Consider the following 72,089-nt stretch of genomic DNA (forward strand, 5'->3'; position numbering starts at 1 on the left):
ATGTCACTTGGTATCTAGTTCAAAGTTGAGCCATTTCCAATTTATAATCTACAGAATAAAAGAAAACATTATAGGAAATTCTAATTCTCGTGACATGTGAATGAAAAAAATAATATTGATCTTATGTAAGTTATTAATTTTAATATATTTATATTTGTGTCCACATACCCTACCTTCTACAAATTTTTCGTGTCCCATACCCTCACCCACACCCATGCTCACACCCATACCCATACATGCGCCCATGCAACTAAAATTTCTATTGTAATCTCTATCTCCTCATCATTCAAGTTAATAACTTCATAGATTTTTGAGTTATATTTTATTTTCTTAACATTTTATTTTATATAGTAGTAAAAATTGTCTATGCCTCTGATGTGATCTGTACTTCAATTATGATTCGAAACTTTGCCCCTTGTATCCACTTTATTGAATTTTAGTTCACATTGCTTCTATATCGATGTCTCTAGCTAGGTAGTAGTTTAGTGGAGACTTTCCTGTGAACTTTTTTTTAACCTCAAAAGGGAACTTTTCTTTTGACTTTTGCTCATTACAATATCCATATTTTTTTGTTCAAGAAAATTTCCCATTCAGAACCTGTCATGTTCATTAATCTATGAAATTCCTCAATGCTCACATTGAAATTCTTTGCTCAAGTTCATGGTTATTCTCTCTCTCTTAATGTCGTATGAACATTGATTTGGGTCTTAAATATCACCTGGAAATATTGATGCTTCTCTTCCTGTAAGGAATTTGAATGGAACAAAGAGATACTTGGACAATTAGCCTGACTTTCTAATCACAGTATTGGACAAAATAGTAGATAATTAGCCTGACTTTCTAATCACAGTACCTACTTTTTCTAATAACAGTACATACTGAACGCTGTATTATGTTTCACACTGAAAACGCAGAAGGAGCTTTCTTCTCATTGCAATATAAAACATTATGCAAACTATCATGTTGTAATAGACTATATGTTTTCTCTTAAGCACAGTCTACATGTGTATGCTAAGTGGTACCGCTTTGCTGTCTGGTTGGAAGCACAAGGAGCAAGTGTATATCATAGCCTTTAATCTTTGAAAAAAAAACCTTTATTCCTAAACATTCTTTTTTCGTTGTACCTGCACAACAATATTAGCTCTTTCACTTTACAAATTTTCAGAGATATGGACAAGCATGCAAATATTGATGATCGACAGTGTGCTCATGATACTCTTGTAGCTGTAGAAAAGTATTACAGGAACTGCAAAGAAGCAAGTGCTCCCTAAAACGTGTCCTCTAAATATATAATGGTTGCTGTTACATCTGGAAAAATCGTGAATTTAATGAATCCCCAAGGACCGGCCACGTGTCAAGAGGGTCAGGTCATATGATCAGAAACCCCCTTGATATCGCCACAATCTGAGTAAATTGCTCGACCCTTCCGACAGCCCCAACCCGGCTCGGGGGGCAACCTCGGATCTCCTCGGGTCGAACCCCGTCCTCATCAAAGGCACCCACATTTAATAAGGAGCCAGGTGTGACGTTAGCTTCTAGGGCATCGCCCATGCTTCGCCACCCAGTCGTCATCACATTAAATGCTGGTCAGGTGTGATAATGACTCCTCGGATGGCGTCCAATCTCTTCGTTTTGTCACTATCACATTTAATGTGGCATGGGAGAGAATCTCAGTCAAATGGCCAATCAATCGTTGGCAAAGAGAGGGTGTCAGTGAGACACTGCCCCTGCCAGTTGAGCCAAGTTACCGATTTGCCCAATGACACCCCACATAAAGCATAAGAGATATCCATCGTTCTCAGGTCTGGACTCTGAACTTTGAACCCTATCTGATATTCTTCCTATCGAATTGATCAAACACTGACTTGAGCATCGGAGGACTCGCCGGAGGAAATCTCCTATGGAGCATCTAACATTTGTTATTTGTGCAAATTATCTGATGTCCTCTAATTTGATCAGTTATCCGAGAAGATTAAGGCCTCCTTAATTCATAATCCAGCATTAATCCCACATTCAATTTTGAGATTAACTTTGTGACATAAACAGGTGCAGAAAGAAAACTTACACAAGAGGGAAATTGTTATATTTCTATATATTTTTCCAAATACTTTGCACTGTTTTCTCCTCTATTTTGATAAATTCAATTACGTATCGTTTTTTGTCAGTTTTTGTCAGAGAAGAAGGTAGTATTACAGCCTGGAGAAAATTGTAAAGCGATACATATATACTTGGGATATCTACGCAGTAAAAAGAGCTTGTACAAGTTCAACGATCCATGTATACTGCTATTCGATTAGGTGTGTCTCCAAGAGATTTAACAACCAATTTGATCCAAATGCTTGAAAGGTACGAATTTAGAAGCCAAGAGCAGCATAGATGGCAATCCCAGCAAACGTAGGTCTGTTTATTTTTCTGATCCTGTATTATTATGCAAGTTGTTTTCAGGAATCAAATATGCAAACGGCACTTCAAAAGTGGCAAGGAAGGGGAAAGCCGGAAGGGTAGAATTAGCTGCAGTATCTTAAACATGATACTCTTCTATGGCTTTGTTTTGTTGTTGCGAAGGAGTTAGAATGACTATTCCCAGAGATTTTTATTACTTTTATCTTAAGTTTTTCTCAACTTTCTGCATCAGGTGTTTGTAAGTGCATAACAGTCTTTAATGTGATTGCTTTCTCAAAAGCTGACGCCAATGTTCCTTCTTTTTTTCCTTCATTTTTTTTTCTTGGTTTGACGAGGGAACTTCTCCTGGGCGTGGCTAAGCAGTTGTTTGGTTGGTTTGCTAAAAATCAAGAAAAGGAAAAGGGTACATGAAAATCAATAAAATATTATTTTCATCTATTTTCACCCCTAAAACTCACCACAACATTCAATAGAATATTATTTTCATTCCACAACTAATCTCATATCATCTTCTAAAAATAAACCAAACACAAGAAATGAGTCACATCATACAACTCATCTCATCTCCATCACATCACATCTTTAAAAATCACTCGCATCATCCAATAATAGGATAAATTTTCAAACCCAACCTATTTGCCAAAAAATTCCCAAAAAAAGACTCGTTTCGAACTTAACAAAAACAGACCCAGTTGGTTGAAACTGTGTCTGTTTTTGAAAAAAAAATTCCCAAACTTCACGGGAGTTGAAGTCCCGTGAAGTTTTGTTATATAAAAAACTTCACGAGACTTCAACTCTCGTGAAGTTTGGGAACTTTTTTTTTTAAAACAGACCCAGTTTCAGCCAACTGGGTCTGTTTTTGAAATTAAGTTTGAAATGGGTCTGTTTTTAGGAATAAAATTCAAAATAGGTTGGTTATGAAAATTTGTCCTCCAATAATATGGTGACAACTATCTCATCTCATTAACATTTTATTTTCACTCATTTCCTCAAAAAAAAAAACTAGGAATTCTATTTCCTTAAGTGTGTGTCACATCATCCAATAATATAATGACAACTCATCTCATCTCAACTATTTTCTTATTTTTATGAATGAACCAAACACAAGAAAAAAACCCTATTACAGGAAATATGTTTCTTATAATTTATTTCCTTATTTTTCTAGCCAACCAAACAATCTCAAAACAAATTTTCTTAAAAAAACACTCACATCATCTAATAATAATGTGACAACTCATCTCCCATTCTTTGATTTCCTTCTTTTTTAGTCAACCAAACAACCTCAAAATAATTTTTCTTAGAAATAGGTTTCATATTCTTTGATTTCCCTTTTTTCAGGCAACCAAACAGCCGCTGTTTGGTTTGCTAAAAAAACATGGAAAGTAAAGAAAAAGAAATATATTTTCCATCATTGGGTGTTTTCTTGTGTTTGGTTCACTTCTTAGAAGTAAAAAAGAAATGAGTTGAGATGAGTTGTCACCATATTATTGGATGATGTGGGTGATTTTTAAAGAAAACTTATTTTGAGGTTTTTTCTTGTGTTTGGTTGGCTAAAAAAATAAGGAAAAGACGTATAAGGAAAAGACTTTCCTTGTTTAGGTTCTTTTCTTGTGTTTGGTTCATTCTTAAAACTAAGAAAATAGATGAGATGAGATGACATGTCATTATTATTATTGGATGATGTGACGCATACTTAGAAAAATTAATTTTCTTGTTTTTTTGGAGGAAATGGATGGAAGGAAAATTTTAATGAGATGAGATGAGTTGTCACCATATTATTGGATGATGTGAGTAATTTTTAAAGATTGTAGTAGATGATATGAGGTGAGGTGAGTTGGATGAGTTGATTGACGTGACCTATTTCTTGTGTTTAGTTTATTTTTAAAAATAAGAAATGAGATGAAATGAGATGAGTTGTCACCATATTATTAGTTGATGTGTGAGATTTCTAAGGATGGAAAATGATGGAAACCAAATTTTATTGATTTCCATGTTTTTTTTCCTTTTCTTGATTTCTAGGAAACGAACCAAACAGCCCAGGCATCCGAGATGCACTACCCTCGAATATTTTAAGAAATTAAATTTGTACGGATGCTCTAACCTAACATTAGAGTATCATAAAAGAAAAGGGTGGCACTAGGGGCACACCCCCAACCACAACTCCAACCACACCTCTCTCTCATTTGTTACAGTACACCGGGCTTCACATGGAATTTTAAAATTTTAAAATTTCACGTGGGACCTGATGTACTGTAGCATATGAGAAAGGGCGTGTGGTTTGGGATGTAATTGGGGTGTGCCCCTATCATTTTCCAAAAGAAAAATGGAGTTGCAAAGAATTATGCTACAGGGATCTTATCAGAAACAGTTGAAACAGGACACCAAAATAATGGTGGTGGGTCACGGTACGTCGCCCCGATGACATTGATGTGCCCTTATCACAATATTGATTTGGATCAAGAAGAATTTTATGCCCTTATCACAATATTGCCCACTTACGTCTCATCTTGTCAGTGTTATATTGCCGACTGTAATGCGATCGTGCTGAGGTTTCATGAAGTGGTAGGACAGGGCTCTGATGGGTTCTTGTGATTATTTGCTGAAATGCCTTCTAAGTTCTAATAAGTGAATCCGACCAAGTACATTCTTAGGCTTATCAATAGGAGTTATGTCTATTCATTAGATAAATTTCATAAACTCTATCATATTGGGATTTTGTACAAATACCTTGGATTAGAGAAAATTTCTGCAGCTCCTTTTCACTACACGAACATTTCTAAGCTATTTTGGACTATCTAACGACCTTACGTTGCTAGGATAATTTTCTAATAGTGCGCGCTGCAAATTTAAAAGTTTGTGACGGTTTTCTCTAACAAAAAGTTCGTGATAGTTCGTGTTGTGCGCCGCGGAAGCCTCGAATAGCCAAAACAATAGCACACACAAGAACAAAATAGACCACAATAGACACAAGCCAACCAATCACAGCAAGAACACAAGATATACGTGGTTCGGCAATGTGTCTACGTCCACGGGGCAAGGAGGGGGATAGTTTCACTATTCAAATCAAAGGGGAATACAAATTAGGGTTACAAATCTTACCCAATTCCTCTTAAACAAGATCACTTGATCTCTCCAATATACTCCAACAAAAGAAGCCCTAGAAAATCTCCTTTGGCAGCTCAAAATCTCCCTTGCATAAAACCCTAGAACAGATTTGGGGTTTATATACAAGTTATAAAGAAAACTGGTCTGGAAAACCAACTTAAACCCAAAACCCGATAGTCGGTCGACCGCAGCACCACTGCCGGTCGACCGCAAAATATCCCGAGGTCCAGTCTGCTCTCTGGACAATTCGCGGTCGACCGCAGCGCTTCGTCCGGTCGACCGCCCAAATTCTAGAGGCACACTAAGAGTTGTGTGCACATATCGGTCGACCGCAGCTCCACTGTCGGTCGACCGCCCAACTTCCAGAGGCATACCTCTGACTTTTCACCAACTCTACAAATCTCCACCTCGGCGAACGTTTATCCCAAAACTGAGCCGACACCAAAACACCCCCAATCAACTTCAACCGGCTGCATCTGCAAGACTGCCTACGTATCCTCTTGCCCAAGGAATCAAGCCGAACGTAGTTCATCCAAATGGCCGCCAACGGCCTCAACAACGAAGAATGTTCAATAAATTCAAACAGTGACCAAACTTCACACCTGGTACAACTTTGGTCAACATATCAGCAGGGTTATCCTTAGTGTGGACCTTCTCCAACGTGACATCACCATCATCTAATACGTCACGTACAAAGTGAAATCTGACATCAATGTGCTTCGTGCGTGCATGGTAGACTTGGTTCTTCGCCAAATAGATAGCTGACATACTATCACAATGTACCTGAATGGTCTCCTGTGCAATCCCCAAATCATCCAACAAGCCATGTAGCCACAAAGCCTCCTTCACTGCTTCAGTCACCGCCATATATTCCGCCTCCGTAGTAGAAAGCGCCACTGTAGACTGAAGAGTGCATCGCCAACACACCGGTGCACTTGCCAATGTAAACACATAACCTGTAGTGGACCGACGCTTGTCGAGATCTCCAGCATAGTCTGAATCCACGTAGCCAATACAATTCTGCCCTGTCTCATCATTCTTCGCAAATATCAACCCAACATCCACGGTACCCTTAATATACCGTAGAATCCACTTCACGGCCTCCCAATGCCCCTTCCCGGGGTTGTGCATGTACCTAGATACCATGCTCACAGCCTGTGACAAATCTGGCCTCGTACACACCATAGCATACATCAAGCTACCCACTGCGCTGGCGTATGGAACCTTGGACATGTAGTCCCTATCCTCCACTGAAACTGGTGACATCAAAGCTGAAAGCTTAAAGTGGGGAGCTAATGGAGTACTCACCACCTTGGTATTGCCCTCAAAACTGAATTTCTTTAGCATCTTTTGCAAGTAACTCCTCTGTGTTAGCTTCAATCTCCCCTTCACCCTGTCTCTCTCAATCTCCATACCCAGTATCTTCTTAGCTTCTCCCAGGTCCTTCATCTCAAATTCTGATGACAGCTCCTTTTTCAATTTCCCAATAGCTGAAGTGTTCCTGGAAGCTATGAGCATATCATCAACATACAATAACAAATAAATGTGCTCACCATCCTGTAGCTTGCGCATATAAACACATGGGTCATAAGGGCTCCTCGTGTATCCTCGGCCAATCATGAAGCTATCAAATCTCTTGTACCACTGTCGCGGTGATTGCTTCAGTCCATAAAGAGATTTCCTCAATTTGCACACCAAATTTTCCCTTCCTGCAGCTTTAAACCCCATAGGTTGTGTCATGTAGATCTCCTCGTCTAAGTCTCCATGTAGAAAGGCCGTCTTCACGTCCATTTGGACCAAATCTAAGTCCAGCTGTGCCACCAATGCCAATAGTATCCGAATCGACGAATGCTTCACAACGGGTGAAAACACCTCGTTGTAATCAACACCTTCAAGCTGTGCATATCCCTTGGCAACCAATCTGGCCTTATATCGAATGTCCACAATAGAAGATCCCTCCTTCTTAGCATACACCCACTTGCAACCAATAGCTTTCTTACCCTTAGGTAGCTGTGCAAGTTCCCAAGTGTCGTTCTTCTGAAGAGATTGCATCTCCTCCTCCATAGCATTCCTCCACCTAATGGAATCAGGACTGGACTCTGCCTCCCTGAATGTGGCAGGAATCAGATCATCAACGACCTCCACCGATAAAGCATATGCCACCATGACATCATCATATCTCGCTGGCCGACGAATCTCTCTCCTCGGTCTATCTGCTGCAATGGACCCCTGAGCATGACCCTACTCATGAGCCTCGCCATCCACTGTATCCCCTAAATGCCCGACTGTCATCTCATCTCCTCCCTGTGTCACCTCTGTAGGAGTCTTAATGGGAACAGTGCCAACTGGAGTGGGTGGAGTCACATCATCCTCCACCTGCTACGATATCCCACCTGTCTGATCTTCCTCCACCTGCTGAGGAACTCGAGGCTTCATCATGTACGCCTCATCGAATGTGACATCTCTGCTAATGATCATCTTCTTGTCTTGTGGATCCCATAATTTGAAACCTTTTACACCTTCTCTAAATCCCACAAAGATAGCCTTCCTTGCTCTCGGATTCAACTTCCCATCACTAACATGGAAATAAGCTGGACACCCAAAAATCCGAAGAGTCTCATAATCACTAGCCACAGAACCAGACCAACGCTCCAAAGGAGTCTTCCCCTCTATCGCAGTGCACGACAACCTGTTAATGAGATGGCTCGCATAAACTAACGCCTCGGCCCAAAAGGATCTAGCCAAACCACTCTGCGTCATCATACATCGCACCTTCTCCAGCAAGGTACGGTTCAGCCTCTCTGCCACCCCATTCTGTTGCGGTGTCTCTCTAACTGTGAAGTGTCTTCTAATGCCGTGATCCCGACAAAACTGCAGAAATGGATCACTCTTGTACTCTCCACCATTGTCTGAACGAAGAGTCTTCACCTTTCTACCTGTCTGCAGCTCCACTTTCTTCTTCCACTCCACAAATATATCCAGGACCTCATGTTTATGCTTCATGGTATATACCCAATTCCTCCTGGAATAATCATCAATGAAAGTGACGAAATAGTTTGCCCCACCAAGCGATGTGTGCTTAGAAGGGCCCCAAACATCTGTGTGAATGTAGTCTAATATACCTTGGGTGTTGTGAATTGCGGTGCCAAACTTCACTTTAGTCTTCTTCCCAAGTATGCAATGCTCACACATATCCATCTTGCAGGTCTTTGCACCTTTCAATAGTCCCTGTTTTGCCAATGACTGTAGGGACTTTTCACTTGTGTGTCCAAGCCTCATGTGCCATAGTGTGGTAGTGTCCTCCTCTGTGGTAATAGAAGCTGCCAGACCCCCTGTAACTGTCTTGCCCTTCAAGTAGTATAGGTTGTTTTCCCTGACACCTCGCATCACCACCATAGAACCCTTCATGACCTTCACACTAGCATCTTCTAGGATCACTCTATAACCGGATGCCTCCAAAGTCCCAAGAGAAATGAGGTTCTTCGTCAACTGCGGCACGAACCTCACATCTTTCAATTCCCTAGTCACCCCGTCATGCATTCTGATTCTGACTGAGCCAATCCCACTAATAGGACAAACGTGATCGTTCCCCATGAGCACCACGTCTCCTCTCTTCAACTCCTCAAAGTTGGTAAACCAATCTCTCTTAGGGCAAATATGAAATGTAGCTCCCGAATCAAGCATCCACTCCGTAGAGTCAGCATAACAAACTGACGGTAGTGCAGGACAAGAATAACCGGAAGAATCCGAATCTGAAATGTCGCCAACAACCTTGGCAACATTCACCTCTGAAGCTTGTACAGCTTTCCCCCTTTGCTTCCCGGCTCTATCCTTCAACTTTGGGCACTCATTCTTCCAATATCCCTCTTCTTTGCAAAAGGCACATTGATTTCTACCAACACTTTTATGGCCACCCCTATTCTTCGATTTTGAGCGGTTGAACTTTTGACGGTTTGGAGCACGGCCACGAACTGCAAGTGCATCACCCGATGCCTTCTCGGAGGGCTCACAATCATTCTTCCTCAGCTCATAATTCACCAATGTCGAGGTCACCTCATTGTAGCTAACTGTAGTTCGCCCATTTATCATAGTGAGAACAAAGGTGCTAAACTCATCATCTGGCAATGAACACAACAATAACATCGCCTTGTCTTCATCCTCCACCATGATATCAACATTGGCCATATCCGAAATTAGCTTTGTGAAGTCGTTAACATGCTCTCGAATGGAAACTCCCCTCTTCATCTTGAATTGGTAGAACCTCTTCTTCAAGTGAAGCCGGTTCTCAATGCTCTTTGTCAAATATTTTTCATTGAGCGTTTCTCACAATCTCTTTGTCGAAGTCTCGTTCATCACATCATAAATGAGATCCGGTGTTAGGCATGACCGAATAACCCCACAAGCCCTACTGTGCATTTTCTTCCAAACCCTATCATCAATCTCTTCGGGTTTCTCTTGAAACTCAAGAGTCTCCTCCAAATTTTGTGCATCCAAGGCGTTCATTACTTGACACCTCCATAAACCGAAGTTGATCTTGCCGTCGAACTTTGGGACATCAATTTTAGTGTTATTGATGCTCAAATTTTGGATCGCCTTTGTCAAAGCCGACCCCGATGTACTAGTAGCACTTGAACTAGCCCTGCTTGTATCACCCATATTGTAGATCTACTCTTCAAATAAGAATCCAACAGTGAATCCTTCGAACAAAACTCCCAAATCCAACCCGTAGCTCTGATACCACTTGTTGTGCGCCGCGGAAGCCTCGAATAGCCAAAACAATAGCACACACAAGAACAAAATAGACCACAATAGACACTAGCCAACCAATCACAGCAAGAACACAAGATATACGTGGTTCGGCAATGTGCCTACGTCCACGGGGCAAGGAGGGGGATAGTTTCACTATTCAAATCAAAGGGGAATACAAATTAGGGTTACAAATCTTACCCAATTCCTCTTAAACCAGATCACTTGATCTCTCCAATAGACTCCAACAAAAGAAGCCCTAGAAAATCCCCTTTGGGAGCTCAAAATCTCCCTTGCATAAAACCCTAGAACAGATTTGGGGTTTATATACAAGTTACAAAGAAAACGAGTCTGGAAAACCAACTTAAACCCAAAACCCGATAGTCGGTCGACCGCAGCACCACTGCCGGTCGACCGCAAAATATCCCGAGGTCCAGTCTGCTCTCTGGACAATTCGCGGTCGACCGCAGCGCTTCGTCCGGTCGACCGCCCAAATTCCAGAGGCACACTAAGAGTTGTGTGCACATATCGGTCGACCGCAGCTCCACTGCCGGTCGACCGCCCAACTTCCAGAGGCATACCTCTGACTTTTCACCAACTCTACAGTTCGTGCGCTGCAAATTAAAAATTTGTGCAGATTTAAAAATTTTGTTATAGTTTTCTAATGGAGAAGTTTTAAAATAGACCACGTCACAAATTTAATTACCAAATTGACCTCGTTCAAAATTATTTATCAAAATTGATCGACTTTTAGCCACATCAGCAGCAATTGCTAAAAGGGAGTCGATTATGAAAAAACACAATTTTTATAATGCATAGGTTTGCCAATCCCATCTAATTAGGAAAGTTTGCGAATTATATGTTGGGGAAACATGGATTTTTCCAAGTGAATTTTTGGGTAAATTGAGCCAAGCTTTTTTGTGGGTCCCATTGTCCAAAATAGATGGGAGTGAGTTTGAACGCGTTCTTCATTCAAAGGCAACGAATCTGGTATACTCACTTGTCCAAATCAGTTTCCGAACGAATGAGATATTCAAGTCGGAAGATGGACCAAAACTAAAGTTTAATGGGCGCATCTAATCACGAAAAGTCGCAACTGTTCGGTTAAGTTGTGTTTGTTCGAACCCGAACAATCACTTTCTTTTATTCCGAATGAGTGTGTCTTTGGTGAAGGGATGTCTTAAAAAGACACTTATTCCGAATGAGCGCGTCTTCAAAAGACACTTATTCTGAATGGGTGCGTCCTTTGGTGAAGGGATGTCTTCAAAAACACCTAGTCCCTATAAAAAGAATCCAAAATATCATTCCCAAAGTACACTTAACATTGAATCAAATCCAGCGTGTTTAAGAGAGATTTGAATTTTGTGTTCGTTCTTCTTCCATTCGTTTTCCTTTCCGGTCAAGTGGTGGAAGGCACGGTTAGCTTTGCTTCGCTAGTACAGCTTTGCAGAAGTGCTTCTCCGAAGCTGTGAAGGAGTGGTGTATCTTGGGAGACAGCGACTGATCATCCTGTAAGCACCATAACAAGGGGTGTAATTTGTCTTAAGGAGATTCGTCACTTGACGTACCTCACTCTAGCAATTCTAGTTCTTTGGTGAAGGGTGCGTCCTTTGGTGAAGGGATGTCTTCAAAAGACACCTATTCCGAATGAGTCCATCTTCAAAAGGCACCTATTCTGAATGGGTGCGTCCTTTGGTGAAGGGATGTCTTCAAAAAACACCTAGTCCCTATAAAAAGAATCCAAAATGTCATTCTCAAAGTACACTCAACATTGAATCAAATCCAGTGTGTTTAAGAGAGATTTGAATTTTGTGTTCATTCTTCTTCCATTCGTTTTCCTTTCCGGTCAAGTGGTGGAAGGCACGGTTAGCTTTTGGTTCTCTAGTACAGCTTTGTAGAAGTGCTTCTCCGAAGCTATGAAGGAGTGTTGTATATTGGGAGACAGCGATTGATCATCCTTTAAGCACCATAACAGGGGGGCGTAATTTGTCTTAAGGAGATTCGTCACTTGACGTACCTCACTCTAGCAATTCTAGTTCGTTCTTTCTCCTACAAAAGTGTTTTTTCTAAAAGTATTTTTCCTTATAGTTCTTTTCAGGAATATTTTATTCAATTTGATGTCAATTAGTAATTTAATACTGAATTATTTACTACAAATCTAACATTATACTGGCTTTGGAATCCAGTATATAACCCAAGTTCAAGTTCAAATTCAAGACGATTGCATTAGTTGGTCAAGTGGTTTGCTCGAAGATAGTTAGACTTCAATTTGATTCCATTTGCTCGAAGATAGTTAGACTTCAATTTGATTGGGCTTGTGTTTAAATCTCATCATTGCCAACATTTTATTTTTCTATTTATCTATTTAGAAGTCAAAAAGAGAGAAAAAAAAAATTCTTACTTGGCTAAGATTGGAAACATTCCCTTTCAACCCATACCTTCACACTTATTCTTTTAAGTGATTAGCATAGACCACTAATTACACCGGATTTCCAATCCCGTAGACTTTCAAAACTAGTATTTTTTTTCAAAATCAATCAACTTTTAGTGCTCCGTGCTGACGTGCTCAAAATAGGTCGATTTTGATAAATAAATTTGAACTAGATCAATTTTGATAATTAAATTTATGATTTGGTCTGTTTCAAAAAATTCTCCCTTTCTAATAGTGTGGGGTGCAAATTTAAAAGTTCATGAGAGTTTTCTCTAACAAGTTTGTGATAGCTTTTTCTTTTGGTTTATGGTAGTTCTTTTATGTAATTGTTCTAATTTCTTTTTTCTTTTTTTTTCTTTCATGAATTTCTAGCAGAACACAAAAACCAGTTAAAGGGGCCTAGCATTAAGCATGTTGCATTTGTTATTTCATCGTCTTCATTGCTAAAAACTAAATAGTGTACATCAGTGCTCCAGGAGATTCCTCATAAGGTGTTGGGATATTTCTAAAGGCTAAGACATATTTCTTTACCAATTGACAGAAACTGGTGAAAGGTGGATGCCAAGGAAAATGAAATAACATGGAAAATAGTAGAGAATATAGAGGAACTTGATATCAAATATAAGTTTTTGTACTTTGTAGTGAGATGACTCATTTTTATCCACTCATTCAAATGGAGGATCACATTCACATAGATTAGAGAGTGGATGAGAATGTGACACTTTACTACCAAGCATAAAAAATTATGCTTTGTACCAAGTTCCTACATTTTTCTTTTATATCACACACATATATATATATATATATAAAGAGAGAGAGAGGGAGAGGGAGAGAGAGAGATCCTTTCCGATTTTTTGTTCGCTTAACACTTACTTCTAGGATAGAATCGTGATATCGTAAGGACCATATATAACATACAATTATGATATCAACTTATAAAAATTAAAAAAGCTGGGAGATAAAATTTGGATCCTTTAACATGCTTGAAAATGGACAGGAAGGCAAAATTTGAGGTACGTGTATGACTATATACAAAGATAGCTCTTTTAGTGCTTCATGTGTGTTTATGGTGCACGCACTAGAGCGCCACTCATCACAAACCAAACAAAGGGATAATACGAGTCCCATAACATTGGATCACGATGCCCCGTTGACGCCTTGAACGAATTAATTAAAAAAGAAGAGAGAATCTAATTGATTGTCCCAGATTGTCCGAACAGGTCTAATCTAACAAAGAAACGCCGTGAGAATGCTAACTTTAATCTTAATTGATTTGGGATCCTTCCACTTGTGATTTAACGGTTTTAGCTACGCATCAACTACAACAGTTCTTTGTTACTTTAGGAATACTGGTGACTTTGCGGGGATCACAGTCATCCAGCTTTAGGCTTAAAAGACGCGCGCACAATCACGATTACACCTGGCATTATACGAAGGAAAGGGCGTAACTGTAGGAAGGATGTGAAAACGGCAAAGAAATTTGAGAAAAAACGTGAAAAATAAGCAAGACAAACTCCATCACACCCTGGTATGGTGTCTGTCATACTCAGGTGGAAAAATCTGTCCCTATTGACATAGGTGTGGTGTCTGCCACACTCAGGTGTGGCAAAATCTGTCCTGTTTTTAGGGGTGTGGTGTCTGCCACCTCCGGTTGTGGCAAACTCGTTTTTTAGAATCCCAATTTATTTGAGATTGTGTTTTGTTATAAATAGAGACACGTTTTTAGGGTTTTTTTGGTTTTGATTGAGCTTTGATTAAATATTGATTGGAGAATATTTGGAGCACAGAAAAGATGTATTTTCTAAGCTATTAGTTAGAGTTTTATTTGGAGAGAATTAGAGATTTGTTGGTGAGATTAGTTGGTTGTTTTGAGTGATTTATAATCTCGGTTTATATTCTTCTTCTCTAATAGTGAAAATCACATCCCCTTCTTGTCCTGTGGACGTGGGCTACTTGTCAAACCACGTAAAATTTATTTGTTTGTGTTTGTGTTGTTATCTTGAATTGTTTAGCCTTCTATCTCGACGTTTGGTTTGGTTCCTCAAAGCAAAACAATTTGGCCGTCCCGCACAACAAGTGGTATCAGAGCTCGGGCTACGCTTGGGCTATTTGAAGGAGTAGATCGCTTTGGAAGTTCGTCTAGGGCTTCAATTGGTGATAAAATTGGGATTTTTACTATTTGTGATCTTGTCTACCGTCGTGTGGGATGAGATCTTTCGGAGGCTCTTATTAGGGTTTCATTTAGAGGTAAAAATCTCTCTTTTTTTAGTTTAGATTTATTCTTTGTTTGTTCGCATTGGTTTGTTGGTGCTTTGAGATAGATGACCGAGAAAAAAGGAGTTGTGGAGGGTACTTCCGGCGTGATGATCGTCCAAATATCCACTCTATAAAGATAAACGTGGAGAAGTTTAATGGCACTAACAATTTTGGACTTTGGCGATGCGAAGTCTTGGATGTGCGCAACGCGCAAAAATTGGAGGATACATTAGAGTTGGACGGGAAACCGGAGGACATTGAGGAAAAGGTTTGGAAAAAGATGAATAGAACAGCGTGTGGTGTGATTAGATCTTGTTTGACTCAAGATTTAAAATATGGTTTGGAAAAAGATGAATAGAACAGCGTGTGGTGTGATTAGATCTTGTTTGACTCAAGATTTAAAATATGATGTGATCAATGAGACTTCGGCTATTAGATCTTGTTTGACTCAAGATTTAAAATATGATGTGATCAATGAGACTTCGGCTAAGAAGATTTGGAGGATCCTTGAGAGCAAGTATTTGACCAAGAGTATAGAGAACTGCTTGCATTTGAAGAGGATGCTTTACCACTTCCAATTGAAGAAAGGAACCTCCATTGATGATCACATGAATCACTTCACGAAGCTTCTTGCGGATTTAGTGAATATAGATATGATGATTGAAGATGAGGACAAGACATTATTGTTGTTGAGTTTCTTGCCTGGCGAGAAATATAATACATTTGTTCTTACTCTTATTAATGGGAAGACATCTCTGTCATATAGTGAGGTCACCACTGCATTTGTAAATTATAAGCTTTAAAAGAAGGATAAGGAGACTTCAGTTGAGCCGGTAGCCGGGGCATTGGTCACAGGAGCAAAAATTCCAAACCATGGTAGGAGGCCGCAGTCTAGAGAAGCACATTTTGGAGTTTGTAAGAATCAGTGTGTCTTTTGTAAAGAAGATAAACATTAGAAAGCCGAATGTCGAAAGTTTTTTTTTTTTTTGGTGAATGAAAAAATTTTATTCACTACCAAATATAAAATTTTTTGTACATCTCAAGTGACTCAGATTAATAGTCTGAGTAACAAATCGAAGCAAACTAAGAAAACCCCCTTAACAGAGATTACAACTCTCACATTCAGGGCTATTGAGAACTACATATAATATCTCCATTTTAATTTCTTTGATCACTGCATCTGCATCTTTGATTTTCACTTGGAACAGTCTTCTATTTCTTTCTCTCCACAAAACAGAAACTGTGGTGACCATAGCCATTTTCTTAAGCTTTTGAGTTAATCCCTTACCTCTCAGACAGGTAGAGAACCAGTGCACACATTGGTTCCAATTACAGGATTTCCATCTACTTTTGAGCCAATCTAACATACCATTCCATACATGGCATGAAAAAGGACATTCAAAGAACAAGTGATCTCTTGATTCCATCGAAGCAGAGCATAGACAACAGGAGTTAGAGTTTGTAATCCCCCACTTCATAATCCTGTCCTGAGTCAGTAATCTGTCTTGGATTGCAAGCCAGCATATGAAAGAATGCTTAGGGATATTCAGCCTCTCCCAGATAAGCTTCGACCATGCAACTTTATTTGCACTTGGATACAGGTCGAAAGTTGACAGATCGATCCGGGAAGAATAAAGGGAAAACTACTTAAGCTTCAGGGGTGAATGTTGCCAATGCTAGTGGTGACAAATCAGATTAGAATTCTTTGGGCTACTCATTATCTGTATTACCGTCAGTTTGTATTGCCAACTCTACAGAGTGGATATTAGATTCGGGTGCTTCATACCATATTTTCTCTAGGAGGTATTGGTTCTCCAGCTTTCAGGAGTTGGAAAGAGGAGATACCGTATTCATAGGTAATGATCATGAATGTCCTATTGGTGGTATTGGTATCATTCGGATTAAGATGTGTGACGGGATGGTTCGGAGGTTGAATGAAGTGAGGTTCGTTCCTCGGTTGAAGAAGAACATTATTTCACTTGGAGTTTTGAAGGCAGCAGGCTATAAGGTGACCTTAGAGGATGCATGTTTGAAGGTCACATTTGAGTCCATTATTGTGATAAAGGGCGTCAAGAGGAAGAATTTGTATTATTTGATTGGAAGCACTGTGATTAGTAGAGAGCTGACGACTTCTTTGTATTTGGCTAGACTGTAGCATTTGTTGAGGCTGGGGTATTTGATTGGTTGTGTCGTGCATAATTTGTTGAAGAGTGCTTTCACTTGCAGATTGAAGTCATGTGAGCATATTGGTATGAGCAAGAAGACCAAGGTGGAGTTTGACACTTCTATTCATCGATCAAGGGATCTTTTAAGTGGTGTTTATTCAGGTATTTGGGGGCCTTCCAAGGAGGCATCATTGAGAGGTAATCGATATTTGGTTTTCTTAGTTGGTGATTGTTCTAGGTATTTATGAATTTACAACCAAGTCTTGTTGGTTTGAAGTCCTAGAAATCAACAACAGATGGAGAAAGTGTATTAGCAGAAAGGTAATCTGTCATTCTGATTTTGTTAGGGGTCATTTATTGTGTTTGTACTGAGCTCATAGCAGTTGGAGACACTTCATTGGAGAGGAAATATTGGGGCAACGAAATAAGATGGCATTTTTGATTGGTCGTTCCTTTCTAGAGGACGATTAGTGTTTGATGTCGAGCATTGATTTTGGTGTTCGGGCTTCGACATATTTGGATCATCTTGTTCATAGGTTGTCAACTGCTGCGTTTGAAGATTTTGGATTTGTAGAACTGCTTTAGATTTTGGGTTGTATCGGATGTTTGGTTACCTAGCATTTGGTCACATCCTCAATGTGAGTTTGATCCAATTGCACATTTGGAATTCAGAGGCTCGTTTGGTTATCAGTTTGGAGACTCTGATTTTGTTCTGAGCAGGTATGTCACATTCGATTCTCAGGAGTTAGAGAGTGTTGATTAGATTGTTGAGATATCGCAGAGGGTGGAGAGTGATGCTACTCCACGTTGGATGGGGATTACTTCACATACTCCAGATCATACTGCATCGTTTGGGATTCCAGTTGATGTGACATAGTTTGGGGATCATTTGGATTTGGATGCAGATGATGAGTTAGTTGATTCGAGGGCAGCTAGTGGACATATTTTACATTTGGTTATGACCGTTGGTTCACCTCAGGTGGATGTGTTTGGATTATTTCACTTTGAGACTATTGGAAGAGCTATCAGTTACAGATTCGTTGGTGATGTTGGAGAAGGGTTAAGAACTCTTCTATTTGATTGAGAGTCTTTGGAGGTCGTTGGGCGAACTACGTGAAGGCTTAATTTCTTGGGCAAGAGGATATGTAGGCAATTATTTATGATGCAGCCGGTTTGGTGAGTTGATACTGGCATTTGGAGTTTGTTTGTATTCTCGTTTGGGTTCTCGACTTGTTATGGATTAAGTCTGTTATCGTGGTTTTGTTCCACTTCGTATTGGATGCAACAAGTTCAGTTTTGGAAAAACTTCGCCGATGTGGAGAATTGTGAAAACGACGAAAAAATTTGAAAAAAACGTGAAAAATAAGCAAGACAGGCTCCACCACTGTGGTGTCTGCCACACCCAGTTGGCAAAATCTGTCCCTGTTGACATGGGTGTGGTGTCTGTCACACCCAGGTATGGCAAAATCTGCCTTTTTTTTAGGGGTGTGGTTGTTAGACCCTAGAGAGGGTGATTAGGGTCTTATGCTAATCTAATCCGATTTTATGCTAATTAAAACTAAATAACAAGTTATCCTAGCAAGTATGAAATACAATAGGATAAGTAATATGATCAAATGAATATATCCTAGCAAAGACATATTACAAATATATGAGCAAGGATATATAAATTAACACAAGGGTAAAATAAAAAATCTACAAAAGAAATAGGACAATATGAAGAGCAATATACAAAGGTGATATAAGATATGAATACAAGAATAAGAACGTCAATGCAATCACAAACAAAACAATATGATCACGGAGTTCGGTCTAACCACTTGACCTACGTCTCTGCTCCTCACCTCGAGGAGATCTCCACTATCACAATTGGGTTTTCTACGTTTACCCGAATAACATTTACACCACACAATACAGTTTTCTAGTTTACCTAAAACTCTACAACTAACACACACTTGTAATCTTACTCTACACCCTCTCAAGTGTTAAACTAGACGTGTCTCTCTCTAGTGCTCGGATATAACCTCTCCCTAGGTTCGTCAACTAACACCACTCCTCTTGGGACGATCCCCGACTCTCGCCACACACTTCTCTCGGTGTACAAGTGTATTACAAAGTTGTTCTCTATAATGGATGAGAATGAATTATAAGCTCACTCTCTAAGTTACACAATCCCACAACCCAATTATACTATGAATGTAAATACAATAAGCTCAAATGGTTGTGTGTGTAAACAAAGAGAAAATAAAATTAACTAAACTCAATATGAACACTAGCTTAATAAAATGATAATCAAATAATATAAAATATAAAGCTAGATTGAGTTTAGAAAACTTCTCAATAGATCAAGAGTGGAAGGAGAAGAGTTGGATGCTCAAACACCAATAGATGATCTTTTCAAGCTCTTGTGAAATTGATTTTACAAACTCAAACTCTCAATTGCTTAAAAGCTTCTTAAACAAACTTAAACAACACTTAAACCCTTGTTAAAACTCTTGTTTAAACAACTTATTGGATTACTATAAGAACTGAGATCAATGGGGGTATTTATAGCCTCCCAAAACCTCGGCCAAAAGCCTAACAGAAATGACCAAAAAACCAACAGAATCGGAAATCAGATTCTGTACAAAATGACCGTTGGAGTGAACGACGGTCGACCGTGAAAATCTTGCGGTCAACCGCGAGCCACTTTCGAGGCTCAGAAAATTCAAGAAACTTTGACGATCGATCGTGGTGGTCAACCGTGGGAATTTTCGAGCTGACGGTCGACCGTGAAAGTTGTTGATGGTTCCACAGAGAAAATCAAAGGCGCGGTCGACTGTGGCGGTCGACTGCAAACTGATATATGAAAGTGATAGTTTGAAAATAGTTTTATCTGATTTAAAACCATTTTTAAAAATATCAAATAAATTCTAAAAAATATAAAACTTTGGAAAATGATTGTAGACATGATAATACACATGTTACAAAAACTGGTTTTTAGAAAGGACCTCCCAAATTAAAAATATCATTATTTTTTAAAATAGTCCAAAACATAAAAATGTGAACATATGAGTTTTGACATTTTAGCTTAACCATATTTTAAAACATTACAAAATAATTTTATAGGCTTGAATAAAGATGTAAACTATTGTTATGATGTCTATAAATAATGAATATAGTATTTTATCAAAATACACATATAATGCACTAAAACATGATTTTATTAAACTAAATAAATATTTTATCAAAATACACATATAATGCACTAAAACATGATTTTATTAAACTAAATAAAATTGATATTGATAAAATCATATATATGCATATAAGTATGAAACAAAAATGTATTTTTAATTATATTCAATTGTTTCATAGTAAAACTTAAAAACTCAAAACCATGTATGTATATATATAACTAAATATACATAGAAACCAAAATTAAAGTAGCAACATGTATAATATAACACCTAAACTAAATATTACCCAAGCAATCTTGATCTTCAATAAGCTCGACTTGGTACACTTGCGGATGAAGCTAGAACTTGGATCTTTAATTTGAATTATATAGGCTTCACTCCACAATTCCGTCAACCTCCATTGGATATGATCGTGAATGCGCAATTCCATTCATCCTCCAACATATTGTTTGTCTATAATAATTAACAAAATACAAACACTAGACAAATAATATTAGATATAAATTGTTTGTTAAATCATCATTAAAATAAGAATGCTAACAATCTCCCCCTTTTTGATGAGGACAAACAATTTATAAATAGGATATATGCATGAAAGGAAATGAATATACAAAGTATAATATATCATGCGTATAAACAAGAAAAAATATACTCATAATATTTCTCCCCCTTTGACAACATCAAAAAGGGGACAAAAGGATGAAGAGACCGAAAACTCCCCCTATCAGTATGCATGGGTGAGTAATATATATATATATATATATAATCAAGATGAACATAGTGTCTCATATCAAAAAACATAAAAACCATGTATGAATAAATTTATGAAAACAAAGGAATGAGGAAAACATGAGAACCATGAAAAAAGTTTTCAAATGAAAACAAATCACTCAAATAAAATTATAAATCAAGATTTGAGTCCAAAAACAATGTTTGATCAAAAAAAAATTCTTTGTATAACTTGATCAAGCCACTCATAGAATACATTATAAGGCATGAATAGATGATCCATGAGCACAAACATATAAATATCATCATATAAGTGAAATATAATGAATTCAAAACAAAATCTTTGACAAAAGAATTTCAAGAGAGGTAACAATATATCAAGCTATTAAGCTTGTTCCAACCCATATAAGCATTCTAGCATTTGGCAAACATGATTTAGGAATAAATACCCAATAAACCTGGAGGGTTATATAAACATAAATCTCTCATCAAAATCGAAACTAATAATCATGAAAACAAAAGAATTGATCAAAAAAAATTTCAAAGCATAATTTTCAAAACCAAGAAAAAATAAAAAAAACACTAAAATTCTTTGTTTAAAAATAAATTTGTTTTGGTACCTAAGTATTCTTAGTATCAAAAGGTTTAGGGACATGATCCTATCATTTAAGCTCAAAGTCCTAGGGTTATGAACCCTCTTGGGCACACATGGTGCACTAACACGGTCAAAACAATATTCATTTAAATGACCCTTTCGATTATAATTTATACAATGAAAGAGATCCATTTGTTTTTATCGACCGTTAGCTCTTGCACGGGAAACATTTACAAACATAGATAATCTTTTAAGATTATTTTGCAAATGTGAAACGTTATCAAAATAAAACTTTCCTAAGTGGTCATATCTACTACAAACATCACATCTAAAAACATGTGGTCTACTAAAAATATTTGGCAAATAATATTTTCTTTTTAAATCAAAACAATATTCGGCCAAATGACCAAAACGATCACAAAGATCACAATGATACACATTAGCATGCTTATGATGTACAATTGGTGCATGTGTGTGTACATAAGATGAAGAAACTTGATGAGATGCACAAGAAGGATTAATATTTTTATGTTTCTGTGCATCATAACAAAATTTAGCTAAATGGTCTTTACGACCACAAATAAAGCACTTGTAAACTTTATTATACAAGTGTGCATAGTGTGTAGGTGATTTATAAGTTATAGCACTAGATTTAGCACACTTGTCCATAAGTTTCTTATGATTATTAATGCATGTGTTATAAGTTGAATCTAAGCATGTTATGTGATTTTTCACAAGATTCAATTTATCATTATGCATACAAGCATTGGAAATAGAAGTAGATGAAACATGATCATTTCTAAAAGAATTAAACTCATTTCTAATAGTTACTACTTCTAGCATGACATCATTATTAGCATGAGTTCAGCTAGCAATAGATGAAGACATGTTATTATTTTTTAAACTTAATAACTCATTGTTTTCTTTTAAAATAGCATTCTCTTTAACAACAATATCAAGTTTGGAAGCTAGCAACTCATGATTGGATTTTAATTCTACATGTTTGCTTTTAAGATCAATAAAATCATTTTGCAATTTCTTGTAGGCATGCGCTAATCTATCATATGCACAAGCGAGTTCGCTAATGGGTAATTCACCTTCAGAACCCGAATCACATACCTCACTAGGGCTATCGCCTAGCGGCCGTGTGCATGATGATGATGCTCCAATCTTACTTAATGTCGATTTCGCCAAAACGCGTCGAACCTCCTCCAAGTCTCCTTGATGTGCTTTAATAAATTTTTATAAAGTGTAAGCACTATCAAAATAAACAAATTTATTAGACATAGATGAATCAAAAGTATTTAGCAAATATTCTAACAAAATTTTGTTCATTGTAAATAATATTTTATTATTTTTATTCCACTTGGATTTCTCCAAAGTGGGCACAATATAAGCATTATCAATAACTCTCCATAAATTAATATTTTTAAATTGTACAAATAGTTTAAATCTAGAAATCCATTGTGCATAGGGAAAATTAATAAATTTAGGAGCAACATTTGATTCATAGCCTAAATAAAATGCAACCAAATTCATGATATATATGTGAATATATGCAAGCAAGACAAATACAATCATAACTAGATTAGTACAAAAAGATAACTTGGATCTTTAACTCAATGCGATTAGACCTTAAATCAAAGAGCATCAAGCTCTGATACCAATTGTTAGACCCCAGGAGGGGAGTGATTAGGATCTTATGCCAATCTAATCCGATTTTATGCTAATTAAAACTAATTAACAAGTTATCCTAGTAAGTATGAAATACAATAGGATAAGCAATATGAACAAATGAATATATCCTAGCAAAGAGATATTACAAATATATGAGCAAGGATATATAAATTAATACAAGGGGAAAATAAACAATCTACAAAAGAAATAGGGCAATATAAAGAGCAATACACAAAGGCGATATAAGATATGAATACAAGAATAAGAATGCCAATGCAATCACAAACAAAACGATATGATCACGGAGTTCGGTCTAACCACTTGACCTACGTCTCTGCTCCTTACCTCGAGGAGATATCCACTATCATAATCACGTTTTTTACGTTTACCCGAATAACGTTTACATCACACAATATGGTTTTTTAGTTTACCAAAAACTCTACAACTAACACACTCTTGTAATCCCACTCTACACTCTCTCAAGTGTTGAACTAGACGTGTCTCCCTCAATTACTCGGATACAACCTCTCCCTAGGTTCTTCAACTGACACCACTCCTCTTGGGACGATCCCCGACTCTCGCCACATACTTCTCTCGGTGTACAAGTGTATTACAAAGTGAAACTCATAATAAGAACAATACAAAGTGTTTGTTCTCTACAATGGATGAGAACGAATTATAAGTTTACTCTCTAAGTTACACAATCCTACAACCCAATTATACTATGAATGCAAGTACAATAAGCTTAATGGTTGTGTGTGTATAAACAAAGAGAAAATAAAATCAACTAAACTCAATATGAACACTAGCTTAATAAAATGATAATCAAACAATATAAAATATAAAGCTAGATTGAGTTTACTTAATAAAATGATAATCAAACAATATAAAATATAAAGCTAGATTGAGTTTAGAAAACTTCTCAATAAATTAAGAGTGGAAGAAGAAGAGTTGGATACTCAAACACCAATAGATGATTTCTTCAAGCTCTTGTGAAATTGATTTCACAAACTCAATCTCTCAAATGCTTAAAAGCTTTTTAAACAAACTTAAACAACACTTAAACCCTTGTTAAAACTCTTGTTTAAAAGACTTCTTGGATTACTATGAGGACTGAGATCAATGGGGTATTTATAGCCTCCTAAAACCTCAGCCAAAAGCCCAACAAAAATGACCAAAAAACCAACAGAATCAAAAATCAGATTCTGTACAAAATGACCACTGGAGTGAACGGCGGTCGACCGTGAAAATCTCGCGGTCGACGGGGGGGGGGGGGGGGGGGGGGGGGAGCCACTTTCGAGGCTCAGAAAATTTCAGAAAATTTGACGGTCGACCGTAGCGGTCGACCATGAGAATTTTCGAGCTGACGGTCGACCGTGACAGTCGATCATGAAAGTTGCTAATGGCTCTGCAGGGAAAATCAAAGGCGCGGTCGACCGTGGCGATCCACCGCAAACTGATATATGAAAGTGACAGTTTGAAAACAGTTTTTCTGATTCAAAACCATGATTAAAAATATTAAATAAATTCTAAAAAATGTAAAACTTTGGGAAATGATTATAGACATGATAATACACATGCTACAAAAACTGGTTTTTAGAAAGGACCTCCCAAATAAAAAATATCATCATTTTATAAAATACTCCAAAACATGAAAATGTGAACATATGAGTTTTGATATTTTAGCTTAACCATGTTTTAAAACATTACAAAATAATTTTATAGAATTGAACAAAGATGTAAACTATTGTTATGAAGTTTATAAATAATGAATGTAGTATTTTATCAAAATACACATATAATACACTAAAACATGATTTCATTGAACTTGTAACTATATATATATATACAAAGAAACCAATAAAATATGTGTGCATATTATATTGAGCTTAAAGTACCAACACACATAATATAACACCTAAATTAAATGTTACCCAAGCAATCTTGATCTTTAATAAGCTCAATTTGGTACACTTGCGGATGAAGCTAGAACTTTGATATTTAATTTGAATTGCATAGGTTTCACTCCACAATTCCGCCAACCTCTATTGGATATGATCGTGAATGCGCAATTCCATCCATCCTCCAACATATTGTTTGTCTATAATAATTAACAAAATATAAACACTAGACAAACAATATTAGATGTAAATTATTTATTAAATCATCATCAAAACAAGAATGCCAACAGTGGTGTCTGCCACCCCCGGGTGTAGCAGACTCATTTTTTAGAATCTCAATCTGTTTGGGATTGTGTTTTGTTGTAAGTAGAGACATGTTTTTAGGGTTTCTTTGGCTTTGATTGGGCTTTGATTAAGCATTATTGGGAGATATTTGGAGCACAGAAAAAGAGGTACTTTCTGAGCTATTAGTTAGGGTTTTATTTGGAGAGAATTAGAGACTTGTTGGTGAGATTAGTTGGTTATTTTGAGTGATTTGTAATCTCAGTTTGTATTCTTCTTCTCTATTAGTGAAAACCCCAACCCCTTCTTGTCCTGTGGACATAGGTAACTTGCCGAACTACGTAAAATTTATTTGTTTGTGTTTGTACTGTTATCTTAGATTGTTTAGCCTTCAATCTCAACATTTGGTTTGGTTCCTCGAATAAAAACAATTTGGCCGCCACGCACAACAAAGGAATCCACTTAACGTGAGGCACGTTCAGTTGATTCGACAATAAATAAAGTAATGGTGTTTGATCGTATCATCGAAAAATTATCAAGTGCATTGGGCCTTATGACATTAAATACGCATCCAAGTGATATCAACCGTTGGATCGTTAGATTTTTAAGTTCGTGCCCTGACTTAACGATGGACATCTTTTGGGTACATATATAATGCCATATAAGCTAAGTTGTTCCTTCATAATACTCTCTGTATCATGAATTGTGAGCCCAATTAATGCTGGGTTATTTTTTTTATGCTCATATCACTTCTTCGGTGCTGGGAAAAGACAAAATTTTCATGAAGCGAGAGACAAAATCATGCATGAACTAGATTAATCATGTTACATCCTTATATTTTCAAGGGTTTAATTTTTTTTCCCTAGGAAACACCTAAAATGGAAGTATTCTATAGAAAGCATCTTTTACTTTCAATATATATGTAAATTGTTTTTAAAGTGGATTTTCGTTCCAATCAATCACTCTCTAACAAAATTTTCATTAAAAATCTCAAAAATACCATAAAACCTCATACTTGTTGTAATCTTGTTGTTATATCTACATACATGATATATATCAACAGTAAGAATCAAACATGAAATGTAAATGTAAATAGACAAGAGAAGAAATATGGAGAAAAGTGATTCTCATTTTATTCATCTTCCTTATTCCTCCATACATTTTGTCTTCCATGGATTACATTATATAGATGTGGAAGAGAATACTAAAAGTTACAAGTAGGTGAAGAAACTTCTTCTAGTAATGTCCACATTCATTGTATTTATATTTACAACACTGCCCCTTGGACATTACTACATGATGTCAATGCCTCGTTAAAAACCTCGCTAGAAAAACCCAATGGGAAAAAACTAGTCGAGGAAAAGAGTACATGACATACATACATTATTCCTATTATATCAGTTGTCTCGTTAAAAACCTTTCTCTAAGAAAAACCATGTAGGATAAAAACTTAGCAAAGGAAAAAGAGTACAACTATAGATTTTCGGGATCCAAACTTGTGTTGCATTAGTTGCCTCATTAAAAACCTTTAGCTAAGAAAACCCTGTGGGACAAAACTTAGCAAAGGGAAAAAGAGTACAACTATAGTCCTTCAAGGCGCAATCTTCGGGATTGCATTGAAAATTCGCTCCCCCTGATGATGACAATCATCTGAGTCTATGCTAAGAAAAACCCAGTGGGACAAAACTTAGCGAAAAGGGGCAAAATATGATAATAGACCTTTAGCTTTCAGGATTGTTCTTTAAGAATTTGCTCCCCCTGAAGAAGATAGTCTTCCAAGTCTATGCATATTGTGAACATATTTCTCATAAGTTAATGTAGGCAGAGATTTAGTAAACAAATCTACAAGATTATCACTTGAGCAAACTTTTTCGATGGTGATTTTGCCATTCTTTTGGAGCTCATGTGGATAAAAGAATTTTAGCGCGATATGTTTTGTCATGGTTCCTTTTACATATCTACTGCTCATTTGTGCAACACAAGCTGCATTGTCCTTATAAAGGACAGTGGGGGTAATATCATCTTTCGCTAGACCACACGAGCCACAAGTATGTCGTATCAACAATCTTAATCATACACATTCTCGTGAGTCCTTATATAAAGCAATAATCTCTGAGTGGTTAGAAGAAGTAATCACCATGGTCTGCTTAACAGATCTCTAAGAAACGACAGTACCACCATAGAGAAATACATAACCAATCTAGGATCTGGCGTTATGGGGATCAGATATGTAGCCAGCATTCTAATAGCCCACCAATATCATATCTTGGTTTCTATTATAGAATAGTCCAAGATTTTTTGTACCTTGAAGATAGCGAAGGAAATGTTTAATGTCATTTCAATGCCTCCTTGTAGGAGAAGCACTATACCTTGCTAGCAAGTTCACCGCAAATGCAATATCAGGCCTGGTGCAATTTGCGAGATAGAGAAGTGCTCCAATGGCGCTCAGATAGGGATCTTCTGGTCCTAATATTTCTTTATTATCTTCTTTGGGTCTAAATGGGTTTTTATCCACTTGGAGGGACTGGACGACCATTAGTGTGCTAAGTGGATGAGATTTATCCATATAAAATCTTTCCAAAACCTTTTTCACGTAGGTCGACTGGTGTAGAAAAAATTCCTTCTGGGAAATGCTCGATCTGTAGGCCGAGACAAAACTTGGTTTTTCCCAAGTCTTTCATTTTAAACTCCGTCTTTAGGCATGAGCTAGCTTCTGTAAGCTCTTTGCGCGTTCCAATAACATTTATATAATCAATATAGACTGATGTAATACAGAAGCCATTTTCGAATTTTTTTTATAAACACACAAGGGCAGACATCATTATTTGCATATCTCCTCTTCAGGAGGAACTCACTCAGTCGGTTATACCATATTCTACACGACTGTTTCAAGTCGTATAACGACCTTTATAATTTAATGCTATATATGTTGCGATTCTCGTTTTCTCTTAATTCAGGAATTTTAAGTCCATCAGGGACTTTCATATAAAAATATTAGCGTCTAATGACTCATATAAAAATGTGGTCATGACGTACATATACTGCATATATAAACTCATAGTTTTGCCATAGGTATTAACTTGCGGAACATAATACAATCACTAATAGGAGAATATTTTACATCTAAATCAATTTTGGGTTTCTGCGTGAACCCATTGAGCTATGAATCTCGCTTTATATCTCACCACCTTACAATTCTCATTTATTTTTCTTACGAAGACCCGTTTATATCCTGCAGGGATATATGGACTACAGGTTCAAAATACTCTAGCGAGTTCAGCTCAGCCTCAATTGCCACTTTCTATCTCACCTAGTCCGAGTGCTTCAAGCACTCTACTACCAACTTAGGTTCTGGATCCAAATTATTTTTGGAGATAGTAAGAGCAACTGTAGAGGCAACTATGTCGTCGACAACTTTTATATTTATATTATATATTTCTCCTTTTTCACAAATTCATGGCCACTTTAATTCTTATTTTATGTCAACCAAATCCTCGTCTTTTCCCTTAACAATTGGATTTGACCGTTCCGCATCTTTAATATTATAATTATCAAGTGCACGTGTAATTTACTGGAGGTTCTATCTTCAGGATGAACCTCTTCCGGAGGTTATGGGAGTGACTGTCTTTCTATATAGAATTTAGTTTGCTGTGGACTTTTATCTTTTTCATATGTTTCTGGCACGGTATGCTTCTGGCATACCAAATCATCAATGATATACTCAACATGAATATGGGGCTTAGTCACTCTTTTCTTAGCAGATTATCATGTGAACTTCTGGTTCAGTTTGACTAGTACGTGGATATAAATATTAAAGATCTTTTTCACCAATAGAATTTCTTAACATTATTTTGTATTTTAGGTACTAATCTCCCCCTAATGTCGAGAATTGATCTTTAATAAAAATGCAGTCAGCGTACCAAATTATAAATTGATCCCCTAACATGGGCCATAGGTACTAAATTATTGACGAAGTTTCATAAATAATGTATGTACCTTCACCGAGGTCCCATAGAGGTACGCTATGGCGGTGATATAGAAACATGGACTGCAAATAAAGAATACACAGATGGAAAATGTTTTGCTTCTTCGCCACATATTAGATAAAGGGGAAATTTGTGATATGCAGTTGGTCGGATTTGGTTTGAATGCCCCATTTAATTTAAGAAAATCCGACGAATCATATTTTGTCCAAGATGACCCAATCGCTCATGCCAGAGTTTATAAGAATTTGGGTCCCTAAATCTCAAACTCATCGCAACATAGTGTATTTTAGGTCAGACAAATTCTAAAATATACACATATGTCCCTAAATCTCAAACTCATCGCAACATAGTGTATTTTAGGTCAGACAAATTCTAAAATATACACATATGAATAAAAACCACATAGGTTCACAAGAGTATATACACATATGAATAAAAACCACATAGGTTCACAAGAGTTTAAAGCAAAATTAAGATAAATTAAAATTATCTGACAAATGTATATAATCCAAATATAGAGAAACCAAATAGTTTACCTTGACCACCTCGATAAGATCCATTACCTCCCCCTCGTCCAAGCTTATGAATATTAGTTTGAATTATGACATGTGCTTCAGGCACTACGACTAAACCAATTAAACTTGCATTATGGTTTCTCACAATAGCTGGTTGTGTTTTTAACAACTACTAATACAAGGATTAGTTCATAATGCTTAATATAATTTTTAGTTGTACTATTATAAGAGTACAATGTTACTTGTTGAATTGTATTCAGTCGAGGATTTAAAATCCAAAAATGGATACAGGATAAGATCTCTTACTATGTTCATAGCCTTCCCCTTGTCCACGCGTATAAGTAATTTTCTGAATTGTAACATGTAATACAAACACAACTCGTAAGCCAACTAGTCTGAAGCCAACTAGTCTGACATTGTGATTTCTAATCATCAATTAGTTGTGCTTCTCTGCGACTACTAATATAGATATCAATTCAGAATAAGTACAATTCTTGGTCATGTACTGCTGCTGGAGTACAATATTATTTGTGTGGAATGGGGAAAAGAATTTTTCGATCAAATTATTGGCTTCCATAGATCAAAGCAATCATTCAGGGATTGCCCAGAAAAGTGAATACTTTTTCACTGAGGCAAAGTGTTTGCCTTCTAGGCAAATATACTTAAAGAATCAAGAGATATAATCGTGTAAAAATTACAGGTGTGTCTAATAAAAAATGAACGTTCGATGCCAAGTAATAATTACTATCATATATCACAGTGCACTAATCATGGGGACGAAAGATTAGTGCATGAGAAATTAGAAATATTCACATAATCACCAAATGCACTAATCATGGGGACGAAAGATTAGTGCATGAGAAATTAGAAATATTCACATAATCACCAAAATTATAAAGCTCCTTTTTTCTAAAGATCTTCATAAATGTTATCTTTCAAATGTTTGCTTCTTGCAAGATTCAAAACACCACCAAGATAATTTTGGATAGAAAACTAATATTGCATAATTTTAATGGAGAAGGAGAATCAGTGCAAATAGCAATGAAAAAATGGACCACTTATGGACTCCAGCATGAGCTTTAAAAAACCTACAACTTAATTTCAAGTTTTCATGAGCCTTAGATTTTACTTCAAGCAAGCGAATAGAATATTTAAAGCAAAACCATCAAATTGATATATTATGACAATTTTTCATGATTGACGCTCTGTCTATTCTACGTTTTTAGCCATGTATATGTAGCCTATGTTATAGAGTTCAAAGAAAATCATTTGGATCATCCGAATAAGGGGTTCGGCCATTAACAGAAATGAAGTTCCAACCAGGTGTACATATATAGGAGCAAATTGCATTATAATATAACATAAACCACAAAATTAATTCACATGAACTTTTGTTCATTAGATGAGATAATACATTAGAAAAAAAAAACTCTAACAAAGCCAACTAAAGATCAAATAATAGATAGTAGAATAAACTACTCATAAAGCCCTTTGGTCCTAAGAAAGAATAGAAATCAGTCTATCCTCAATAATTTTTTTTTATCTGCAGTATCAGGAACTGTTATGGAATCTTACGTTTTAACTTTTAATAAGTTCCCTGTTAACATTGATGGTTGCTTACACACCAATTCATTTTACCGATATGGTGAAAATTATTGAGTTATTCAATGACTTTCATGTTGTGTGGTTTCAAATATAATTATTTTGCAGTCTCGAAAATGGATACAAATGGAACAGAAACACTATGCACTTACATGATTGATCATTTAGATTATACATGCATGCCATTGGTTAATCGGACCGTGCTAGTTTTTAAAAACCCATCACTATTGCACTGATTTCTTATTGCATGTAAAATACTTGCCTTTTCAGTTTGTTAACTTGTCTTATTTATTGAGTACAAAGGAGCATATCCCCTATGTGAATTACTCTACCTTTTCAGTTTGCAAACTCATTGATATTTGCTTAATATAATTGATCAGAATAAAAGCAAAATAAGAAAGTATCATGTGAAAATTGTTACATTGTAAGATGTGTACACCGAAATATCTCTTACCACCAACGGACGATTACGAACCGGCTAGGTAGAGCTTTCATGCTGATAACGTATTGTAATATTGTTGTTATATCTACATACATCATATATATATCAACAGTAAGAATCAAACATAAAATATAAATGTAAATAGACAAGAGAAGAAATAGGGAGAAAAGTGATTCTCATTTTATTCATCTTCCTCATTCCTCCATACATTTTGTCTTCCATGGATTACATTATATAGATGTGGAAGAGAATACTAAAAATCACAAGTAGGTGAAGAGACTTCTTCTAGTAATGTCCACATTCATTGTATTTATATTTACAACAATACTCAAAACATGTGACTAACTTTATTAATATTTAGGTCTAGTTAGGATACAAGTCACATAATTTAAACATGCATTTTCTTAAGGTTTGATTAGAATAAAAACCCACTTTAAAGATAATTTATATATAAATTAAAAATAAAAAGTAATTTCTATAAAACAACCTTATGCTTAAGATGGATTCTATAAAAAAAGTCAACCGCTTCGTTACTCCCAAACAGATCTAATCTAACATAGAAACGCCGTGAGAATCCTAACTTTAATCTTAATCGATTTTGGATGCTTCCACTTGTGATTTAACGGTTTTAGTTACACATCAACTATAACAGTGATCATTATTACTTTAGGAATAGTTGTGAGGCTGGTGACTTTGCGGGGATCACAGTCATCCAACTTTAGGCTTTTAATTAAAAACGTGCACAATCACGATTACACGTGGCATTATACGAAGGAAAGGGCGTAAATGTAGGAAGGAATCCACTTAACATGAGGCACATGTTCATTTGATTCGACAATGAATAAAGTAACGATGTTTGATCTTATCATCGAAAAAGTATCAAGTACAGCGGGCCTTATGACATTAAATACGCACCCAAATAATATCAGTCATTGGATTGTTGTCTCACATGTTCAGTTGATTCGACGATTAATAAAGTAAAGGTGTTTGATCTTATCATCGAAAAAGTATCAAGTGCATCGGGCCTTATGACATTAAATACGCACCTAAATAATATTAATCATTGGATTGTTAGATTTTCGAGATTTGTGCCCTGATTTAACGATGAATATCTTTTAAACACATATTTAATGTCATAAACTGTTACTACATAATGCTTTCTCTTTGTATCATGAATTTGTGAGTCCAATTAATGTTGGATTATTTTTTTATGTTCATATCACTTCTTTGGTGCTGGGAAAAGACAAATTTTTCATGAAGCATAAGAGTGCGAGAGAGAAAATCATGCATGAACGAGATTAATTATGTTACATCTTTATATTTTCAAGGGTTTAAATTTTTCCTAGAAAGCACCTAAAATGTAACTATTCTATAGAAATCACCTTTTATTTTTAATTTATATATACTTTTCTTTTAAAGTGGATTTTCGTTCCAATAACATGTTCTACAAAGAACAGCGAAGATCTCTCTCTGATAGGAAGGAAGATAGAGCATAAAAGGTTTTTTAGTGTCCCAACTGAGGAGAACATGTCTCAATTTATAGATGAAAATTGAAATTGTAGGAAAACCAAAGGTTGATCCTCTTAGGAACACAAAAGGTTGAAAAACGTTAGGAGCACCAAAGGTTAAAAAACGTTGGGAAAACCAAATGTTGTAAAATAAATAACAAACATCCTACATCTTTTTCCAGTGTGGAACTAAACATTTTTGCCTTTGTGTATTTGAAATACACAACAAATTTTTCATTAAAAATCTCAAAAAGACAATAAAAACTCATACTTATGACGTGTGACTAAGTTTATTAATATTTAGGTTTAGTTAGGATACAAGTCCCATGACTTAAACATGCATTTTCTTAAGGTTATGTAGATTTTCAAATGAAACTTTTGTTAGAAGATGGTTGATTAGAACAAAAACTCACTTTAAAGATAGCTTATATACAAATTAAAAATAAAAAATAATTATTTTAAAGACTGATTCTATAAAAAAAAAAGCCAACTGCTTCGGTACTCCCAAAATGACTTTTTACGAGTACCGACGGCAGTCATGGTAAATAGTTTCCATTTATTTAGCTCTCTTTAGTTTCGTATACAAGGAGCGTTTGGCAACCGTGACGTTTTTGCTGTTTTTTTCAACAAAAACAAAGAAACGTGTTTGGCGACCGGGGCGTTTTTTTGACTTGTCCCTTTACAAAATCTAAAAATTAAACACTTTTTCTCAAAACACCAAAAAGATGTTTTAAGATTCCGTTTTTTCATCTAAGCCGCCGCAGCCCGCGCCTGGGCCGATTACGCGTCGCCCGCGCTCGCCGCCTCGCGTCCGCCGCCATCCTGTAGCCACTGCCCCGCCGTTGTCCAGCCCGCCGTGCGCGCCCCGCCGTCCGCCGCCCGCGGTCGCCACCACCGCCACCGTCGCGCTCCCCGGTTCGCCGCCGCCAGCCACCCTCACCCGCCGCACCACCGCCACTGTCGTCTCCCGTCGCCACCAGTCAGCCCGTCGCCGCCGCTCGTCGGCTACCAGCACCCGCGCCACCGCGCCACCGCCACAGCCCGCCGGCCACTCACCGCATCGGCCACCCGCCACTCGGGCGCGCGCCGGCACCCTCACTGCCACCGCCCCACCACCGCTGCCACTGCCGTCCACCCGTCGGCCGATCCTGCCCATCCGCGCCACCACCGTCGCCGGCCGTCCCACCGCCCGTCGGCCACTGGCGCGCTACCGCCGGTAGCCGACATTTGTCGCTTCGCCCGCCGCCGCGACCACTCGCCACCCGCCCGTCGCTGTCACCGCTATATAAATGGTCAAACTAGTTTGACCAAAATGGTGTTTTCAAAATACATTTGAAAAAGAAACACCATAACATGATGTTTTTTATAAAAACAAAAAAAAACATTGATTACCAAACACAAGTTATCTGCGTGGTGGTTTTCTTTGGAGTTCCACTGTCAATCATGTAAAATTTTTCGTCTTTTCAGGGGAGTTACTGTCAAATTTTCTTCTCCATTTTATATTTGGTCCCTCAAGGGAAAACCACCCACCGACTACAGCGCATCGATCCTAATTTCACGACCAGAAAATTTCTGCCTTTTCATCTTGATGTTCCTCCCTCATCATTAGCATGATTTCTTCACCCCTTGTTTCTCCAATCAAACCCACCATCTCCATTCTTATGCTATCTCTAATTTGTTTTCTTTTTTCCAATCTATTTTCTAGGTTTCTTTTTTTTAACGATAATGGTGGACGAGGAAACTCTGGTTGGTTATAGCGAATAGTTATAAGATCTATGATGTGGAGATGGAAAATTTTCTTCGGAAGGGCTTAATATTTAACAATTGAAAAGCTGAATAAATAGAAATTTACAATATTTTGATGAAAAAAATGGGTTCAATTGAATCTTCCTCTCTCAATTGCGCTTTAACCTGTCACTGTAGGCATAATCGTCAACAAATAGGGCTTTTGGTTCAATTTTCTACAAATTATAGGAAATGTTTTTCATTCAAAATATGATTTTCTTGTATTTCTTAAAAAATTATAGAAAAAATTTTGAGAAGTCAAAAAGTACCATTTTTTTTTACTTTGCTTGTTTGGTTCAAAACAAAAAAATGACTCATAAATCTATAGAAAATAACAATATTTCCTATAATTTGTAAAAATTAAACTAAACATCCCCTAAATTTATAGAAAACTGTCAATGTTATGTCAGATTTCTGAGTGATTTTCGCCCATTTTGAGAGAAAATTGATTTCTTTAAATTTTAATATTTTTTTGTATTTTACACTTTACAGAAAACATTTCTGAAGATTTTTTTTGAACCAAACACAGTTAACAAAAAGCTACAGAAAATTTTTAATTACAGAATTGTTATTGTCAGACATTTTGAGAAAACTTTTCTATAAAATTGTGCAACCAAACACCCTCAAAGAGAAAGGAAAGTGGGAGGAAAAATCACAATACTACCCTTTTGAATTACAAATTAAATAAATCCCTATTTTTGGAGTACCGAGGCAACTCTCTAATAAAAAAAAACAAAACAAATTTCAGTCCAGAAATAAACTTTCGTGAGGAGATTATGACCATTACGGCATTACCCTTTCACTGAGGAAAGCATTATATCATTATCACCCAAGCTAATTTTACCCGCTTCAGTCCTCGAACAATCGAACTTACGGACCCCTTGAACTTATTACTATATGGACAGAAAATTTACCCAAATGAGCACAAACTAGAGGTAAAGTAGTAAAATTCACCATAAAAACACCAAGAAGACGCCAAAGCTTTCACATCAATGAAAGTTGTGAGTAAAACGTGGGAAACGTAAATCGAAAATAGTGAAAAAAAAAGTTCACGAGCTTGTTTTCTCTCTCTCTCTCCTCCTTTTTCCTCAATATTATCTCATGATGTTCCTAAAAGAATTAAAAGGGCACATAAAAATGTCACATTGAGGTTAGATCCATCTTCACAAATTTACCGCAGATCCCCCCCACCCCCACCCCCACCCCCACCCCTAAATTGATGACTGTGGGGTCAGTTGTAAAATACAAATAATCATGCATTACCCAAGAAAACACATGACGTTGAGGAGATAAAAAGAAAACTAAAAATAACCTGCTTATTGTTTGGTGAGAGCAAATCTTTTAATAGAAAGGTCGCTCGATCTCGAAGCTGTTAACATCCAAAAGTAAAAAAGTAAAAAATGGTGACAAGATTCAAAAACTCTGAGCAAGAATCTCAAATGCTATCCCTTTCATTTAAATGAGTGACTCACACAACCATCCTTTTGCTGGTGTGCAGGATAACACGGTACCCGGCACTACTCCTTGTCTGTGTGACGAGGACTGGATTCACACTCATCTCCCTTGCTTATAAATCAAATCCTCCCATAAACTAGTTCATACATCCATCAGCTCAATTTCTATCCCACTTAATTTTCAATCTAAACTCCCCTGTGTTAGTTCACCATGTTGCCAAGGAGCAGAACGCTTCCCTCCAGGATTCAAGATGACGTTGTAAGCCCCCGAGAACCGAGTGAAAAAAGCATTTGTAAGTTTCCTCTTCGAGGTACATGCACGCTAAAAATGACCCGGTTCTTGTATGGTTTCAGTCAGGTGACAATCGCGATGCAAGAGTGTACTTTGAAGTTCAGTCGCAGGCGAAACCTCATCAGGATGTCGAAGCCATCAGCCCTCAGCCTAACTTCTCCAAGTGCTTTGACGATGATGGCCGTCTCAAGAGAACAGGTTCATAAACCGTTAAACGCCATCGTTCTTTACAAAGCAATAGCTTTAGGGTAAATTTCACATAACCCCCAAAAACTCCAGAGAGACTTAAATAACCCCCTAAAACTTTCAGATTTTCCCACAAAACCTGCCAGAAAAAAAGCACGGAGAAAGTAAGGAAAGGACATAACTGGGTAGGTAGATAGTAAGGTCCTTCGATTGCGGGAGACTTTTTGGGGGATTTTGTGGGAAAGTTTTTGAGGGTTTAGCGAGACAAACAAAGTTCACTGAGATTTCATACTAGATTTGGGGGGTTTGCAGAAATTTACCCACAACTTTTAAAGGTACTGAAATATGAATCTGATACTGTAAACAGGAACAGTATGGACTGCTTCCTCTCACATTATCACAGCAGTGATAGGATCAGGAGTCTTATCACTTGCTTGGGCAATAGGGCAGCTTGGTTGGATAGCTGGACCTTCAGTCATGATTCTATTTGCCGCGGTGATCTGCTATACATCCAACCTACTCTCTGATTGCTACAGGACCGGAGATCCCATTGCTGGGAAGAGAAACTATACATATATGGATGCTGTAAGATCAAACCTAGGTAAGATTCATGATAATGCTTCTTATATCAATCTGTAAAAAATGTCGGCATTTAAGGCTGAATTGAGTATTCAACATGAGCAGGTGGAACGAAGGTTAAAGTTTGTGGTGCAATCCAGTATGTCAATCTCGTCGGTGTAGCAATTGGGTATACGATTGCCGCCTCAATCAGTATGATGTAAGTCGTATCTCCTAAAGTTTATAATATGTGTAGCATAATCACAAGGACTTCACCTCTGTACTCACTTCTGTCAAAAAAAGTTTTGATGCGTTTTCTAGGGTTAGACTCTCATACCATGTCAAATCTCAAAAGATCGCTCTAATCATTCATACTGAAGGAAGTAGTACCTTCAATGTATACACAAATTATAGGTCACACGTAGAAAACCTTAGCATAGAAAGGCTCTAATCTAATAAAGGAAAATTCTAAGAAAGGAGCAAACTATACCGGATGGCCTCTGTGTCTGATTCAAGTTGTGTTCATGGCGGATGCAGGGCAATCAAAAGGTCTAACTGCTTTCATGTTCATGGAGATGACGCCCCGTGTAAGATGTCGAGCAACATGTACATGATCATATTTGGGATCACAGAGGTTATATTCTCTCAGATACCTGATTTCGATCAAGTATGGTGGCTCTCTATAGTTGCTGCAGTCATGTCCTTCACCTATTCAACCATCGGCCTCAGCTTAGGCGTCGCCAAAGTAGCAGGTATTTTCTGATACAAATAAAAATCAAGTCAATATCACCTTTAACTAGTATAGGGTATTTTCTGAAGACAAAGTTGGATAGAACCAAAAGGCATCTCTATAAAAGTATACCCCACTACAATGATAGGACACCTACCAAAAAATAATAATAATAAAATAAAGAAAGAAAGAAAGAAATGTTGGTGAAAGTAATACTGTGAGTTGATCCCCAGATCAGAATCCTGGTATGGTAGTACCTTCACATACAAGCACCACACGAACACTACCAGTCGAGGAATTAAAATAAAAAAAAACAAAAAAACAAAAGGCACCTAACGCACAGTCTTGGAATCAATATAGGCCAACAAAGATGGGCACAATTTCATACTTTACATAGGAAATAACATGTACACTTTGTAAGCATCCATAAATACATGAAAATATACCTGAATAATATATGTGCTATCATTTGTGCACGTGCGCATGCATCCTGTAAGAAGTGATGCAAGAATATGTACATAGACGTCAAATACATATGTAATTGTGCTAAGTACGTACCAGAAGCAGAAGCTGAAGGTCAAAATTTTAGAATAAAGCAAAGGATATTTTTAATCTACATAAGGAAAAGGAGAAATACTCGCAGAAGCACAATATTGCCCCCTCCTCTACTCTAGATCTAGGCAAATTGCAAGACAAACTCCTTGCACAATCGGATTGAGGTTGAGTCTCCAATAGTTATAATCTAGAGTTTGATTGAAAGTAATATGAGAGGAAGGAGAGGGGATGATAAAAAGAATAATGGCTTCTACTATACCCTATTATTTTGTAGCAAACATTCTTTAAAATCCAATGCACAAGATTATATGTCCTCAAGGTAACAAATTTAAGAGAATTCATACCAAATCTCTTAGCTGTCTAGAGTTCAAATATACCCGGGTGTTATATTGTAAATTGGGTCTAACCAACAACCGAATAAATCATAAGTTCATTATTATGTGTTAAATTAGTTATTTCAATTAATTGACAACCAGTCATCCACTATGCTAAAACATAGCTTGATTAACCATTTAGTTTGACTTGTCTCATGATTAAACCTAACAATTAACTGGAATTAAGTTATTGCAGTTCAAATTGACTCTCTTATGTAATTCTTCTTCGGGTTACTACCAACTAATATTAACCTTAAGGAAATGCAACCACGTCTAATGACCCTAATCCAAACTCAACAGTCCTTGTAGCTATTAGGCACAATTCTGGTCAAAGAAACTTATGGCTTGTTTGGATTGAGGGGAATAAGGGAGAAGGGAAGTTAGGGGAACCATTCACCTTGTTTGGGAACATTTAGGAGGTGAAGTTATTCACCCTAGTTCCCCTTAGTTCACCCCTTAATAGTATAAAATTTGTTACCCCCCAAATTGGGGTGTAACCAAGGGGAAGGGAACTCTCTTTCCTTCCCTTCTCTTCTCTCACCTAGTTTCCCTTAACTTCCCTTAACCCCATTGAAATCCAAACACGCCCTTAGTTCACAACTGTCACCTGGCCAGAAATTTAAAGTAGCCCAATTGACCTACCACCTGTTACTGGGTGTTCATTCAAGATATTGCTTAGTGGATTACTTAAGAGTTATTTGAGAATCTCATAATATCTCGATAATGTTCATTTGCACCAAATGCACTGCTTTAGAAGTTTGATAATTCTACTTCTTTGTATTGACAAATGAAGGTGCCTACATTCATCATGAAACCTGCCATGGATGATGGATCTCTTGAAGCTAAGAATCAAATGTGCTATGACAATTTATTAATCTTTTACATGTCAATATTTCATGAGAAAAGATATGTCGTCTGACTGTCAATCCATTTGTAAGCACCTGATACACTAGTGCAAGATCTCATCTCAGACAGTGAGAATCACAAGATTTATTGAAAAGCAATATGCATATGATAATTAATCAAATTAAGGTTTAATAAATATAATTATGACAATAACTTAATCTATGGTGTAAGGATAGTGAAACCCATAAATTTCATCTTAATGGTTATCATATAATTATATAATGCATCCTACGGGTCTTGATACTTTATATCCAATACAAGTATCACATTCAAAATACACATATTATTGCTCATGTTAAATAACAAAAATTAATCTATTACTAACCATTAAACAAAATGTATAACAAAGTTCCATAAGTCTAATTTTTCGACATCAAACAAATATGTATAGTTTACATATCTGTTATTGCATCTCATTTACATTTATATTTTGAATTTATTGCTTGTATATATGCATGACCATGCACCTGTCTTTGACCCTATACTGCTGCAGATATTGTATGTATGCATCTACGTTGTTGTTTAATTATCCCTGATATAGCCAATATCTACAAAGCTTGCCGCAAAATTATAGGGTCTCAATATCCTTTACCTGCTATTTGACAATCTTTGGACAATATATTCCCAACATAACCGATATATTTTTATATGGCTTGTCACTAAATACTGTGGCTATGCAAAATTTCTTTGTTCTTTTTAGCAAAACTTCAAGCCCTATAAAGTTTTTTACCAAATTCTAGTGGGCTCTCATCTCTATATAAGTTTCTATGATTAGTTAGTGATCCTAAACATATATTATTCACATTGTTGTATGCTTAGATTACATTAAATATGTTTTAGATTACATTTAGGACATTATATTATATATGCACATCATCAGATTTGGCAGACTGATATTTACTAGATATACCCGATATTTCACCAACATCCGCAATCTAACGATATTTCACCAACATCCGCAATCTAATATGGATCTTGGTCATGTAATATTTCTCCAATATCCAATAATTGAAACCTTGATCAACGGTCATCCTTAAACAAAAACGAAACAAATAACTCCTTCCTATTTAAACAGATGAAGTACAAGAAATGAGATAATAATAATTTAAAGATAGAACAAGTTCAGGTTCAAGGTTATTCCAATAGCATGGATTACCCTAACAAAGTATAAAGAAAATGTACAAATATCTAGAACATCAAAAGAGCCAATCCCCCGCTGCACACAGAATACATTTATTTACCAAAACATTAATAACAGCTTTTATCAACATAGTACAGAAACACTGAAAAGTCAACTGCCCTAAAAGGAAACAAAATTCATAAACTTATAAACTGCTAGAGTGATTGGCTAATATTTAAAAAAAAAGAGAAAAAATGAAAAATGAAAAACACTCGCACTCATTTCCATTCAGATACCAGACAGCAAAGCTTTTTACCAACAAAGTGCAGAACGCTGAAAAGTAACCACCCAAAAGGAAACAAATTCATGAAAGATGAAACCATACAATTGTAATTGGAACAAATATTGTTTTCAAAAGAAATATTTCTTTCCATCCTAACTACTTATAGTCTTCAAAGTGATCATATGTGCATTTATATATGTGTGTGAGCATGCATGAGTGTATGCATATATGCATATTGCATACAAGTATCTCCCTGTAAGTAAACAATATATCAACGTAACATAATTCTAAATTATTGAGCTTTCAGAAAATGGGAAATTACAAGGGAGTCTTATGGGTGTCAGCATAGGGGCAGTAACGAAAGCGGGAACTGTTACTGGCACCCAGAAGATCTGGAGAAACCTGCAAGCACTAGGGGACATCGCCTTTGCTTACTCCTACTCTATCATCCTAATTGAGATTCAGGCATTCCATCTAAACCAACCTATCAGTTTACAATCAAAGTACATAACTATTCGACACATAATATGCAATCAATGTCCCTTTTTTCACAGGATACACTCAAATCCCCGCCAGCTGAGAACAAAACCATGAGGAAGGCCACTTTGTTAAGCATTGCGGTCACAACAACATTCTACTTGCTATGTGGTTGCATGGGCTATGCAGCCTTTGGAGATGATGCCCCTACCAATCTACTGACTGGTTTCGGTTTCTACAATCCCTATTGGATTATCGACATAGCCAACCTTGCCATTGTGGTGCATCTTGTCGGAGCCTACCAGGTATTCCATCCCAAGGATTTCATATAAACCCAAATCCAATTACTAGAGACGGAGATAGGTATATGAGACAATAAAATTGTAAATATAATAAATCAGATTCTCAGATTGCTCTTATTTCAGCATCTATTTTGATAATTATCTATTGTGATACAGCACTTTGATCTAAACTACACTTCTGTTTTTTACAGCAAGTATAAATTAAAATATAAAAGAAAACTTACCCTGCGATCAAACTGTGAATAACAGGTTTTTTGCCAGCCATTGTTCGCCTTTGTTGAGAAGTGGAGTGCTCAGAGGTGGGCCAAGAGCGAGTTCATCATCCATGACTATGAGGTGCCGATCCCCTTCACAGGCTCTGTCTACAACCTCAATCTCTTCCGGCTTGTTTGGAGGACAGCCTTTGTGGCCATAGTCACAGTCATTTCCATGCTCTTGCCATTCTTCAACGATGTTGTGGGGATATTAGGAGCATTTGGTTTCTGGCCACTGACCGTCTACTTCCCAGTAGAGATGTACATTGCCCAAAAGAAGATCAAGCAGGGGACACCGAGATGGGTAGGACTTCAGGTACTTAGCTTCACATGTCTGGTTGTGTCTCTTGCTGCTGCTTGTGGGTCTGTAGCTGGAGTCCTTCTGGACCTCAAGTCATACCATCCATTTAAGTCTACCACCTAACGAGTTTAGACTTGTCAAGAGTAGGAAGTAGGTATCCGCGGTAAGTGCATGGTTTGATGAAACAAGAGTTTTTATGTTGATGTGTTGCGAATGAAGTCATGTATACTTGTGGCATTATAAGGAATATATACTCCGAAACTGCCAGAAATATCGTAAACATACCTCACATGAGAACGTGCTCGTGTTGTAGAATAAGAAAGAGATATCAGTTACCAAATAAAGTTAGCTGCAGAAATATCTCACTCAAAACCAGAGATCCATGATCTTAAAAATATTTGCTCAGTAATTGCTCTACTGCAGATCACTATGTAGTGGGTGAGTTTCTTGCTATGTCTTTTTCCCCCTTGTCACTGAGAAGAGGAAATATGAGTCCTGTCCTCACCCCATCAAGATGCTAGGGAAACAAGATCCTCTAAATTGCATTTGTTCTCCCCATCATGAACAGGTCCTCTAAATGATGTCTCTTGCATGGTACTTAGTCATACTGTTGTAAAGAAAAATAAAATAAATGGCCTACTATAGCCCCCTCCTCCAACTCCTCCAACCGAGAACTCGTTTTATTTGGCCTCATAAGAAGCATCAACCTCACAAACACTCATATATTCAAATCCTAAAAAGGTATGCATTTGCTAATTACCAAGATACCAATGACTTTTGAACATAACAAATGATTAATGAAATTATCAGACTACTAAAATAACTCTGTCGGGCAAACATGAGGAAAACTGGTACATGTATTTGTGACAGAGGAGTAGTAAGTTGAAGACGTTCCGTAACCCATATATGTTATCTAACTAGGAAATATTTGAAGGGCCCAATCCAGAAGGTATTGTCAAAAACAATTAAAAATTAAAAATTAAAAATCCAGAACAACAACAAATAACCTTTTACAGCATCGGAGTATGGGCTATGGAGAATGATAAAATTGTCTCAATAAAGAGCAAGATGTTAGGACCATTGAATTAGCATTAGACACCCCTTCAATGTACATAAACCTACTAATGTTAGGATTCCACTGAAAATACAAATATGAAGAATAAAGTGATTTATAATCCAGTTATTGGAGTGTACGTTTAGCTAACAACCATTTCCAGATACTATTTTCCTCAACACTCTCTCCCCCTCTTTCCACTGAAAATACAAATATGAAAAGAAAATTGAACAAAAACTGTACTTAGTCAGGACGCCCAACTACCGCATGCAAATCCTCTCAGCCCCAAATCCTGATGAAATGAGACATAGAAATGTCATTACCTGATTATCATCCTAAGATGCAGGATTTGCTAGATAATCACCACAAAAGAGTTAGCTTGTCTATAGCAATGGAGGAGAACAACATTCCAGGTAAGTGAAACTTTTGCATACCATCAAAAAAACTTCAAGCATTCAATCTAAAGATGCAAATGAAATGTATTTTTTATTATTCACATAAGAATTTATATCTCGATACTAATAGTCATGAAATCATTATTATATTTCCAAATATATTAACTGATATGATACAAATATCTATGAAATGAATAGGAATGGTGTAGTTCATAAATGTAGTTATTTATAAGAAAATATGCAAGAAAATAAAATTATCAATATGTCATCAACTATTCTCGCAACAAAATTTGTCATATGAATTTCTCTAACTAATTGAAAGAATATATGTCGATATTCACTACCTATAAATTCTTCTAGGATGTTTGCATTATACATCATGGTCAACTTGGTACGAAATGGATGTGATAGCTTTCTCAAAATATTATTTATAGATGAATTAAGAACATATTAGGTATTTGGATGCTATTTGGATACACACATGTATTCACAAAATAAAAAAATAGAAACGGAAGAGATATCCGTATTTGGATTTCAACTTTGTAAAAAAGTTTCTTTTTATATTCGGGTTATTTTAAATCTGAATCTGAATATGGTCGAATAAAACCATATCAGATTGCACACCTAGTTCCATCTCTTCCATGATTCAAACAGGACTGCCTGAGAATAAGAGGAGAATCACATGCTTCATCTCTAAATACTTACTAGGTCCATATAACACTGATCCTTTTATATATAGAAAATGTGTTTCATGCATGCGCTTTAGACCCCGCATTTCTTGACATGCTATTCTTGCTTTATAGGTTGGTGAGTCTGCCATGTCATGCGTAGAAGTTTCATGATACATCTCTGTTAGGGTGTCAGTGCTTCTTAGCAGATCAGTCAAACCCCATTAGTACACCAGAAAACCAGTTCCAAGTCCTTCGTTACCCTGGGCCTCACTACATAAAGAATGCTGCCAATTCAACTCGTGATCATATGAAAAAAAAAAGAAAAAAAAGTACGGCACTCAGGAGTTGTCTAGCCAGTGTATGTTATACCAATTCTTGAAAATTCTTGAAAATTCTTGAAAATTCTGAAACTTCTGGAGGGAATATAGGGTATAGCTAGGTACAGTGAGTAAGATACGAAAAATATCATGAATGGAACAAAATTTCAAGCTTGTCGTAGGAGTAGAAAGATGTAAAAGTTTCTCAAGGGAAAATGTTTCTCAAGGAAAATGAACAAATAATCAGTGAATTTTACAAAAAACTTACAAATAATAAGTATTACAATTGCACAACATGTCTTCTTCATGATTGATGAATAAAGATGGATTGATTCATTTAATCCTCACATATAACTATAAACAAAATTTACAAAATTTTCTAAATGGGCTGTCGGTCACCAAGGAGAAGCATGCCGTCACTCAGTAGAGCTTCCATCTACAGTAAAGGGATGGGATTGGAAATTGCTAATGATAATTAAATTTTCAGAAAGATAAAGTGGACCAAAGAGAAACATCAATATATTCCTATGTATTGTGCCACATCCGTTTTATTAAGCCAAAAAAAGAAACAACCTGCACGACTATTGACCTTGATCCATTATTTCAACATGCTATTTCCGATTTTCTGGTAAGGATGACTAACCCCAACTTTGAAATCCAAAATTCAGAATTTTTCTGACCAATAGATTACTCTGAAACTCTTACAAATAATGGTAGTGGTTGCAAAGTCACACTGGCAAACAATTGTGATCCTTGTTCATAAAATGATAAATAGTTAATCTTGAAGTAATCCTTGCGACAAATAGAGATGAAGCAAACACAATGGAATATGTAATCACATGAAAGCCAAATATGAGAAGTGGCGTACCAGTTGGTAGAGGGAAATGTTTACAGGGAAGGGCTGAATAATAGGACCAGGGAAGATAGGTGAATTTATGTGTTCCCATGTTTGGATTCTGACAGCAGTAAAATTGGGGTCAGATGGGCTGATGGATGGATACCATCTAAGTGCGTTGGCTTGATGGGTGGAGAAGTAGGAAAATATATCGAGATTGCAAAATTTCAAGAAAAGATAACTAGGAAACAAATCGCACAAAAAGTTGAATAGAGGTATAACTAGGAAACAAATCGCCAACCATATTCCAAAAAATTACATGGAGGTAGCAAATTATAGCCATTAATCAAGTTCTTCATGGACACTGGAAACATACTCCATTAAGATTACAACCTAATATCAAGTATTAACATGTCTATATATATTCCACATCAGATTTCTTTTTTTAAGATCACATGGATATGTCCAAGGTATCCTATATGGATACAATATCATCAAGCATATATTTGGATCAGACGGATATATGATGCGGGGTTTAGAACATATACAGGGCAGTCAAATTAGACTAGAAGATAGAAATTGACTGAATAAGAATGAAAAGTTTCAGGTTTTTTTTTGGATGAGGGTGTGAAGAAGAAGATAGGAGACATATTGTACGTCTAAGGTTTCAGCAACATCTTCTTTGATGCTTACTATTTGTTGTCATTGATGTCAGCCTAGATGGTGCTGCAGCACTTATTAAATGCTAATAAACTACTAAAGTCCCGATATCCCCTCTATTCCTTTTCTTTCCTCTCCAAACCTCTCCAAATTCTAAGTTTCCCCCTTCATTTCTTTCATCTTTTTTCCTCTCGTCTGACCGGAGTGATAAGAATTTTGAGGGGCTTACTTGTAGTGGATTGTATTTCACTAGTCTTTATTATATTTCTTTACTGGGGATTTAATCACCAGCAAACACCTTCACAAAGTATCAGTAAACGGGTAAAGCTGTTAAGAATCTTTAAAACATCTCCCTAATCAATTCCCGCTTTAAAACACAACAAGGAAATATGAGATTCCAAATATTGTAAACAATAGTAGATAACTGAGTGGAAGATTTATCACTTTGAAGAATACAAGTAAGATGTTCTTTTATCAACTGTGTGAATAATGTTTTTCACAAGTATACCATGTCCATAACATTAATATGGAAGTTGTCGTTCAGGTTTCAGGGAGGAGTAATTGAGTCATTGTATCATGCAGTTTCGAATAATGAACAGTTCATGGGCTCCAAGTTTTGTGAGATCGGGAGAATAGGGGCTATAGCTTGGTGCAGCTCTCAGTATTATCCGTAGTTAGGAGTATAGGATAGTAGCAAATAGCAACAAATACCCATCTTCCCCGTAACTGGATAGTCTGAATGTCGTCTTTATGTAGTAGAGTCTTCTATCAATAAAAAATAAACTTTTTCAGTAATTGTCTATCTCTGTGTGTTTGATCTTTATGAACTTTCTGCGGCGAACTTGAACTCTGCATGGAGTTGTTGTGTTGGAAGGAAGCTCAGGCTTCCTTATGTCAGCGAGAATCAAATTGAAGTTCACCATGTTGGGTCTTAAACAAATTGAGTTGAAATTTTCTCAATTTGGAGACTTGGTGAAATTCGCCATATCATTCTGGCAAAGTTCGCTTCAGTGCCCAACTGAATGGGGCGAAGTTCATTTACTTATATTGAGAAAAAGCCGGCTGGGCGAAGCTCAGTAAGTCAGTTAGGCATTCCAATCCCCAACATTATCCTAAACTAGGAATCTCTGTCTCAATGACAGATATGAGAGTTGGAGGAGTGGCATCTGAGCAAATTATGAATTTAGGCATGCAATGTCTGTACAATAATTGGTATATATGGTTTAAACTAAATCTCAACCTAATATCTCCAACTCAGCGGCACAATACACAATGTCTGTACAATAATTGGTATATATGGTTCATCATCGAAAAGCCAAACCACAAGAATAGTCAACTATTAAGCATCAAAACAAAGAAAATACACGTAGCTTGTAGTTAAAATGTACCATCAAGGGCAACTGCGGAGCTCTGAGACAAGGGGAAGAGAGAAGAGGCGGAGGAAGGCGATGGATCGCCGGCGGACGGCATCGAGGACTCGAGGGCTTATTTTTCTATGCGACATAAATAAATCTTTAGTATCTGAGTTAATTTTACCCAGACCCCTGTAGTATCACCTACTTGTAAGGAGACCCCTGTAGTTCTATTTGTTGCAGACAGACCCCAGTCGTTTTATTTAATACCAATAGGCCCCTATAGTATTATACATGTTTTAATTTAAAATTTTCATAAAACTTCTTGACGGTATATTCAATACTTCACATCCATTTTCTACAACTCGCTGACACGCGTAGGATCAATTTCAGCCTATACCTTATTGAGATGTATGATTTTAAAGATTCGCTCAAGTATCTAGTTCAAAAACGAACAATTTTCTAATTTATAACTACTTTACTAAGAAACATAAAAAGTTATAAGAATTTTAGTTCTCATAAAACAATATCAATCTCGTGTAAATAGTTACTTTCAATGGGGGGGTGCAATATATAGTTGTGACCGTGTTCCCAACTTTTTATAGGTAGAGAAATTTTCAAAACAGTTTCATCCCTAATTTATTCCCAAAATTCGACCCATTTCACTTTTTATTTAGTGAAATCGACCCAATTTCTAGTCACGTCAGCATCATGGCAAAAAATTGGGTGGTTTAAAAAAAATAAACTTCTAATTAGTCGGGGTTGGCTAATTGGAAGCAAGAAACTGAAATGGTCGAGGTTGCCAACCCCGACAATTTGGGGACTAATTTTAAAAGTCACCGCCAATTAATAGTGGTTGCTAACCCCTACAATTTGGGGACCGGCCAATTGAAGCTTGAAATTGGCCAACCGTGATCAATTCGGCACGAAAAAAATTATCGGGGTTGCCAAACCCAACCATTTTGGTCGGGTTTAGCAACCCCACCAATTTTTGTAGGGACTTGAATTGGGATCTTGAGCACATACTAATTAGACAGGGTAGTTAACCCCGACTAATTAAACAACGTGTTTTTTTAGAAATCGATCCAGTTTCTGGCCACGACGCTGACGTGGCAGAAACTGGGTCGATTTCACTAATAAAAAAGAGATAAGATCAATTTTTGTGATAAAATGTGGTAATGAGTCTATATTGAAAATTTCTTCTTTTATAGATTATCCCGTATGCAAACCTATGTTTCAAGCTATTTATTGACAATCAAGGAAACTAGCGTGAATGGAGTATTGCATGCCAGCCGTAGCTTAATTAGAAAAAGAAAATGAAACAACACAGTTTGCCAGGCAAATTGAACGATGGACATCAGTGGCGACTGGCGAGGCAAGCTTTATTTCTAAGAGTATTTTGATTCAAAAAATTTAATATCTATCCCTCAAAATTTTAAGTACCTTTTTTTTCAAGGAACCATCCTTAACTTAGGCCATATTTCATGCTATCACTTTTAATTACTCAACTTTCTGAAAAATACCACTATTTACCGTTCTGTTAATATATGACTACCCATGATTTTTTTCATTCAATTTCCTATCCAAAAATATTATGGTTTTAAAATTTTACTCCTGTATAGGTTTAATTTTATTTGACTTTGGATATCAAAGTTAAATTTTATTGAACTTTGGCGCAATTGCTGTGCAAAAAATAAATTTTATAAAAATTAAGTCTATAGTATATTTGGGAAAGAAAATACCATCAAAACTTAAACATTTGAGGTGTTTAACTTTGATTCCAAAGTCCAATAACAAAATAAAACTTATGCATGGGTAAAAAACCAAGATTTAATTTTCTTGACGAAAAAGATGGGGGTTCTATGTTAATAGAATGACAAATATGGATGGTTTTCTAAATTTTGGATAAGAGTGGTAACATGAAATAGGGCCTAAGTCCAAGATGGTTCTCCAAATGGGGGAAAATTCTTATTGACTTTTGTGACATTGTGATATTAAAATGTGGCTCTATTGCAATTAGGTCAAAAAGTTTGAGATTACATATCAAGTTTGAGATTATTTTCAAATTAAAGGAACTTCCGGAACTTCCAGCATACGTCAGCTTCAAACTCAAGCTCAAACCCTAAGGGGGTGTTAGTCAATTGGAACATTTTTATACAAAATGGGATAATTGTTAAAGTGGAATGATTTTTCACTAGTGGGAGATTTTAGTGGGATAAATAAGAACAATTTTGTGAAGTGGGATACTTTGATAAAATAACATGGGATAAAATTTTATAATCATGAAATATATATATTTATGCATTTTGAAGATATAAATACTATTTATGTATTTTAAACTTACTATTATTGATTGATACTTGCTTACAAGAATGTTCTTTACTATTAAATAACTTTTGGTTAGACTATAAGATATTGACAATTATTATTATAATGATGGTCTAATGATGATGATAACCATAATAGGAAAGAAGTAAAGAAAGAAAAAGAAATATAAAAATAATAAATTAAATATGAGTTCTAGTTTTTTACCACCTAGTTCCAAGCTAAAAATTGGAATAATTTAAGAGACTAGAACTCTCATTTTTGTATAGAAAAATAAAAAAGATGGGATAATTTTATATTATTATCCCAATTCTAGTTTTGTTAGAGTTCTACTTGACTAACATTGTAAAATGTTGTTATGGTTTTAGTTCTATGTGACTAACACCTTAAAAATTTATCCCACAGATTATTCCAGTTCCAATTTTAAGTTCTAGATGGCTAACCCCCCCTAGGAGTGTGGATAGAGTGCAAGAAAAGCAAACAACTAGATGAATTAGTTGCTGGGCTATCAGCATCTCTTTCAATCTACATCTTTTCGGGTTTAAGTTTGAGCTTGAATAGGACATGCTGGAGGTTCCACCAATTTTAAAAATGATCCCCAAATTTGAACATCTATACTACTTCTAAAAGAGAAAACAAGTGTCAAAACTTTTGCATACCCATTTTGCCCCTTTCAAATTGCTTAATTATAATTTTATCCTATATTTCAACTGGCTTAATTATGATTATCAGTGCTTAAGATTATTAATTCACATTAAAAACCTGAGTGCGTTGCTAGTATCGTGCCCTTTCCCCTCCTGCTCTAACCCACGCGTCTTCATCTCCAATTCTTCCGTTTCTTAACCACTGAGAAACACCCCCGCCTCTTCATCCCTCCCCCTGCACCCGCATTTAACTGTCCTCTCCTCTGCCGCTCCACCCACCCACCTCCCTCTGCCTCTTCCGCTTCTTCCATTTCTAAACCCCCAAATTATCTTCCTTCTATAAATTCTCTACACCCAAAATTTGTACGCACCGTTTTGTTTTGGGCAGGCCGGGAGATTTAGGGATTTGGCCTCACTCTTTGGCGTGTTTGGGATTAGAGCGGATCATACGATATTGGACCCTGAGATCTTGATTTCTCTTGTTTTTTGAGTGATTTTGAGGTAATTGTGGACACTTAACGCTTTTACCGCAGTGACGAGCTTTGGTGTTTCCTCTCTCGCTGACGTCGCTGGTGTATTCTAGATCCTTGGCGTTGGAGTTTTGGTTGGTGATTAGCGGACGGAGAGGTTTGAAGAGTTTGGGGAGTGGGTGTATGGAATGCTGCATAATGTGATGGCTTGGCGTATTTATGTTGTGGTAAATTGATACTTTCTTCAAGTTTTCTTTAATTTTGATCATCTTACTCATTATATGTTCTCGATTTGATGTGAAGTTCTTGAGCTCAATTTGTAATAAATTATCAGCATTTTACTTTATGCATTTGTACGAAAAATTTGATCGATTAATTTAGGTGTTGCTTAGCGGTCAGCAGGTTAATACGCTATTTAAAAGTACACTATGTATTCTGTAACCCACATCAAGAGACAGATAATCAATACAAGTCATTGACATGAACTTGTTTGTACTTATTCATCCTGAAAGCCTGGACCTGTAACCCACATCCAAAGACAGATAATCAATACAAGTCATTGACATGAACTTGTTTGTACTTATTCATCCTGAAAGCCTGGACCTGTAACCCACATCCAAAGACAGATAATCGTTTGAATGCAGTATAAATGTATGGGCCGGATTCTCATATGTATTAGGCTATCTTATGTTTGAGTGATGTTGATTGAAATTTTGACATATATCACGCGTGCCTTTTGCATTGCTTACTTCTGTGCGCTCGAGCCGATAACTGATTAAGCAGTTGGTGTTAATTGAACTTTTAATGCGCATCATGTGCATTTTGCAGAGTTTTCTTCTAACTGATTAAGCAGTTGGTGTTAATTGAACTTTTAATGCGCATCATGTGCATTTTGCAGAGTTTTCTTCTGTGTACATATCATGATGCGCATCATGTGCATTTTGCAGAGTTTTCTTCTGTGTACATATCATGATGATCCAAACAAAGATTTTTATAGGTCTTGAAACATTTGCATGCTTTGCTCATTTGCATCATGTAGTGTGTAATCTTCATATCATACTTGTATTATATGCTCATATTGTCTACTCTTTCATTTAGTTGAATTTTTTTATAACTTTTAAAAGTGATCATAGACCTATTAATTGATGGCAACCATATACTGAATAGGCACCATTCACAGAGGAACTGGTCTTTCGACCATGTATGATTCCTTTGCTTCTTTGCGGTGGATTTAATAGATACACCATCATATTTCTTAGCCTAGTTTTCTTCAACTTAGGTAATTAGATAGGCAGTTTCTTTTTATTTCTCAATTAGCTAATCCCACTTGGAGTATTTTGTCTTCTATTTCATTCATTATACTTATATCTGCCTAACTCCTTGTGCATTTTGTTTCAGTTATTTGAATGTTTCTTTGTGTTCCGATTTCTTATATGTAAGTAGTACCCGTAAAATTTAGAGAAATAAAGTTAAAACCGGAGAAATTCCCATAATATAGGTAATCATTATATTTGGCAGTCTTTTTAGTAACCGGGGCAAGATGCCGAGGAACTTTGTTATTTAATAAGAGTAAAATGTACAAAATAAACATAAAGAGAGTACAACAGAAGTCATTACTTTTTATGTATTTCTGTTTATAAGACTGATAATATGATAGCTCTTGCTAAGCCTATTGCTAAGTAACCGATATGATATGATGGGATGTTTTGAACCATTATTACTTATATGGTGACTCTCTTTTTGCAGCACACTTAAACCATTTTCTAGAGCTTTATTGTCACCAGAAGTATCATTTTCGGAAAGCTCTCCTTATTGTAGGTACTTTCTCTTAGCTTTATGAAATTTTAAGTTGATTGTACAAAATAGAAATAGTAACTTATCTTTTCACTAAGCAAGTGGTGCTTTGACACACTCACCTGCTAAAATCACGCCTTAAAAAGATTGGATCTTTCATTATACCATGGTGTACCACTTTTGCCTATGATAGCTAGCTGTTAGTTATTATGAAGTCTTATATAATATATTGAAGAAACTACATGAGTTTAAATATTTGAAGGCCAAGTAAATATTAACAATTAATCTAAAATTTCTAAGGCAACAACAGAGAAAAGCAGACAAAAACCTCTACCAACCTCATTCATTAGACACAAGAAAACAATATAACAGAGGAGAAAATGATGTAACACAAGCAACAAGTTCATCTCATGTAAAAAGACACAGAACCACTCCACACTTCATATACACTATCACCAGTTCAGATTAACCAATTGAAGGATTTAGATTGATTAGTCTTATTTGATTTGATTTCCTTTATCATCTGAATTCAATATGTGAATTGGTTGATTTGATATTACTTGAGGGTTTTTCTTTCTTCTACAACATTCATTGTTTTTAATTAGGAATCAAAAGAAATTTGCTAAATTTAATACATTATACGATGAGCCATATCTGTAGGTATGATCTGGTTTATCTCATTCAGATATTTTAGTTTTTTAGAATTCTATGTATGCATATTTCTAATTTTTGCTTGAGAGGTTGGTACAAACTGCGAAGGAGGATAATGAAAGGTTCTTGCTAAAGCTCAAGAGTTGAATGGAGCGGTAAATATTAAATTTTGAATTAAGTTTTGTTTGTTTTTTGGTTTGTTTGATTAATTGGGTAATTTTTTGGTGTTTTTGGGCTTGGTATTGATAATCCAACGATATATTGAGGTCCGATTTGAGCATTTGAGCATTGATGCAAAGGCAGTTGTGGGGAATCGAGGACAAACCTGAACAACATCGAAGACAACACCAAAGGTAAGAACATGTTGAGACAAAATGCAGTCTGTTCCTTCTTGCTACTGTATCATTTCATTTGGTATGTATAAAAAAAGATATAATTTTATTTTTTATGCATTTGTTTATTAAACTTTCTTTAAGAAAAACTTTCTTCTGCTCTTAGCTCTCTAATTTGCTTTGTAGATAGCTGTTATTGTTACAAATTTATTCTTGTCTGTATATCGTTATCTTTCATCAGGAAAGATAATTCAAATAAAATCCAACAAAGGTTGCAAAGATGATCTGAATATAAATATCTTCAAACTAACTAGATTTGATTTTTGATGGTTAGCATGATTGGAAAAAGAAAATACAGTGTTAATTTTCATACGACAAGATTATTAGCTTTAAATTTTAGCTTAGTTAATAGATCTCTCTTGCACTTAACAAAATATACAACAGAAATTTACACTATGTTACCATTGTTCTAGAAGAAAATTTTATGTAACTATATATCACTGACTCGTTGTTTTTTGTAGGTTGAAGTAAATGGAAAGGAGACTACTACTCTTTATAAGTTCTTGAAATCAAAGAAAGGAGGTTTTTTGGTGATGACATCAAGTGGAATTTCACTAAGTTCTTTGTGGACAAAGATGGAAAAGTCATGAAAAGATATACATTGACAACCTCACCTTTAAAAATGGAGGTACAACTTTGACAGTGTATTGTATAATTTTGCTTCACTTTTATTTGTACTTATTATTGCAACTATACTTTATCTTCCAAAAAATAATAAAGAGGTTTTTGGGGTTTGCAGGAATTTAAGTGCCTTCTTTGAGGGACTATATTGTCGGTAATGCGAGTATGTGATCTTATGTATGCATAAAGGGATGCTTCTTCTAGAAAACTTGTATATTGCTGGAAATTCATTAACTTCTTGTTGTATATAAGAAATATTATTTATTTTTAATTATTGGATTTCAACAATAAAGTTATGTTTGCAAGCTATCATGTTGACTCTTTTTTACTCTCATTGTATGTATATTGCCATGATAATCGAATATTTTCCTGGTTTATAATGTGATGCTGAATATTAGTTATTTGAAGTTAAAAAAACTTACCTCTTCTTGATTGTGCAGACACTTTTATCACGCGCAACATATATATGGTTGATTAGGTTCCTTCTCTATGGACAATATTCAAAGTCTTGTGAGATAATTATTAATTGACATTCATCTTGTATATTGTGTATAAGTTCAATGCATAATTATGAAAATATTATGGAATTTAACTCATGTTGTTTCTAAATATACATCATGTGCAACGCACATATTGCATACTAGTAAGATTAAAATAAAGAAATTGGATATGACTGCTAATTTCAAATTTTATCCATATTTGAATGCAGAAGGGAGAGAAGCACATGCTCTCAACTAAAGATGTCAACCCATTAAATCTATGTTTCGTACCATTTACTTATGTTCATGTTAGCCATTCATGCCAATTTTTTTCCTCCAGCTTTAAACATTTTAGGTCTAGTTGCAACAAAAACTCACTTTTAGTACTAAAATGCTTGTAGTGTTAGAAAAGATAACTAACAAGCAACGGGTCCTACAAAAAGAACTAATCTTCTATTTTCTATTTTGAGTTGTTTAGATATTCATGTCTTAAAATCTTCAATCCATATTCGTCCACAAATTTTGGTATTGTTCATTAATCCCTCAAATCATAATGATCTTGTGACTTAGGGGCTATTTGGTTCATTTCCAAAAAATTATGAAAATGGATTCCCTCGCAAAAAAACAAATCAAAATTTTTTTAGGATATCTAAGGAATCTAAAACTTGTGTTTGGTTTGGAGTGATAAAGTAAAAAATTGGAAAGCATATCCAAAACTCGTGTTTGTTTCATTTCCAAAGAATAAGAAAAATACCATCATAGCAAGCTTTTCTTGAGCTTTTTTGTGTTTGTTTCAAAACCATAGAATAGGAAAGAACCTAAAAAAGTGTGAATAAACATACCTGTTGTAGAGTTAGCCCCCCCCTAGAATACAAACTCACTAGTACTAAATTGGCAACGAATGTAAACGACAAGGGGTTGCAATGGCTAGTATATAGGAATTGCAATCCTATATAAATATTTATGCAGTAGCCCAATACAAGCTAGTTCATTTTAGTCTCTTTTTTTTTGTAGGAAACAAAGCAACCTTGCTATTGTAGTGAAGATGGAGTTGAAATGTGATAGCAAACAACCAATTGATCCATATGAAGTGAAGTACAAACACATGCTTCCAACACCCTTGAAGTTATGTGCAAATGGAAAAAAATAAAAGGAGATATTATTGAGGTTGTGCTAAGTTCCTAAATAAAGAATGTAACTTCTTTCAGTGGGCTCACAAAAGAGGGTGATTGTAAAAACAAAAATCAACTATCACAAAGTGAAGACATTCTTGAAGATGAAAAGTCAATGAAAATCAAAAAATTGAAGAGAGAATTGAAATCAGCAGAGCATCAACTAATCATTTGGAAAATAAATGTATTGTTTTTAGTTATAATTTAAGTACTCATCTTTATCTTTAAAAAATATGCCATGTAGTTTCAAAATGTATTGAGTTATGAAAGAAAACTTTCATGATTGTTAAATAATAAATTATGAGGTTCGGATTAAAATCATATTATCAGTATACAATTCGCCTAAATATTATAATTGCATTATAGATTGCCTACACATAATGGTTGCTTCATCTAAAAATTGCATGAGCAATTTGGATTGCATTCTCATCATGGTTTGCCTCATCTAAATAATAAAATCACAATATAGTCTCATTAACAAAAATGACCAATCATCATTGCCTAATGCAAAAAACCCAAATAACTTATGAATATCGTTGCATCATGACAAAGACTAATTTAGTGCTCAGATGAGGAACCAAAGTTTAAAACATAGTCATACCAATACACACCTAAGTCTATAGATTGCTATCTTTATAACTTGTCCACAGATCATAGCATCATGTCTCATGAGAATAGATGTTAAAAAACAACATTCATTTGCAAGCTAATAATTGCACACAATAAAGACCAATCATGAGACATACTAGTTAACTTCATGATTTGAACAAAGGAAATCAATATTATAACCAATTCTCATAGTAGCATAAACCTGATCATAAATAGAACATGTAACAAGCATACAATGAGTTGAAAACTACTCAAAATATGAGCTCAAATAGATAATGAGATAAAAATAGCCCCTTAGCTTAGCTGAAAATTGCTCAAAATCTAAGCTCAAATAGATAACTGAGGATGTAATCTAAGCTGAAACTGAAGATAAATCTGAAGCAAACAATGAGATGAAAACAACTTCTTATCTTAGTTGAAACTGAAGCAAACATTAAGCTGAAACCGCTCATAATCTGAGCTGAACTGAAACAATATATATATGCTCATAATTTGACCTGAAAACTTGTCATATTTAAGCTTGAGCACAACCTGGTCATAATCATAGAGCAAACAGAATCATACACACCATTCACGAGATCATAATTAACCTGATCATAAACATAGTTTTACAATATCATATAGCAGTTTTGTCATGGAAATAAAAGCAAAGTCATATACAGAGTATCATAAGCTGCATTATTGCAGCTTCACATAAACACCAAAAGCATGGGGATTAATTAGAGTATTGTTGCAATGAACCCCATGAAAAAGGCAACATGGCAATAAGAGTGCAAAAGGTGGAAATTGTGTCGACATCAACTTCAATAGCCCTCTTCAATGAAGGACTCTCTCCAGAGTGGGTACCACTACCATGTGAGCTAGGGGTTGTATGGATAATTGGGTGGCTAGTAAGCATATTCATATATGACATATGTTGTTGGGTCATAAATGGAAAATTATTGTCATAATAAGAGTAAAATGGATAGAGAGGTAGAGGAGCAGAGTAGTCGGTATAGAGAAATGGCATGAAGTTTATGTTCGAGTTTGAAGGAGGAACTTTAGGGGTTTTAGGGGAAGGAGTAGCTTCACACTCCTTGTTTTTATCAACATCAACAAAATAAGCCATACTTAAAAGAAAAAAAACTCTTGTTACACATATCAAATAATGCAAATATAAAATCAAATAAACATTTGAAAAATATTAATCATTTCAGATAATAGATGAGACATCATCCTTAAGAAATACAATAAGTCTAGAAATACTAATAAGCAAATTATAAGCCAATTTTGGTAGTGTTGATAGGGTATAAATGATAACCAAGAGTTGCAAGTGCACAACTATCAAGTTATAGTATAAAAAGTTATCGATCCCACGAGGAAGGTGCTTGTAGGAGAAAATCAAGATTAGTTCTTATGCTGTGTGTGTGACAATTAGGAGTGTTGAAAGTGTGTGATTATGGATAAATATGAGGAGTGGTTGTGAATATATGCAAATAAGGAAAATAAAATGAGGTCGAGAAGAGATAAAGAAATCAAAGAAAATAAAGAAGAAAAATCAAGAACGAGAAAAAATTCAAGAAAGTAAAGATGAATGATTCAATTAAAGGTATGAGGAATCTAGAATTGAATCCACTAGCTAATTTTAATTATAGAATGTAGGTTGTCAAAAAAGTTACTACAGATTGATCATCATGATTTCAATCACCCCTGTGTTTCTCAGTGATGAGAGTTACAAATTGATGACTCTCATACTTAAAAAAATCCAAATGTAAAGATTACAAAATGATGATCTTTGCAGAACTTGAAAAAGAGATTACAATTAACGATCTTTTCAAAGCAAAACACGAGGGTCCACCCCCTGTGTTCCAACTCCAAAATGTGATGGTCTACCCCCGCGTTTCAATTCCAAAACGCGAGGGTCACCCTCGCGTTCCAATTCCAAAATGTGAGGATCACCCCCGCGTTCTAATTCCAAAATGCGAGAGGGTCCACCCCCGCGTTCTAATTCCAAAACATAAGGGTCACCCCCACGTTTCAATTCAAAATGCGAGGGTTCACCCTCGCGTTCCAATTCAAAAATGCGAGGGTCACCCCCACGTTCCAATTCCAAAACGCGAGGGTCATTCCCGCTTTTTAACTCTAAAATGCGGGGACCACCTCCGTGTTTCACAAAGTTGAACGCGAGGCTCGCTCCAGAACGCGAACCTCGCATTTGATTAATTCAAACAAAATTTGAACGGTTTCAAAATCATTTTTTCACATAATGAGGCCATTAAGCCCCAATTATGGAGTGAATTAAGAGGTCAGTTACACCCTTAAACCCTATAAATAGCTGAGAAGTTAGCTGAAAGGGGATCCTTAGAGATCATCTTGAAAGAGAGGGTTTTTGGAGGGGAAACCCCTAGAGAGCTTATTGAAACCACTAGCGAACGAGTGGCTTATTGAAACCCTAGTAAGCGGGCGACGCTTAGAACTGATCTTTGTAGATCTCAGGAGTTTCCATTTATTTTCAATCAAAATGGGATAGTTGATCCTCGCAAAACACCAACGATGAAAGTTACAATCTGACGATTTTCACGGCAACAGACGAGAGTTACAATTTGACGACTCTCACATCTTTAGAATTCAGAGTTTGAGGGTTACAAGATGACGACCTTTGTATTCTAAGAAGACTTGATGCAGAGGTGACATAAAGATTACAAATTGATGATCTTTGTGTCTCCGAGGCCAAACGCGATCCTCGCATTTTAACATCTAAACGTGGAGGTCGACCCCCTCGTTTTAACATCTAAACGTAGAGGTCGACCCTTGCATTTTAACATCTAAACACGGAGGTCAACCCTCGCATTTCAACAGCTAAACGCAGAGGTTACCCTAGCGTTTCAACAGTTAAACGTGAAGGTCACCCTTGCGTTTCAACAGCTAAACGCGAAAGTCACCCCCGCGATTCAAAAGCCAAATGCAAGGGTCCACCCTCGCGTATTGAAGTTAGAACGCGTACGTCGTGTTTGACCATTTCAAATTACTTAAATGGTTACCCACTTAATGGGGCAATTAAGCCCTCCCTACCAGGGCATTCATAGAGAAAGAACCCCCATTATGGAACGAATTAAGGGGTCAGTTACACCCCTTAAACCCTATAAATAGATGGTTTTACAGCTAAAAAAGGGTTAGAGCTTTTGGGTTAGTGCTTTTATATCATTTGGCTTGGCTTATTGAACCATCCTTGGTTGAAGATCTTTGAGATCGGCGATTGACTCAGAGAGGAAAGATAATGGTTTATTTTGGATAAAAGGACTGAAATTCCTTTCTGGAATTAACTCTCTCGTAGAGTTCTTAAACTCATTTAGAGTTATAAACTTTCCTTGCAAGTTCTTCCAAGACGCTAAGTCAAGAAGAGTAGACAAAGTTCCACGAAACGAGGCGTTCGGATCGTCAACAGGATACAAGAATCAAACTCCCATCGCCACCAAGAAAAAATCAGCCTTAAACAAAGAGGGGGATTCGTCCTTCTTTCTTTTGTAATTCAGGAAATCGATAAAGAAAATTATAATTTCTTTTTCTAAGTCAGTTAGAGAGAAGTTACTTTGAGAGATTGTATGCATTCTCTTTCTAAATCAGTTAGGGAGATTAATACAAATTTATTTCTCAATTTTCTTATAATTTTTCCCGCAAATATAGAATATGAATCATTCTCTTTATATCCCATTTTACTTTAGATTTATTAAGCATAGACTATCAAACCACTTAAGAAAAGCATAATCTATCAAATTATCATCTAAGCAAAATTAAAATTCATAAAAAGAATAACAACTAGATAGTAATTCTAGAATTCATAAGTATAATCTATCAAACCACTCAATATAAGCATAGATAATCAAATTTTTCTTCTACCAGTTAGTTCTCTAGTTGATAATTAATTCTACACATGATCATTTTAAGTACAAGAGAATAATTCACAAACTGCAAAAGAAATTAGGCTAGTTTCATATAATTCTAGAATTCCTACAAGAATTAGTTCCACATCTTAGGAAATAAAAATAAGAAATAAAATCTATACTAGAGAAGAAAAAAAGGAAAAAAATAAAGATAAAAACTAATTACAAAAAAGAGAAATGAGAACAAAGGAATTTACACTATGAACATAGAAATAAATCTAACTAAATTGTAAAAGAAAAGAACATAAATGAAGATCTAGATTATGTAAGAAAATATCTACTCTACAAATTAAAAGTGCAATATAATGAAAGAACTAAAGATAAGAAAATAAATCTACTCTACAAGGCATTAATGTAAATCTAAACTACTACAAAGAAATAAATATAAAAGAAAAAATTTACATTACAAGAGGGTTTAGCCTCTTCAAAGCAAACCATCAAATTGATCTTTATTTTTATCTCCATCTTCATTAATAAACAAAGAGAAGAAAAGAAAAATATGAAGAGGTGAAAAAAACTTTTTATTAATTGCAATAAAAAGTTACAAAATTGGAAGGTATTCTCAATTAAGAGTAACCCTTTTATAAAAAATTTCACACCCTCAACCTCTTACTCTCTACCCTTATTTATAGCCTACAGTAATGAATGAGAGCCCTTGGATTAAACTTGATCCCCAAGTTAATCCATTTTAGCCCTTAATTTCGCAACAATAACTAAATATCGATACCGCTATCGATACATGCATCGATAGCCTTGGCCGATCTTCTCTTGGGCTTGGATTCTTGGGCTTTTTGAGAAATGAGATATTGAGTTTTTCTTAGGCTTTTATTCATTAACCTGCAATTAAGATAAAATATATTTATTAATGATAAATTTATTTAAATTACATAGATAATGAGGGCATAAAATATAGTAAAAATGTGATTATCAAGTGTCCCCACCATGATACTTATTACAATAATATACCCACATAGTACTTACAATTTGGTCTATCTTCTCTTTCATCCATTCCTTGAATATCTTGCCTCTCTTTGCGTCATAGTTTGAATAAAGTCGGCAACATTGTCATCTTCACCCTCATTAGCTATTTCTCCATCACCATCTTCAATAGTACAATGTTTTCATTCAATAAGTCATTACCCGGATCAACTATGGCAATATAGTTATGAAGTATAATACAAACCAAAACTATATCAACTTGGGTCGGAAAAGGATAATGTGACTTTACAGTGAGAATTTTAAAACGATTCTTCAATATTCCAAAGGTTGATTTAATTTTAGACCTTAGCGACGAATGACTTAAATTGAACAGCTCTCTTTTGTTGTTTATTGGCCTACCCTTCTTCTCATTTAAATGCTAATGTATTGTACACCACGCTAAGGGGAGATGAAGCCAGACGTGGTAGAGTAGCCCGCATCGTACAAATAATATTTACCTTCAATTATAAACAACACAATATAGTAAATAGATATATTTTTATAAATTATAATTGAACATTCATTTTAGTAAATCGTAGACTCTCAGTTCATGAGGTTGAGGCCTTGAAAGTGCATCTTGTAGTACTTTATAGTCATTTGTGGACCTCTCCCATCTAGCTAGAACGTACGTAAATAACTTATTTGGAGTGCATGCGGCTAGAACATTTTGGGTTACACCTTTACGTCCTCTAAAATTGGTAACAACTCAAGCAGAAAGTATAATATCGATGTGGGTTTCATCTATCATGACAATGCAATCCTATATCATGTAATAAATTAATGTTATTTCATACAATAACAAAGATCTTTTATTCAATGCTTGTTGTGTGAATGAGTTCTTTACCTTGAAATAAGGATAGTACAAAGGATTGTTTACAATCTCTGACACCACTTCATTTGATGCTTGCTTCATGAACTGCCCTCTTATATGACCAACTGCTTCTAAGCATTTATTAAAATATCTAAAAATTATTTCCCCGATTTTATGAAATGTGACCTTACTATTCTATTTTTTGTTTTATGTCCTAATATATTAATGAACATAATCAATTGTTCTTCTACTTTAACATCACACAAATCTTGTAGTAGGCCTGTAACTCTCATTATTCTAACAAGATTTCAGATGCCAGCAGCCTCATTCTAACGTTGTTGATGGCTGATATCAATCAGTCAAATGAAAGAAGTGATTAAGTTGACGGAGGTCCTATAACCCTCCGAGTGTTCGGTTCTAGAGTAGGTTGTTCTTCTCTGCACAAGTAGCAAATCGTAAAAGGGCGGGGTTGAGTTCCCTGGTTGTTCCTCCAACGATCAAGTCAGTGGTTTGCTTGAGTGGAGAAGTAAAATGAACTGTATTAGTTCTTAAGCACAGTGAGCAGAGAAAAAGATCTTACATTATTATTAAAAACAGTACCCCTATTTATAGTGGTGGTAGAATGGTAAAATAGTAACTTCGGCTGAGTATGGGATGTCGGCCACGTTAGCCTCTGCTTTACAAGTGTTGGTCGACGAGTGGAGGAGACGTCATTTCGGTATTTAATGCGAAGTGATTGGGGGTGTGCGGTACCAACGTGGTCCGATGTGTCATAAAGGGACAAAGGAATGATGGCGTACATAATGCATTTAATAGCATTTATTGTGAGGTGATTGGTCGCCAGTGCACGGGAGGGGCTCGAGGCTCGAGGCATTTGTCACCTTTCTACTTGTCCGATGATCGAGAAGTGTCGCCTTTTGAGTCGCATTCACAAGATGTCGACCGAACAGACGGTCAGGTAGGTCAACCAGGGAGTCGACCTAGCCAGGGGTCGGCATGTAACATCATTTGAGTCGTCCTCACGAGATGTCGACGTGTCGAGTCGTCCAAGTTGGGTCTTGGGTTATTTTGAAGTGATGGTTCCATTACGTATAATGTTGGACACTTGTCCGCCCTTGATTGGAGATTACTTTTTTAGCACTAAAATGACTAACAAACATAATCTCTACAGCTTTGGCTATAGCCACAAAACACACGATCTATGTGTGCATTTGTAGACTCTATCTTTTATCCCCCCCCCTCTTAATAAGTGAAAGATTTCCTACTACAACGTCTTCTCATTAAACATGTAAATACAGTCACAATGGCGGCAAAAGTAGCATTACTCGATATCCTCATTAATGTTTCCTCATCAATATCATCCATCTACAATGATCGAAAAATATATTATTAAACAAATGCAAATGTTTAAATTTAGCAACTTCTAAAACTTAGCTAATACAAAATTTAGTCAAATTATACAAGTAAATCAATCTTTTTTTTATCAACCACAATATCATATTGCACATTCATATGAATATCATAGTGTACCAAGATTTTGAGCTAGCTGTGTATGTATCTACAAATATCATCATCAAGTAAAGATACAAATGTAAAAAAGTAAATTAAAAACATAAAAAAATTTGAATTTCGTGGTTCCAATTTTTCTCACAAGAAAATTTGAAGAAATTTATAAAAAATATATGCTGAGTTTATAGTTTTAATAAACAAAAACACATGGGAACATATACATTCATCAATATATAACAATCAAAGTAGATACTCTGGTGCTTTCAGAGGCCATTACACTCTGTTTGTCATAAGATCCTCATGTTTGGAAACTTTTTAAAAGTTTTTATAAAACCTCATGTATACCAAAGTTTTATAAAACCTCATGTATACCAAAGCTTGAGCCAGGCAAACTATTGAACATGTCTTTAATTTTAACCTCCAAATTTACAGAAATGCAAATATACATAGATACAGGCATGAAAAAGAAAAAGAAAAAGGCGCACACCCAAGAAAAAAAACAAAATAGTCTTCCAACAAAAAGAATCACAAAAAAAGTCTTCCTACAAAAAGAATTACAAAGTGGAGAAATGTTATGCCTTTACTTTGTTATAGAGTAGATCTGAAAGTCCAGAGGTGAAATTTTGTAGTATGAACCCTTAACCAAGAAATCAACCTGTCAGATCTAAAGAAGAGAACATAAAGGAAGTGCCGACTGCACCCAAATCAGAGAAGATCACCTCAAAGAATGATGGTGACATGCATCGTGAAAACCCCCAAAATTAGAATGTCCACTTCTTATAAACCCCAAAAATCAGAAAATTCATCTAGAAATCAATAGCTAGGGTTCATCAATGAGGTAATCAAGACTTTAATCAACCATTTTAGAACTGTTTATGGCTAATTCGAGCATATATAGACTCAGATTTTTTGATGTAGTGGCATGAAATGGAGGAGGGAAATGGAGAAGAGGAGGGAACGAGGCGGTGAGGCGGTGATTGTAGTGCGGTTGGGGTTCTGAGTTTGTCACGTGAAGAGAAAAGGAGAGAGAGGAAAAGCTGAGCCGGACTAGTATGTTAGATTTTTTAGCCCATTTCCAAGCAAAAAAGAGGATTTGTTGGAAACTTTTTTTTAAAATTTTTTTGAAACAAACATAACTTTTGAAATTCTATAATGACCCAAAATCTACTTTTTGTTCCAAAAATGCTTATTTCCTAAAAAATTGCCCAACCAAACAGCCCTAGCCATATATTACAAAAATCGACGTAGTTCAATCTCTTTATTTTGAAACCTGGTTCATTTTTCTAGAAACATAACTTTTGCCTTTGTTTTGGCTTCGTTTTGGCTTCCAAGGTGTTTTTGTTATTGTGTTTTTCTAGAAAAACACATTGGTATTTTGTTTTTTCTCCCAAAGTGTTTTGAAAACACCGTACAATTCATAAATTACCAAAACAATTTATAAATTCAGAAAAAAGAAAAATTAATCAGATCAAGAGTTGAGAATGGTTATAGTGCATTGAGAACGGAGGCTACGGGAGACGACGACGGGATCTGGAGGCGACGACGACGGCGACGACGGAAGGGATTAGATCTGAAGCTTGGGCGACGGCGATGGCGACAGGCTTTGAAAGGCGGCGACTACGATGGGGATTGGGGGATTTGGAGGCAGCGACGACTCCGCTTGAGGGAACTACAGTCTTTGGAAGGCAGCAATGACGATTGGGGGATCTGGAGGCGACGACGACTCCGCTTGAGGGAACTAGAGACGACACCAACTTCACTCGGATCTGAAGCTTGGGCGACGGCGACGGCGACGACGACAACTAAGATTTGGGTGACACGGCAGCGATCGGACCCTATCGCGTTTGAGATCAAATCTGAGAGCTTGGGTCGATGTTTTGGGGGAAATGAAAACAACGGGCTTTAAACACTTTTTTGTTGTTTTGAGAAAGACGTTGAAAGTTTGAGTTTGTTGTGGTTTTGGGTAGAAAAACAGAACGATACTCCAACACATTTTTTTTTAACAAAACCGAAACGCCACAAACGCACAAATCACCAAATACTAGAATGAATCTGTTTCGAAAAATTTATCCTATAAATAATGCCCTCTTCTGCCCAAATTTACATCGGTACCACTCCCATTCCCGCCCAATCCTCCCTTCGGACTTTGAAGCAGCCAGAAAACCCTAAAAAACCAATTTGAAAGTTAAAAACACAAAACATCAGCAAGAGAGGGGGAAAAAATTTCCCCATGGATCATCATCAATCCCCTCGCCCTCTCTCCACCGTCCGCCGAAACCCACCCCGCAGAGCAAAGCAGACCCCCGCAGCCAACGCTCCAGATTTCTCCACGTCATCCTCCTCCATCCGCCGCCGCCGCCGCCGGAATCACTCCCTTCCCCCTCGAGGAACTCCTTGAGGCCGAGCCCGAGCCCGATCCACAGCCAAAGCCCCCAAAGAAACTCGCTGATGGGCCCGATAACCTTAAGGTCTTTCTTCGGATCCGCCCCCTCGAGATCCGACCCAAACCCGCTAAGAATCTGAAGTCGAAACCGAGGGGGAAGGCTCAGCCTCCGTCTCCAAAGCAAAGGAGGTGCAGGAGCAATAAGGGATGCTTGGTCGTAAATGATTCAAGCTCGGTCACACTCTCGGCCCCACCGTCGGTGTTCGATAGTAAGCGCAGCAAGAGCGAGGTTTATGACGGGTTCTCTTTTGTTTTTCCGCCGGAATCAGCTCAGGTGAAGATCGATTATTTAGTTTTCTAGCCATCTGATTTCCCTAATTTACTGGTTTATTACTGAATGTGGGAGCTTGAAATTTGGTTGAGTGATGATCTTCAGTTATAAGTCAGAGTAATGAGATGTGATCTTTAAAAGATTGCTTCTTTTCTAGTGTCAAAGTACTGAAAGTAGCTTGCTTGTTATTGAGACAAGGCATTTGAGCCTAATGCCAATTTGTAGAACTACACGTATATGCAACATGGTAGCTGGCATTTTGGGAATTTTCATGATATAACAAGGATACCAAATATTAAAAAAAAATGTAGTAAGAATGTGGCGGAAAAAGTTAACATAAAGGTAAAGGTACATCTCAACACACATATAAAGATAGACTAAACAGATATTACTGGCTGCAGTTGTAATGTCTAAAAGATGCACCAAATACAGTTGAAGTGAAAAAGAAAGATGCTACACTAAAAAGTTCAGATTACATGCTACAGAACATCACACAAGTGTATACTGCTAATAAGAGCTTATTGCTTAATAAATCCTTGTGGACTAATTTTATATGCTAGTCTGTTGTTACACCTTATTTTACTTGAAAAAAAAACTAAGGCTGATGAATTAATTTTCAAATATTATTATTCCATTCAATCTGAATAAACTTGATTTCCATGCAACCTCCTGATTTGAAAGTGTCTGATTGGATTAGGTATTGGTTAGATTTCATTCTATTGGGTATAGGGAGTTAATCCAGTTGTATTTGATCGAGGCATTATTTAGACAAATTACATGTGTTGACTGCTACCTTACATGGGGACTTATATCTGAAGCGTACCCGTACAGGACACATACCATACCCGTAACCGTACCCATACCAAACCTTCCTTGGACACTCCTTATACATTTGGATACATTTATTCCTATTTGTACTCAATGATATATTACATGTTTTAATTGAAAAGCTCGTCAAACACTTCTTGCACAAATATCCTACACTTCACATCCACTTTTATAATCTACAATAATAATCGACACATAAAAATGGTATACGAACTTAAATTCTTATAATTGTGAATGAGAAAACAATATTGATCTCATGTAAATTATAATGTCATTATGTGTATAGCTGAGTCCCATAGCCCGCCTTCACAAATTTTATGTTGGAGACTTTATTTTAGGAAGAAATTTATGAGAAAGTGATGGACCCTCTATTGATTGATTTCATGGGAGGAAAAAGCGGTCTTTTGGCAGCCATGGGCCCCACAGGGTCAGGAAAGACACATACGATGTTTGGATCTCCAAGGGAACCAGGTATGGTTCCGCTTGCCTTACGGCGCATTTTCAATCATGCAGCAGCAAGTGCAAATCATCCCATATCAAGGTACTTTTTTTGGTTACAGCCTTATACTTAGTATTTTGTTTTCCAGTCTTTCTGATCTTACTTATGTGTGGTCTAGTCTGTCACTTTGTTTTAAAACTGAACGTAGACTCAGAAAATCATATCCCAACTGGTCTGAAATCTCAATAACCAGTGTACACCATGCTTAGTTCTTTTATTGTGTTTCAGCAGACATATTTTTAAAATTTTCTTTACTTCCTCCTACGTTATAAAGCATGTATTAGTTTATGTAAGTATATTTGCTTCTATCATCTTACCAAACTCCTGAAACATATTTACTAATACTTTGAAGAGCATATTTGTGATTTGATGAAGACACTAATTTTCATTTGCTTGATTTGAAAAAATGACTCTAGAATAGAACATTTTTTTGGCATGCAAACACATAAATATTTATCCCCATAAAACAATCCAAAGATCATCAAGGATAATGTATATTTTTGTATTATGAGAGATTTGCTAACCAGTTTGCTCAAGATGTCACTGCACATTCAGGAAATCTCATGATCTTGCACATCATGTGATTTTTAACCAACAATCATCTATTGTGGGTACTATTACAGGTCATATTACTTATCTATGTTTGAAATATACTCTGAACGAGGGAAAGGGGAGAGGATTTTTGACTTGTCTCCGGATGGAGGTGATTTATCGTTTCAGCAGTCAGCAATAAAAGGTCTTCAAGAGGTAGTCTACAAACGTAACCTTTCAGTGTCATTTACATTTCACCATTTTGTATTATTTTCATAAGCATGGCATGAAAAGGGATGTTTTCTTATACTAAAAAAGTGACGTTTTCTTGTTCCAGATCAGGATTTCAGATGCAACTGAGGCAGAGAGTCTAGTTGTGCGTTGCCTGCTGAAACGTGCTACAGCTGCAACAAGTGCAAATAACCAATCAAGGTATGTAGAAACTAAAGCCTTACGCTGCTATATTGAGGTTGAAGCTTAGCTTTTTCGGTATCAAACTTGCTGCCTTTCTACCTCTTGTAGTCTTGTTCCTCTCCATCTTGTTCTTGCTTGATGGATTCTTGTCCTTGTGTTTCATATTTCAAATAAAGCGATAAAAGAATAATGTGGAATTAATACACAATTCAGAATAAGCTTTGTTTCTCTATTTATATTTTTATATTGCACTCAATTATTTCCCTTGTTTCTTTCAGTCGATCTCAATGCATAATAAACATTCGCTGTACACTGGAAAACCTATGTGATAAAAACGATTTACGTGCACATGACACTGTGCTCACAATAGCCGATCTTGCTGGAGCTGAGAGAGAAAGAAAAACAGGAAATCAGGTTATTGTGTCTCCTTCATTCATTACCTTAACGTAATACTTATTGCTTGCAAATATGTATCATCTTTGCTTTTCAGTAATATTGCTTTGGGCACAGCATATGGGGTCTAAGTGCATCCTTATTTTGTAAATTGATGATAAGGCCATTGCACGAGGAAGAAGACATTGAACTTGGGAGCTAAGTATGCTGTGATAAGAACTCACACTCCTTTTTGCATGGAGGAACATAAACACTGTATAAACTTATAGCTAATAGTGTGAGCATGCACAGTTAGAATGAGGTAGGAGAGATTATGATAACAACAGCTTGTGGGATGTTAACGTGGATGTGATGACGTTTAGATGTTCAAAATCATGGTTCACATAATCACTCAAGACTTAAACAACCAGAAAACCTCATCCACTTCGACAATGCATGTTTGATTAACCACAATGGAGTTCAATGGTATGCATGCTTATGCAGTCCAAGCAGGCTAATGTGGTTATCAATGTGTGTTTATATGTTGCTTCCATTTTCAGGGTGCACGACTGTTGGAGAGCAACTTCATCAATAATACATCCATGGTTTTTGGCCTGTGCTTAAGAGTATGTGTTTTTACTGGCTTTTCTGTCTGGAAATTTATATTGGAGTATAGAATTTAAAACATTTCTTAACTTGTTAACTGTTTAGTAACTTAAACAGTCTGACCTTCAAGACACTTGGACCAGGTGGCCGCCTGGGCAAGTCTGGATTGAATGTACTAACCAAGTGCCTCCTGTGCACAGGCCATTATCCCCCCGCCGCCACCGGCCATGCAACACACACACAAAAGACATTTCTTGTAAAATGTGTTGGAATTCTAAAGTTAAACTTGACTTCTTCACGGTTCTTTTCAGTCTTTGCTGGAGCACCAGAAAAACCCAAGGAAGTCATTTGAGAAGCACTTCAAAAACTCATTGGTAAGGTCTCATTTATTTGATTAACTCTGAGATTCTAATTTCCTTTCTCGGATTCTTACCAGTTATTAATTATTAATTTCTTTCTTCTGAAAATTACTCCTAAGTACATTCATCAAAACATACTTAACCTCCTTTTCTTTTTGGCAGTTGACTAGGTACTTGAGGGATTATCTGGAAGGCAAGAAGCGTATGACGCTGGTATGCTTTCCTTTTTCTTAGTTAAGTATTTAGGACCAAGCTAGAAATTGTATCCGATTATGTTACTTAGTGTGTCGTTCTTGCAATTGTTTCTTACTGTAGAGATGATTATGAAATTATTATTTGCTTACATTTTCTCAGAGGATAGATTATTAAATCTAGTAACTCTTATCACGTACATCTTATAAAAAAAGGATAAACTAATTCCTAAAATTTTATATACAAGTTAGGAGTTATGTTATTTCTGTTCACCATCAAAAGCATTGGCTTGCCCACGAACCAGAAACCACGTATAAGTTCCCATGTGATCACAGAATTGTTCCTTAGCCGTCCTGGGATTGTCTGTGCATGAGAAGTATATATGTATAGCATTTTCTTCCATTTATGTTGCATTCCATGCTCTTGTTCTTTGATCTGTTAATTTAAAGTCTTTGTCAAAGTGTTTTCATCTTCCAATTTAGTGTGTAATCTTATCATATTAATTTGCCCAGTTTAAAGTAGAAGCGACATTAAGCTGTTTTGTTTTTGCATTATGTTGGATGGGTACAGGTACGGATGCACGACACGGAAAATTTATAAATGGTAGGGTACGGGGACACGACTATATAAATATTTACATACACATATATTATATATTGGAATTTATAATTTATATGAGAACAAGGATGAGGATAAAAATTCATGTAACATTTTTATGTTTCTTTTATTGTGTGGATTATAAATTGGAAAATCATTATTTTTTGAACTAGACATCCAAACGACCCTTCAAAATCATAATTCAAAATCTGATCTATG

General features: G+C 36.1%; 2 protein-coding genes and 3 long non-coding RNA genes across 10 annotated transcripts in view; 3 read left to right on the plus strand and 2 right to left on the minus strand.

The window, feature by feature from the left end:
- Nucleotides 36,598-38,424, minus strand: LOC109837711. Its single transcript, XR_002246399.1, has 2 exons — nucleotides 38,288-38,424; nucleotides 36,598-37,378 (listed from the first exon to the last, which is right to left on the minus strand). It is a non-coding gene; the product is annotated as an uncharacterized LOC109837711 (long non-coding RNA).
- LOC109837710 (amino acid permease 4-like) lies at nucleotides 36,879-43,388 on the plus strand. Its single transcript, XM_020406053.1, has 8 exons — nucleotides 36,879-37,020; nucleotides 37,116-37,251; nucleotides 37,607-37,840; nucleotides 37,924-38,017; nucleotides 38,335-38,549; nucleotides 42,073-42,230; nucleotides 42,320-42,547; nucleotides 42,794-43,388. The coding sequence occupies exons 1-8, from the start codon at nucleotides 36,973-36,975 to the stop codon at nucleotides 43,220-43,222; spliced, it is 1,542 nt and encodes a 513-aa protein (XP_020261642.1). The 5' UTR covers nucleotides 36,879-36,972; the 3' UTR covers nucleotides 43,223-43,388.
- Nucleotides 43,171-48,592, minus strand: LOC109837713. The gene is made up of 2 exons (XR_002246400.1): nucleotides 48,420-48,592; nucleotides 43,171-45,972 (listed from the first exon to the last, which is right to left on the minus strand). It is a non-coding gene; the product is annotated as an uncharacterized LOC109837713 (long non-coding RNA).
- On the plus strand, nucleotides 51,571-55,602 carry LOC109837714. Of its 6 annotated transcripts, none has more exons than XR_002246402.1 (6): nucleotides 51,571-51,853; nucleotides 51,936-52,049; nucleotides 53,569-53,640; nucleotides 54,319-54,620; nucleotides 55,121-55,287; nucleotides 55,399-55,602. It is a non-coding gene; the product is annotated as an uncharacterized LOC109837714 (long non-coding RNA). The 6 variants fall into 6 exon arrangements; XR_002246404.1 differs by having other exon boundaries at nucleotides 54,376-54,620; XR_002246403.1 differs by having other exon boundaries at nucleotides 53,569-53,636.
- LOC109838912 overlaps nucleotides 66,948-72,089 on the plus strand; it is a gene marked incomplete at its 5' end in the record, with an annotated part of 27,869 nt that continues 22,727 nt past the window's right edge. The window contains 8 exons of the mRNA XM_020407338.1: nucleotides 66,948-67,475; nucleotides 68,639-68,841; nucleotides 69,423-69,546; nucleotides 69,668-69,762; nucleotides 70,023-70,158; nucleotides 70,677-70,742; nucleotides 71,034-71,096; nucleotides 71,244-71,294. Coding sequence (XP_020262927.1) covers nucleotides 66,948-67,475; nucleotides 68,639-68,841; nucleotides 69,423-69,546; nucleotides 69,668-69,762; nucleotides 70,023-70,158; nucleotides 70,677-70,742; nucleotides 71,034-71,096; nucleotides 71,244-71,294 — 1,266 coding nt within the window. The remainder of the gene's footprint in view (nucleotides 67,476-68,638; nucleotides 68,842-69,422; nucleotides 69,547-69,667; nucleotides 69,763-70,022; nucleotides 70,159-70,676; nucleotides 70,743-71,033; nucleotides 71,097-71,243; nucleotides 71,295-72,089) is intronic.

This window comes from Asparagus officinalis, chromosome 4, assembly GCF_001876935.1.
Source record: "Asparagus officinalis chromosome 4, Aspof.V1, whole genome shotgun sequence".
Taxonomy (NCBI): domain Eukaryota; kingdom Viridiplantae; phylum Streptophyta; class Magnoliopsida; order Asparagales; family Asparagaceae; genus Asparagus; species Asparagus officinalis.

Excerpts from the sequence above, each read along its gene's own strand:
- LOC109837710 (XM_020406053.1), top strand. The coding sequence starts at position 36,973 with ATGTTGCCAAGGAGCAGAACGCTTCCCTCCAGGATTCAAGATGACGTT. Across the intron at positions 38,550-42,072 it reads AGGCGTCGCCAAAGTAGCAG|AAAATGGGAAATTACAAGGG; the intron begins GTATTTTCTGAT and ends TTGAGCTTTCAG. Across the intron at positions 42,548-42,793 it reads ATCTTGTCGGAGCCTACCAG|GTTTTTTGCCAGCCATTGTT; the intron begins GTATTCCATCCC and ends TGTGAATAACAG.